General features: G+C 50.1%; 2 protein-coding genes across 3 annotated transcripts; both read left to right on the top strand.

Annotated features, from left to right (window-relative positions):
- The first annotated feature begins 4074 nt into the window (after positions 1 to 4074).
- Positions 4075 to 32857, top strand: Man2b2 (mannosidase alpha class 2B member 2). 2 transcript variants are annotated; one of them, XM_041636582.1, is made up of 19 exons: positions 4075 to 4271; positions 4904 to 5050; positions 8328 to 8433; positions 12177 to 12349; positions 14068 to 14183; positions 16583 to 16760; positions 17580 to 17778; positions 19522 to 19712; positions 20702 to 20843; positions 22048 to 22181; positions 22828 to 23102; positions 23855 to 24046; positions 24464 to 24716; positions 25081 to 25191; positions 25271 to 25484; positions 28675 to 28791; positions 29966 to 30078; positions 31199 to 31334; positions 32049 to 32857. In XM_041636582.1, exons 1-19 carry the CDS (start codon positions 4134 to 4136, stop codon positions 32141 to 32143), a joined length of 3030 nt encoding a protein of 1009 aa, XP_041492516.1. In that variant the 5' UTR covers positions 4075 to 4133; the 3' UTR covers positions 32144 to 32857. The 2 variants fall into 2 exon arrangements, with proteins under 2 accessions (XP_041492516.1, XP_041492518.1); XM_041636584.1 differs by having other exon boundaries at positions 4076 to 4271; positions 31199 to 31316.
- Positions 32858 to 42102: 9245 nt separating this feature from the next.
- Mrfap1 (Morf4 family associated protein 1) lies at positions 42103 to 43921 on the top strand. Its single transcript, XM_041636601.1, has 2 exons — positions 42103 to 42650; positions 42887 to 43921. Exon 1 carries the CDS (start codon positions 42266 to 42268, stop codon positions 42638 to 42640), a length of 375 nt encoding a protein of 124 aa, XP_041492535.1. The 5' UTR covers positions 42103 to 42265; the 3' UTR covers positions 42641 to 42650; positions 42887 to 43921.
- Positions 43922 to 58270: the final 14349 nt, after the last annotated feature.

The raw sequence follows: 58270 nt of genomic DNA, 5'->3' as shown, positions 1-58270 counted from the left end.
CAGTCTTGAAAAACAAAAACATCAAAAGAAAAGAAAGAAGAAAAAAGGAAAAAGGAAACAGAGGGTTCACAGGGAAGTGGGTGCTTGGTTGGTCCTGATGTGCATGACTGTCCAGGGCCCTGCCTGAGTTTCTTCCCCTTGTTGCTGTGGTAAGATAGATACTCTGAGAAAAGCAGGGTGCCTGGAGGGAGGAAGGGGGAGCAAATGACACTGGCTCACAGTGCAAGGTTCAGGGGCTTGGCCAGGTGCTTTCTCTGATTCTCACTGTGCGTGTTTCATCTGGCACTGTAACAAATCTGCACACATTCAATGGCTCTGGGCAGCAGAAAACACCTCACCTGATAGTTCAGGGAGTCAGAAGTCTGAAGTCCGTGTACTAGTCCCAGGCCTTAGTGTGGTACATGCAGGCCATTCCCATGGGGGTCTTGTGGAACTGGTTCTCCTCACCTTCCAGCTCCTTGAGGCTGCCCATCATCATGGACTTGGCTCCTCCCTCCCCACCTGAAGCCAGCAATGGCCTGTTGAGACTTCTGGTGACTCTTCCTTCCTCTTTCTCATGTCAGTTACTTCACTGTTGCCTAAATAAAATGCCCTGATAAACACAATTAAGGAAGAAAGGCTTTGCTTTGCTTCCAGTTCCAGCAGGGAGAGTTCATCATAGCTGGGAAGGCATGGTAGCAGGGGCTTGAGGCTGGCCTGTCAGGAAACAGTGGTCACATTTCATCCCTACTCAGGAAGCAGAGAGAGGAAGAGAGAGGAAGGAGGATGGGGGGGAGAAAGAGGGAGAGAGAGAGAGAAGGGAGAGAGAAAGAGAGAGAGAGGTAGGATCAGGTTATAAACCTCCCCCCCGCCCCCCCCCCCATGCTGCACTTTCTCCAGCAGGCTCCCCGTCCTAAAGATTCCACAATCTCTCTAAACAGCGCCACCAATGGGTCCAAGTGGTCAAATACATGAGTCTTTGGGGGGGCATTTCTCATTCAGCCTACAGCAGACACTCAAATTTAAGGTCAATCTTGTTATACTTTGTATATATATTTCTGCTCTTGATTAAGGTATTGTGCTTCTACAGCTCATTTAAAAATATAATGGTTAATTAAGAAATATAGGTTCATAGAGAGTCATCTATAATAGTCAAGCTTGTCGTCATATTAGTTAGGTTTTCTAGATCACAGAGATCTCACAGTAGGTTAGACCCTCCCTAGCAATGTGGGTAGCCATTTACCAATTTGTGTGGCCACAGTGCCTTCAGGACTCACAGCTGGACTATGTTTCCCAGCCTCCTTTGCATGACAAGTGTTGGCTAATGGGATGTGGGTCACCATGCGGACTCTAGAAATGGGACCTGGGTCCTTAGGAAGAGCAGCCTGTGCTGTCAACTGTTGTGACATCTCTTCAGCCTGACTGTAGCTTCTTAAAACTGTGTGTCATGACCACGCGTGTGAGGCTGCAAAGTTGTTGGCTACAGAAAAAGGTTTCTGTATGTGTAACACCACGCTTAAACCTGTGAAGAACCTGAGGTATTTCTGGCGGTGATCACTTGTGTTGCTTCAGGTGATGTCTCTGCAACCTTGCATCTTCACACACAGCCCAAGCGCTTTGCACCACGCACAGGCCACGCAGCAAACACCACCTGAAATGTCTCGGTTCAGGTATGCTATGAACTGTATTACTTCCACTAAACAGGCAACAACATCACTTGTTCTCACAGAAATATAATGGCTTAATCTGAAAAAACAATTATTTAATATTTCCCTTCCATCATTTCTCAGCATTTAAGTGTCAAATTAGTGTATGCTTGAACTGTAGTATGTTAGAACGCTGTACTCTTATTGGTATGTGTGGTGTATGTGTGCATGTGGGTATACAGGCATGTGGAGGCCCCAGGCTGGCGCTGGGTATCCTCCTATATCGCTCTCCACCTTATGTTTTGAGATGGCATCTCTCACTGAACCTGGAGCTCACTGATTGGCTAAGATGGCTGGTCAGTAGCTGCAGGGAGCCTCCTGTCTCTGCCTTCCAATGTTGAGGTTACAGATTCTCACCACTGTACCCCGCATTTACATGGATGCTAGGGATCTGAGATCAGATCCTCATTACTCTGGGAATCCCAATGTGCTTCACTGGTCCCCTAAACCACTGTCTTCTCCGTAGGTAAAAGCATTCCTGAACCAAAGAGTGGGGTGAATTGTTGGAGGGAGGCCACTAGTTAGTTCCCAGCAGCTTAGCCCTGAAATAATCACATAGAAACTGTATTAATTAGATCACTGCTTGGCCCATTAACTTCGTGGCCTACCAACAAAGTTTCGTTGTGCTTGTCTCCAGCGGTGGCTTCATGGCTTCTCTCTGACTCCATCTTCCCTCTCCCAGCATTCAATCTAGTTTTCCCTGTCTAGCTCCCTTCTACCCTATCAGGCCAAGCCAGCTTCTTTAACCAATGGTGTGCACAGAATCCAGAGGGGAATCCCACATCACTTCCTCTTTTCTGTTTAAATAAACAGAAAGAAGATTTTAACATAGTAAAATTACATTTAACAAAACAGGTATCAAGTAAGACAGTTACAATATTTATATCTATTTTATCATTTATCACAACTAAGGACAACTATAACTATCTATTCTTCACCTCCATCAAAGACTCCAGAAGGATATAATATTACCTAAGTAAACAGGAAGTGCATTGTAAGTAACTTCCAAAACTCTAGAATTGACAGAGACATCCCGCCACCTGGACAGTCACCCAAAGTTCTTTGGTAACGTTGGGGCATCCATCTTCAGCCTACAGGCCCATAGTATCTGGCAGACTTTTCCATGAAGCAGGAAATTTCAAAGACAATTCCATCTCTATTAGCAGTTTGTTAGTCACTTTCTTTTGTGTCCTGCAGAATGTCTGGCAGACTCTTTCATGAAGCAGGAACCCTGAAGGACTGTCTCACCTTTAGGCAAGTTCAGCAGTCATTTCTCTATGAGTCCTGCATGTCCAGTTTATTCAGCATACCATCAACCAGTCCAGGCAAGAGCAGTTTCTTGCCCGAATGACTTGCAAACTCCATAAGGAGCCTCGTTGATGCCCATCATCCTCTTGAAGTAGCTTGGTGCTGCCAGGAGCAGCTATGTCTCATTGTCATGAAAAGTCATAAGTTCTTAAAACATTTTAAATGCCATGTTCTGAAGGTCTCTGAAAGATTTAAAGAATGCCTATCCATCTGAAATACATCTCTATACATCTAGAAAATCTAACTAATATGACTACAAGCTTGATTATTATAGATGACTCTCTATGAACCTATATTTATTAATTATACATTATATTTTTAAATGAACTGTAGAAGCACAATACCTTAATCAAGAGCAGAAATATATACACAAAGTATAACAGACCTGGACAGGATGGAGAGGGATCAGTGCTTACTCAGAGAACAACCTGTTTTCAGGTCGTATTTGCTGAGGGGTAAGTGAACAAGTTGAACAGGCCAGAGTCACAGCTCTGGCCCCACACTGCCCAGGAACCCCAAACCACAGGCCCCCTGCTCACCAGGGAGGGACGACAGAGGTGGCTCAGAGTACTGATCTCCTACTAGCTTTGAGACCATCAAATGGGCAGGTAGACAGGCACTTCACTCATTTAGATCTCATTCCCCTCACAGCCCATGTATCCCCTATTATCGCAGTCGGCCTTATGGAGAGCAAAGAGATTAAACACCTGCCCCAGCTCACCATCCAGGACACCAGATTTGATTCAGAACCTACCAACCTCGACCCCTATATAGCTATGTCTGTAAAAGCCAGTTTTACTCCACTGAAATGGACTCAAAAAGTTCCAAGTCAAGCCACACTGATACTGGGAGTCTGCATGCTGACGATTGTTGTCCTGGAAGGTTTCCAGGTGTGACGACAACAGCAGTCTCCAAGGCTTGGGGCACCAAACTTGGACTGCAAGGCCACCAGCTAGGGATGAGAGCTGCACCGTGCACTCCAACCGACAGGGGGCGCCGCACCGCGCCAAGCGCGTACCCTACCCTTCGGCTCGCTGCTCTCGCGCACTCCCGCCGACAGGGGGCGCCGCAGTCCACGGACCCGGAAGTGGGCCGTTCCGCGGGGGACAGCCTCCCGGGCAGCGTCCCGCCTGCCCAGCCATGGGGCCGCTGCGCTGGCTGCCGCTGCTCTGCCAGCTGCTGCTGCTGCGGCCGCTAGCGGCCCACTCGGCCGGCCCCATCCAGGCCTTCGTGGTGCCCCACAGTCACATGGACGTGGGCTGGGTCTACACGGTCCAGGTAAGTGGCGGGCGCTCCTGAGCTCCTTGCACAGTCGCTGCCTCCTGCAGGGGACGCACGGCTCAGCCGGGAAGCGGGGCGGCCTGGGCTTCAGCCTCCACCCTGGGTCCCTGCTGTCTGAGCCGCAGCCTCGGTCTGGCTGGCCACTTCCTGCCTCGGAGTCCTGGTATCACGTCTTATTGGATGGTCCCTGCAAAAGTCAGGGCATGGGAGTGTGTCCCCAAAGTGTGGGTTGACAGGTAACCAATCTCGGGAGTAGACCTGGTAGCATAAGGTGGGGCTGACTTCCAAGCAGGTGAGTGTCAGCTGACTACTGGGAAGTGGGCTGGCCCTCTGTGGTGCTGACACAGGGGCTAGCTAGTTCAGCTTCCTCTACACACCACCACCCAGCCAGATAAGCTTGACGCTGGGTCTGTAACCTCGTGATTCTTTCTGTTCAGAACCTTGGACAGGGCGGCGTTTTCTGTCTTTTGCCTCAGTTTCCCCATCTGTAAAAAGAGAGTGGTTACTCCTAGCCTGCATGTACTGGGGGTTGTTAGGTACCAGGACACTTGGTCTCTGGATCTTCTCTTTGGTCCTTTGAACTCACCACCACCTCAGCCTCTCTGGAACTGTTGTGATGGCCTCCTCAGGAAAGCATGCGGGCCTATGCAGCCAATGTCTACACTACTGTGGTGGAAGAATTGATCCGCAGGCAGCACCGGCGCTTCATCGCTGTGGAGCAAGAGTTCTTCCGGCTGTGGTGGGATGGTGTGGCCTCTGAGAAGCAGAAACACCAGGTAAGGTAATGAATGACAGGGGAGGGCAGGCTATGGGTTCCCAGGTATCCCAGGTGTCATGTGAAAGTCCCAGCAGGAGACTAGATAGGGAGTTCCGGACATGCCAGCTGTGAAAAAGGGGGGTGGAGGTGGCGGGGGGTGACTTGTGGTCAGGGCCACTGCCCAGAGAGAGGGTAATGTAATATTTTCTTTTTCTGTCTGTTCTCGGGGAGGAGAAAAATTTCCCACAAGCCAGCACTCCTTCCCAAGAGTCATGGGGGTTGGTGTTGAGTCAACTCCCAGGTGAACCTTGCCCCTCCCCTATTTGCACACACAGACTCTCTCCTACCCCTCCTGGCTGTGTTTGGGATCCTTGTGGCTCAGGGGCAGTTAGTGTCACACAATACCGAAAATCCTGGGCAGGTTTGTGCCTGGTCCTGCCACTGGCGTCTGTAAGCCATGGCTTCTTCTTCTATAAAATGAGATAGCTGCCCCCCCCCCCACACACACACCAGACAGCTCATGCCTAGAATGAGTCTGAGGAACACCTGGAACAATACTTAGGAACTCTTCGTTTTCTTCCCAGCATTCACCTTTCTTTTGCTTTCCGTTCTTACCTCTGTTCTTTTCTTTTCTTTGAGACAGCACTGACTGTCCTAGAACTCTCTCTGTAACCCAGACTGACCTTGAACTCTCAGAGATCTGCCTGCTTCTGCCTCCCAAGTGCTGGGATTAAAGGTATGCACCACCACTACCTGACTGCATTCCCCTTTCTGAACAACCACTGCATGTGAGCTTAGAAGACCAAGCAGGCTTAATGGGAGTCTTCTAAGTCTTACTGGGGCTGGACTGGGGGTCTCATCAATTCTGTCAAGTCATGCATGGTACATAACCTCACGTTTGAGGGTTCCTTGCATATACCAGGTATGGGGATTGTCATATAGACTTGTGGAGGTGGTCTGGCACCAGCCTCAAGGATTTACAGATTATGAATAAACAGGTGTGGTGTTGAAACAGGGGTCTTGGACTTTAGAGCCTTCCTCTTCCAATAGGGTCTGTCTTCAATCCTCTGTGAGGGGCGTGGCTTTTGGGTAAAGCCCTCTGTAGGAATCTACTAGTGTGGTTCCCTGGAGGCCAGGATTTTGTCTGCTGTGTCCAGTGCAGAATCCCCAGTAGCTGGACAGCTCCCCATATGTACTGGGTGGTTTGGGTAAGTCACCTCAGTACACAAGCCAAAAACATCATACAAATAGCCTGGCAGCCCACTGCCCACCCTCATGCCCATGATTTTTCTCTACTTATCCCTGCGTCCATTTATTTGACATACCTTCATCAGCAAGACCACACTGAAACCAGGACAACAGGCCCGTCTTCCTCTAAGTTGTCAGACCCCAAAGAAGACAGGCTGAGGATCCTTTCCCTGAACGAAAGAATCAGAATGAAAAACGACCACTTACAGTGACAGATGGCCCCTGGTTGAATGGGTGTTCCAGGAGAGGAAACTGGTGGGACACTTGGAGATTCACGTGCAGTGTGGACATTGCACAATACAGTCTGAGCATTCTGTTTCCTGATTGACATGATAATACTGGGGTTAGCATCACCCCCATTCCTCTGAGGCACACATGAAAGTGCTCAGAGTAAACCAGGCTGCAGCTGACTCACCATAAGTGCTTCAGACAAATAGAGAAAGGGTATAGACACAGAAGTATTTCGGTAGAAGGGTCCAAAGCTGTTGCCACCGAGAGGTTCTGGGGAGGAGTATGAGGAAGCATTTTGCTCTGCTCTTGCAGGTTTTTTTAAAGTCTCAAGTTACTGAAAATTAAAAACACATTTATGTTTACTTCTTTTCTATTCTTTTTTTTTAACTTTTTTTGTATTGAGAAAAGGAAAAAAAACAAATTTCCTCCTCCTCCCAGCCTCCCATTTCCCTCCCCCTCCTCCCACCCTTCTCCCCCTCCTCCCACCCTTCTCCCCCTCCCCCCACTCCTCTCCCCCTCCCTCTCCAGTCCAAAGAGCAGTCAGGGTTCCCTGCCCTGTGGTAAGTCCTAGGTCCTCCCCCCTCCGTCCATTTCTAGGAAGGTGAACATCCAAACTGGCTAGGCTCCCACAAAGCCAGCACATTGCGTAGGTTCAAAACCCCGTGCCATTGTCCTTGGGTTCTCATCAGCCCTCATTGTTCGCCATGCTCAGAGAGTCCAGTTTTATCTCATGCTTTTTCAGTCACAGTCCAGCTGGCCTTGGTGAGCTCCCAATAGATCAGCTCCACTGTCTCAGTGGGTGGGTGCTCCCCTAGTGGTCCCGACTTCTTTGCTCATGTTCTCCCTCCTTCTGATATATCTATTCTAAGCCCAAATCTTAAGAAGTTAACTTCCATACATCTCTAACATCACCATGAAAGAGATGTGTCCAGGCTAAAATCTTAGTTCCACTTAGCACATATTAATCCACTCTCAGAAAAATGCATGTGAGCCTTGTCAAGACCTGCAGTCAACCTAAACCAAAATAAGACAACCCCAAGATGACAAACAGATTCATGAAAATAAAGGATTGCATCTTAAAAAAAAAAAAAGAAAAGAAAAAAGAAAGGTGCCGCAAATTTGAATCTGGAAGCAGCACAGCACAGGAGTTAACTGCTGTGTCTGATATGAAGCAGCCATGGGTGGGCCTGATGGCTCAGCAGGTAAAAGCATTTGCTACCCACGCCTGACAACTCAAGTTCAGATCCCTACAACTCTTGTAAAGGCAGAAGCCGTGGTGCTTGTCTGTAATCCCGGCACTCCTACAGAGAGACGAGACATCACAGGCCAGATTGCCTGAAGTTTGAAGCTTGCTGGAAAGTAAGGAGAGAGCTCCTGACCTCAAGGCTTAACGTAGGCCCACACCTGAGGTTGTCCTCTGGCATGTTCATCCTCACCCTCTCAGATAGGAACAGAAATGAATAAACCAGCAAAAGGAAAGAAGAGACTCATGAAATTCTATAAAACAACAACAACAAACCGACAATGGTGTCAAAAGCCAGCTACGTTAGAAACAGAATGGCATGTTGTGTCTTTCCACGATGTCAGAAATTACTGAATAACAACAATAAACTCACGAACTACACCAAAAAAAAAAAAACAAAAAACACATTTATGGTTACAGACATGGATCTGGATCTCAGATATGTGCTTCTGGGTGTTGAGGTCAGGGAGAGTGTTCTGATTTTGTGGAGTGAGCCAGGGTGGGCGTTTCATGAAAGCCCCTGAGAAATGCTTGGTACCCATGACCTGACTGTCTTCTGCCTGCCTGTGCCCAGGTCCGCCAGCTCCTGGATGAAGGACGCCTGGAGTTTGTGCTCGGAGGCCAGGTCATGCATGACGAGGCTGTGACCCACTTGGACGACCAGATCCTACAGCTTACAGGTTTGGTTGCTGTACTGTCTTCTTTTATCATTGCTGATAAGTAGCTGAGAAAACCAGTTAAGCCATTTGCTTGGCCTACAGTTTTTGAGTTCAGCCTACAGTCCCTGACTCTGTTGACTGTGGGCCTGTGGACAACAGGACAGTGTTGATGAGGACACTGTTGATTTCATGGTGGACAGGAAGGAACCAGAGACAAAGGGGACCTGCCCTGTGACCTACATTCTCCAGTCACACCCTGCATCCTGAAATCTCGAATCCTTCTACATGGGGCTCAAGCCCCCGGGAGATGAGTCTAAAGGGCAGTGGTTCTCAGCCTGTGGGTCGCACATCAGATGCATGTATTATGATTCATAACAGTAACAAAGTTACAATAATGAAGTAGCAATGAAATAATCTTATGGTTGGGGGTCCCCACAGCATGAGGAACTCTAGTAAAGCATTAGAAAGGCTGAAAACCACTGCTGTAGAGGACATTTCCTACTCAAGCCGTAACTGACACTCTCCCTGTCATGCAGAGGGCTGGAGTAGGTAGAAGTGTTTGTCTGGCCTCCATGCCCTGAGTTCTGCCTGCTTCTCTGAACAGAGTGCTTGGGCAAAGGGAAACAGTGAGGGTAGACCTGAGCAGGGGGGTCCAGAGTCAGGTGACCTAGGACCATCATGACCCCATGGACCTTGGCTTCAGGAAAGGGATATATCATCAAACCCAAGTTTCTTCCTTGAGAGATTAGTTTGTTATGATGTTAATACCTGCCTCTTGAGAGAATTCAGTTGGGATAATTCAAATGAAGTACTTTAATCAGAATATATAGTTCCCTAATGAATGCCCAGGGAACCATCACCAATATCACTACCATCATCACTACCGTCCTTCCTCCAACATTATAATCAGCACCGTCCCTACCACTACTGTCTCCACCACTACCGCCATCACCTTTATCACTCCCACCACCATCACCACCACCACCACCACCACCCACCATCACCATCACCATCACCACCACCATCACCACCACCATCACCACCACCACCACCACCACTATCACCATCACCACCACCACCACCATCACCAGCACCACCACCACCACTATCACCAGCACCACTATCACCACCACCACCATCACCACCACCATCACCACCACCACCATCACCCTTATCACTATCACCACCACCATCACCACCACCACCATCACCACCACCACCACCATCATCACCATCACCATCACCACCACCACCATCACCACCACCACCACCATCACCACCACCACCACCATCATCACCACCACCATCACCACCACCACCATCACCACCACCACCACCATCATCACCATCACCATCACCCTTATCACTATCACCACCGTCACCACCACCACCACCATCACCACCGTCACCATCACCACCACCACCATCATCACCACCACCACCATCACCACCACCACCGTCACCACCACCACCATCACCACCATCACCACCACCACCACCACCATCACCACCATCACCACCACCATCACCACCATCACCACCACCACCACCACCACCATCACCACCACCACCATCACCACCGTCACCACCACCATCACCACCACCACCGTCACCACCACCACCATCACCACCATCACCACCACCATCACTACCACCAGCACCACTATCACCATCACCATCACCACCATCTCGCCACCATTCCCACTGGCAGACCATCACTACCCCTAGTTATAACCACACCATTGTGTCCCTTCTCCCTGCCGTCACCTCCAGTTGCGGTGATGTACTTGGCTCACACAGTCCTCACGGAGACTGAGATGCTCTGGGACTCTTAGTCTCATTCTGCACATGTGAAAACTGAGACCCCAGGACTTAACCACTGAAATGCTCAGTGGTTAAGAACAGTTGCTATTCTTATAGAGGATCTGGGTTCAGTTCCTAGACTCCACACCAGGAAGCTCACACTGTCTGTAATTCCAGCTCCAGGGCACCCAGTGCCTCTTCTGGTCTCTGTGGACACCTGCACTCACTTATCCACCTAGATACACATTTTTTTTGTAAAATAAACCATAAAAATAGAGTTGTAAAAACTGAGACCCAGTGAATGAAATGACTCTGCAAGGGCCGATAGCCAGTACTAGACACGGGGCCCTGAGACAACTGCAAGTTCCGTGATCTCTGCACTCTGGCATGGGTCCAGCCGCCCTGGGAAAGCACAGAGGGATACCACAATGTACTGTAAAGGTCTTAGCACATTTCTTGTCTCCCTTTTGAAATAAGGGAGGAGATCTTCACTTGAGGCCCACCAAGCTTATTAACCCACGTATTATCGACTGTCTTCATAATCCATGCTGCTGGAAGATAAACTTTAGCACATTAGAGCGGTAGGGTTGATTTGAACAAGCTGCACCAGGCAATCCAGGGCAACATTGATGGGATTGAAGGGAGGCATGGGACAATTCCTTGGTGGCTCCTGACTGAGTGTGCTTCCTCTTCTTGTTGTTTGCACAGAGCTGAGTTTTGGGTTGCACATGTGTATTCCCTGGACCGTGGAAAAGTCACGGCCTCATGACTTAGCCATCGTTGGTTGAGCTGGCTCTGTAGTCCTGTCAACTAGAAGATGAAATGTATTGTGGAAGGCAGTTAGCACGCCTCTGACTCAGACTCACAGCGCCCTTCACCACAGACTAGCACTGTGCCCTGAGCAGTGAGGGCTCTGCCAGTATGGGAGCGGCCTAGGGAGTTTACCTGGCCCCAGCATGCTGCCATTGACCATACAGCCCCATGCTCCATCTGCCCTGTTTCCTGCACATGCCAGCCTGCCCTGCTGGGAGAACAGTGCTAGTCCATGCCATCTGCCTGACCCTTACCTGCTCTTCACAGCTGACCCACCAGACCACAAGCATCCTCCATCCCTTTTGCCCTTCCTGATCATCCTTGTTCTCTGTGCCTCGACCTTGCTTACTACTCCACTTCCAACTCCTGGCACCACCTAGGTGTCAGTCAGAGTCCCAGGCCTAGGGGGTCACTGAGTCCTTGTATAACACTCTTGCCTTGCAGACTACAACCCATTGGGTAGTACTTGGGACAAGGTTTGGGAGAGATAGTCATTGGTTCATTCAACACATTGAGTTTCTTCTCCTATAACTCTGAACCTAGTGATTGTTCCATTGTGGTGGCTTCTGGATGATGTCTGAGTAGACAAATGGCTGGATGAGTCTGGCCCAGAGTGCTTTGCTCTGTGACAAAACTACCCCCAAACTTAGCAACATCCAACAGCGAGTATTTAGTATGCCCACTTTCTGGATAGGGAGCTCCAGGTCCCTTGGAGTTGCCCTCAGGGTGTCAGGCCCGGCTACATCATTGGAGACAGGAAGTTCATTTACCTAGTCCTGAGGGAAATGAGTCAGAGTCAGACACATGAGGTTCCTCTTACAGGAGGTCCCTAATGCCACCAGATCCATAGAGACATCTAGGATACTGTTGCTGGGGGCTGGGAAGTTATGTTTCAGTTTTGCAAGATTGAAGGTTCTAGAACTAAATGGTGGTATGTACGAATGTGCTGAAGCCCAGGAACTGTCCATCTGGAGACTGTTGGTGAATTGAATTCAGTGTGTTCCATTAAGAGTTAAGATCAAAACCCTGCTCTGCTGCCCTCCTGACCTGCTCAGCCTCAGAACTGACATGGTACCCAGAGAGCCAGGGTGACTGTGGTGGGAAAGGCCACCCTGGCCAGCCCAGCTCTGTGATCACTGTCTTTGCAGAAGGACATGGCTTTCTTTATGAGACATTTGGGATCCGGCCACAGTTCTCCTGGCACGTGGACCCCTTTGGTGCATCGGCGACAACCCCAACCCTGTTTGCCCTGGCAGGCTTCAACGCCCATCTCATCTCCCGGATTGATTACAACCTCAAGGATGCCATGCAGGAAGCCCAGGTGCATCCCACGCCTTCCCTGCTGTCCCTCCTCCCGCCTTCCTGCTCTTCACTGGGCAAAGGCCTCCGGGCCTTTCCGCCCTTTAGCTGGGCCTGGGCTAGCTTCTTCCTAGGGCTATCCATGGGGGTTGGAGCTAAGCTGCTTTCTGGAAATATGGATGAAGGCCTAGAGGGACAGGCAGAGAGCTCAGCTGGGGACATCACACACAAGCAGTTACAATGGGTTGTCTCGGGGCTAGGAAGGGCCGGGCCTGGTGTCATTCAACCAGCACCCCCATCAACCCTGGACCTGCTTGGGAGGTGGGGTGTCAGTTGCACCTGAGTCTTGAGCAGCAACCCTGTACCCTCAAACCTCTAGAGGCTGTAGGTGCTGGGTCAATGTGCATGTGGAGTCATGGGGAAGGGCAGGCTGCTGTCCTAATGGCTGGGCTTGGGGTCTGCCCTAGCTTCTCTCCTTGGCATGCAGGTGGCCATTTTCTCCTCACATCCCCGCTGTGGTGTGCTCTGTCTATGCCCCCACCCCATACTTTTCTTTAAACAGCCTTTCTTCTCCCTTTATCTCCTCTCCTTCCCCCTCTTTCCCCTCTTCCCCACTGCCTTCCCCTCCTCACCTCTCTTCCCTTTCCCCTCCCTATTCTTTCCCCTGGTCTGGTCTGTTCTACTGGCGCTAGAAGATCACAGCTGGGACCACCTTGCAATGCTCAGCAAATGCTCGGCTACTGGGTTCCGCCCACCCCTTTCCATCCGGACACCAGTCTTTCTGTGTTAAGATCCTTCTTCCTTTTAAGATCTATTTTATTTTTAATTACACGTGAGTGTACCTGTGTGGGGATTATGTGTAGAAAGGTCAGAGGAGTTACCGGAACTGGAGTTAGAGGCAGTTGTGACTGCCTGACGTAGCTGCTGGGAATCGAATTCCAGTCCCTGAAAGAGCAGCATCTGCTTGTAACCATAGAGTCATCTCTCCAGCCCCAGTTAGGAGCCTTCTGATGGCCTCATGCTGACCCAGCCACTCCACACAGAGTGCCATTGTGCTAACAGAGAGAGCGTATTTGTGCAGGGCATGGGCAGAGTTACCCTACCTTCCAGCGGGGAGAGCAAGGCTCCAGAGAGAAAAGGAGGGAAAAGCGTCCCATGCAGGATTACCCAGGGAGCAGTGGGAGAGCTGGCCACTGACGTTACACACGGTAGCTGTGGGATGCAGGAACACTCGGTTGTCACCCATAAAGCACAGGCACTGAACCTGACCTCACAGACGTCCTCAGTGTAGCTTCCCCCTGTTTTTCACTCGGAAACCAGGTCATAGATGGGCCTGAGAGCTTGCCCAGGGTCCCTAAGCAGTGCTGAGCGGAACCCCAAGCCTATCTTATGCCATCTGAGACTGGACTGCACAGTAGTGACCTCTCCGTGGCTGTGAGTATTCAAGCAGCACAGAGTGAGCTCCTCTGAGGCCTGGCCTGGTGGAGCTGGCACTGAGGAGCAGGTGATGGGGGGACACGTACAGCTCCAGAAGGCTGATCTCACAGCTACAGGTAGCCCTGGTAGTGCCTGCCTGAGAGAACCTTACAGAGGAAGTGACAGAAGGAAGCCTTGTCCCTGGGCCTCTGAGACAGACTGAAGGTGTAAGCATGTCATGGAGGTGCAAAGGGGTGGAGGGAAGAGAACCAGGGCACCAGTAAGCGTGACCCTTGCCCCTCCGCGGTTCTCCCTGGCTCGCAGGGTCTGCAGTTCGTGTGGCGTGGGTCCCCATCCTTGTTGGAGCAGCAGGAGATCTTCACTCACACCATGGACCACTATAGCTACTGTACCCCCTCACACATCTCCTTCTCTAACAGGTAGGTGCCCCTGTCTGCAGCTGCCCTGCCTATCTGTGATGTCTGCTCCTGGGAACAACTGTGCAGACCCTGAACTCTGTGGATCAGAAGCAGCTTTTTAGCAGTGTCCCCTCACGAGGTTTCCCAAGTCCAAGCCTCACAAGCATGAGGGTGCTGATAGGACCCCACTTTACTACTGCAAAAGCCAAGGGGGTTGACATCTCAGTAAGAAGAGTTGGCTCCCAAAGTGCTATACCTAACATTGTCCCCTGGCTTCCACATGCATGCACACACTGGTGTGTGCACATTTGCACACACACATATACAGGATGAAGGTTTTTTTAAAAAAATATTTATTTTTATGCATGAGTTTATGTGCAGCATGTGTGTGCAGAGGCCAGAAGAAGGTGTTGGATCTCACTCCCCACCGCCTACCCCAGAACTGGAGTTAACGGCAGTTGTGAGCTTCCCAGTGTGGGTGCTGAAAGCCAAACCTGGGTTCTCTGACAGAGCAGCTCTCGGCTGCTGAGCCCCCTCTCCTGCCCCAAGGATGAGGTTTTGGTATAACACTCCAGGGGCATTTCACTTGATCTTAGTGGGACCCTGACTGCTCCAGGCCTCAGCCGTCCTCATCTGCAAGGTGAGAAAATTGAGCCAGCCGATATCCAGGAACCCCAGCACGGGGCCTCCTGTTCACAGTTCCCTTCACAGTGCTGCAGCACCTCTTCACCCTCCAGCTCTCCTTCCTGCTTCCTTGTGATTGTCCCTTGCCACAGTGACCAGCCGGCTCCCTGCCTCTGTCTGTCTGGTCCGAAGAATGAGCTGAGTTCCAGGGAAAAGCACTGGGCCAGGGGTGATGAGGGATTTCTCAGATGTGGGGACATTGTGGCTGGCCTGGCTTTGTGGGGTCAGCTAGAAAGTCAGTTGTTAGCCCAAGGTCCTCGCCCCTCTTGGGTCACCATGTACAGGTGTCGGGAACGGAAAGGGGCAGGACCACAGCACAGAAATACCACGCTGTCTCACGGAATCAACTGTCAGGCGCCCTGTGCTGAGGAGATTACCTGCCCTGACAACAGACAGCCTGGGCTCTGAAGTCTGACAGGTCCAGGTTCAGACCCTAGTTCTGTCTCGTGCACCTGCAGATCCTCATGTGAGCTGCTTGCCGCCTGGGAGTGGAAAGTAAGCAGAGAGGAGACGGGAACTTGCCACTCACCAGGCTGCTCTGCCAGGCACGGTGCCTAGCTTTTATTGCCATAAATTGTTTCTGTTACTCCTCCCATTGCCAAGAGACAGGGCTTGGCAAAGGTGGCCTGGCCCTATAGGCTGGTGTCCCGGGATGTCATGACTGCCTAGTGCTGCACGGCATGAACAGAGGTGGCACTTCCTGAACTCCAGAGCCTGGAGACCAGGAGAACCTGTTAGAGATAACCCTGTTGCTATAGAAACCTCTGATGCTTGCTCTCGCCAGATTTCGGGGTTGGTCTTGAGAGAGGATTTTAAATATTTTATTTATTTATTATGCATACAATATTCTGTCTGTGTGTATGTCTGCAGGTCAGAAGAGGGCACCAGACCTCATTACAGATTTTTCTGAGCCACCATGTGGTTGCCGGGAATTGAACTCAGGACCTTTGGGAGAGCAGGCAATGTTCTTAACCACTGAGCCATCTCTCCAGCCCGGATTTTTTTTTAATTGTTTGATTGCTTGGGTGGTTCTGGTTTGGTGTGTGTGTGTTTTGTGTGTTTCAGATTCATTATTTTCATCTTATGTGTCTGGGATGTTTTCCCTGCATCTATGTGTATGCACTAGTACCTGCAGAGGCCAAAAGAGGACACTGAATCCCCGAAATTGGAGTCACAGGTGTTTGTGAGTCTCCATGTAGGTGCTGGGAACCGAACTTAGGTCCTCTGCAGGAGCTGGCTCGGGACTACGAAGCCATGTTTTGTACTACTGAAAAGCCCCAGGTTTTTGTTTTCCTGATGCAGTTTCCCTCTGTAGTCCAGGCTAGCCTTGAGCTTGTGTAAGCCTTTCTCTTCTGACCTGGTGAGCACCAGGGTCACAGATATGAGCCATCACCTCAGCTTTAATTTTTATTTAATTGCAATACAATTTTTTTTATCTTAACTCCTGATATCTGGGGCAGTTTTGTACCCAAGATGAATGTTTACCCTGGCCTCAGGCAAGCAAGGTGATGGCCTACAGGAGACAGGGCACAGGTGATCCTCGTCCAATCCCCATTGGATTATTGTGGTGGGGAAGACAAGGCAGTTCGTTCAATCCCCATTCGTGGTGGGGAAGACAAGGCAGCTGGCTCCGTGTGGCCCTGAAGCAATATTTGCATGTCTGATCCTGTTGGCAAACCAAACTCAGCTGAAGCCTCTGCTTCAGTCTCTCCTGCTGGGCCTCTATCCTCCCTCAGGTCTGGATTTTACTGGAATGGTGTAGCCGTCTTCCCGGAGCCACCCCCAGATGGCGTGTATCCCAACATGAGTGAGCCTGTCACCCCAACCAACATCCACCTCTACGCTGAAGCCCTGGTGGCCAATGTTAAACAGAGGGCCGCGTGGTTCCGGACTCCCCATGTCCTCTGGCCCTGGGTATGGCATGCTCCACTTGGGTGTCCTTCATTGCAGCCTGGGTGTGGTCCTATGGCAGGAGCAGCCTGCAGGGAGGCAGACTCTAATCTAGCCTACCTCCACCTGGTTCTCAATGCTCCCTCCTTCCCTGCAGACCCCTTGGCCACATCCACCATTCCACCCTGCCCTGCTGCCCCTCCAGGCTGATAGGTAACCTCCCAGCCATAGTGGCCTCTATTCCCACCACTCATATTGTTTGGGACCAAAAGCCAGACTGACCTGCTCTGCTCTACCTGCTTCAGGTTGCTCCTCTGTGCTACAGGTTTACAGTGCTACCTGCCATGAGGCCCAGGAATACCCGTCATCATCACTAACCTTTATTAAGGCACCAATTGCTCTGTGGGGTATTTGTCTCATCCATCTAACTGGCACCTATAGATCCAAGAGGAAGGCATTTCTTAAATTCATTTTGCAACAGGGTGAGGATCTGAGGCCCAGAGAGATTAAAGAATTGTCCTGAAGCCACACAGCTACTTAGCAGAGCAAATAGAAAGGAATGGCATTCTCTATGGACCTGGTGACCCACAGCCTGCCTTCCTAATCCATTACTGCTTGTAGTCAGGATGCGTGAGTCAGGTCTACGCAATAGTGATCACATTATCACAATTAGTCCTAGAGATGGTTACTTAGGGAAGGCCTGACCGCTCCAGGAGTGTTTCTGGTGTCCTTGTTGGCCAAGGAGGGTGAGTGGGCTGCGGGAACGGCAGTGATAAGGCTTCTTGTCTGGGCAAGGCCTCCGAAGGCTCTTAGAGATTCAGGCCACTGCTCTGTGTGCTGCAGGGATGTGACAAGCAGTTTTTCAATGCCTCGGTGCAGTTTGACAACATGGACCCCCTGCTGGAGTACGTCAACAATCGCACAGCCCAGTACGGCGTCTCAGTGCGGTACGCCACACTGAGAGATTACTTCCAAGCCCTGCACGCCTTCAACATGACCTGGGCCACCCATGACCACCGTGACTTCCTTCCCTATTCTTCAGGTATGAGCCTCAGGAGTCGGAGAGGCAACTTGGTATCCAGAATAGAGCTCTTCTTTCTAGCTCAGCGTGGGCTTGGGGGTAGTGGGGTGCCAGGCTGATTCCCACCTGTTCCTCCCACCTCAACACCTGTCCAGTTGCAGGGCCCCCTCCTGGGAGTGCCCTTCTGCCCACTCTTCTATATGCTCCTCCCCTGGGCAGCCCCTGCTCGCACTGATGACAGGCAGTCCAGTGCCTCCCCTGGGTCTCAGCAACCACACTTTCTTCTTGCTCTATTCTGTCATTGTCATTGCGAGGGATGTCATCTGTTTCCTACCTGTGTCCTCAGGCCTGGCCTGAGCAGGCTTCAGCACTCAGCCTCTGGTCCCAGGCTGGATGAAGTCTGGGACCCATCTAGCCTCACAGGAAGGACACTGATAATGCCGTTGGGTCCATGTGACCATCAAGAGCAGTAGCCATGATTTCACCCCTGCTTTTCATGCTCCATGATACAGTGAAGACATCCAGCTTCAATACCACCAAGCCAGTGTGCCCCTCCTGCTGGCAGCTACCGCAAACAGGCCCATCTCCTCTGTCTAGCTTCCAGCAGAGCCAGGGCATGTAGAGAGTACCTTGCCCACTCCATGGCCAGGGCCCTGCCTCAGAACAATGGCAGGGTAATTTTTTTGTGTGTGTCTTTGTTGTGGGGCTGGGGTACAACTCAGTGGTAGAGCACTTGTCTAGCATATAGAAGGTGTAAGTGCCATCCCTAATGCTAAAAACAAAACTCAAATCTCTTTGCTGCATAAGTCACCGCCTGTGAGGGGCCCTATGGCCCTGCTATGCCTTTGCCCAGATGGAGAAGCCCAGGCAACATGAGTAGGGTGCTGATTGGCACACTTGAGCAGGACCACTCAAGGACCAGAGCACAGTCACACACAAGTAAAGGAATAGGAGAGGAGACTCCTGTGAAGGTTCCTTCCCTTCTCCCTATTCCCTCCCTTCCCAAGACACTGCACACACAGCCTGGGTTGCCCTGCCCCCTTGACTTCGCTGCTATAACTCTCGGGCCCCTTATACCACACAGTTTGCAGACATGGAGGGGATGGGGGTAGGAATGTGGGCACAGCCACAACAAAAGCGGAATGGTATGTGTTTTGTGAGAATAGTTAGAGTCCAAGTGAGAGAGGTCTCATGTGGGCATCATTAGGGTTGTGGGAGTGGGTATGTCATGTGTACCTGGCTGAGTCGAGGTGGCCTGGTACATACAGAAGTCAGTATGTGGGTGATGCCAGGCTTACAGCTTGGGCAAGAGAGTTGCTGTGAATCCCTAGCCTTCTGCCCACTCTCTTTGCTGGTGCTATTTGACTACCCACCTGTGGCCTTTCCTTGGGGCCCTGTGACCACTCAGCTGGAGTCTGGTCCTGGTCCTGGGAAAGACTAGGAAATAGAGGAAACGAGACCTGGAAGAGACAAGAAAACAAAAATCACAAGAGTCTGCCTGAGACCTACCTTCTAAAAAGTGGCTGCCTCTGCTCTGGTTGCAGCGCCTACCTTGTCCCCAGTCTGCCCAGCCTAGCCTGATGTTCCCATCAAGCCTCAGATCCTGCCTAGAAACCCTAGGTCCTGGTCTCTCTGGGTGAGCACAGATCTTGGTGCATGCTTCCCTAGGTGACCAGGCAGCCCTAGCACCCTTAGCTGTTCCCAGGTCCACACTCAGCACCGTGGGCTAGATGCTCAGCCTCACTGCATGTACTTACCTCCCAGAACCACAGCAGGCCTGGACCGGCTTCTACACATCCCGCAGCACCCTGAAGGGGTTAGCAAGGCAAGCCAGTAGCATGCTGTATGCTGGGGAGTCCATGTTCACACGCTACATGTGGCCAGAGCCCCATGGGACCGTGGACCCTACGTGGGCCCTGCAGCAGCTCCAACAGCTTCGCTGGGCTGTGTCTGAGGTAAAGTCCCTGGAAGGCCTCAGTGCGACTGGGTCCTCTCAGGTGTGGTATGTGTCTCCCCATGACTAGAGGCTCCACTGTACGGAGAGAAAAACTGCAGTCTCCTCTGGTCTCAAGGCTGGTACAGTGTACAACTGGGCCACAGCTGGACCCAAGGTCTCGAGGCACAAAGGGAGTAGCTTTCTTAAGCTTCAGTGCTGACTTTACAAAGAATGGAGAGTAGAATAGCATTGGTATCCTGCACGGATCCAAATCTCAGCCCAGCCTATGGCCTCAGGCTCAGGACTTTCCCTCTCTGGGCCCCAGTTCTTATCTGTACACTCACCCCACAAGATGGTGTGGCGATGGAATGACATGGCGGCCATCTCCGCCTGCCTCCCTCCCCTGTACTCATGGGGAAGTGGAGACACAAGAAGTCTTGTCATTTGCCACCCCGTCCAGAGTCAGGCAGGCCATTTTTTCCCCACCGTTGGCTGTACAGTTTATTTAAACCAAACATGGTAACACAGAGAGACTGAGGTGGCAGATGCCCATACTCTGTGGGGTGACAGATGCCAAACAGCTGTATGAATCTCTGGACCCACAAATCAGGCAGGCCATTTTACAGACACCTGGAGGCAAATCTCTGGGAGATGTGCTGGGAAGAAGCAGGTCAGCCTTCCTGGGCGTCGGATCAGTGGAATGTGTGATTTCTGCCGGGGAATCGCAGTCTCTTGCTCTGCAAAAGGGGAGGGTCCCGTTCTCCCTGGTGCAGTGGGAGCGTCACACCCTACAGTGCACACGTGGGAAAATAACGATGGACGGGGGGAAGCTGGGGCTCTGCCAGGAGGACTCAGGCAGGGAAAGCTGGACCAGTTCTTTAGCCTCTTGCCTCAGTTTCCTGTCTGTAGGATGGGAGGGATGCTTGCCTGCTCCCCTGGTATTCTGGAGAGCAGGTACCTCCCAGGACCAAGTTTGACAGCCTTCTTTCTTGACTCTGATGGCAACAGGTTCAGCACCACGACGCCATCACAGGCACTGAGTCCCCCAAGGTGAGCAACATGTACATGGAACATCTCAGAATGGGGATTCTGGGCGTTCGCAAGCTTATGGCCTCCATTGCCCTGGACAGGCCCCCAGTGTCTGACACAGGTAAGCCAGGCCCCTGCAGGGACGCAGTGGCTTTGTCTTGAAAAGAATCTGGGGCCAAGAGTAGTAGCACATACCTATAATCCCAGCATTAGGGAGGCAGAGGCAGGGGGCTCTCTGTAAGTTCGAAGGTTTAGCCTGGTCTTCATACCAAGTTCCAGGATATCCAGAACTGTATAATAAAGAGGCCCTGGGACAGGGGTGGATACCAGACCCTCACATGAGCCTGAGGCCCTGTAATCCCAGTACCATGGAGTGATCCTGCCAGCTGGTTCAGCGCTTTGGACCTCTTTCCTCATCCTGGAATCCAGGATGAGCTGCTGGCTCAGCTGGACTGAGCAAGAACTGCTAATGAGTTCTGAGAGCTTTCTGAGTCTAGAATGTTCCCCGTGGGCATTTAATACCTTGCATAGTCTATGAGAGGGAGGCTCACTTTTGAACTGAAGAAACTGAGATTCAGAGGGGCCATGGCTCAGCTCAGCCTCACTAGCTAGGGTGAGGAAGAGCCACAGTTCGAACCCACCACACTGTGTTCCGCCTACATTCTCTGGCCCAGCCCTGCCTGGTCCCTGCTTTCCCTCTCCAGCCCAGGCAACCGTGGCCCAGCCCCTTTGTCCATCAAGTGTCACATGTGTAGAGTGACCCGTCATACAACTGGGATGTTTAGGTTTGAAACTAGGGACATCATGAGCAGCCAGGGACAAGGCCCCAGGTCCATGCCCCACTTTGCCCTGCCCTTCCATCTCTGTGTGTGTGACCCAATCCAGCCTGTAGGTTCTGCCCAGGGCTAGCACAGGAGACATAAGTCTGATAGGAGCGACAGTTGGAGAAAGAGAAGAACCTGGGTTGTGGCATCAGCGCTAGGTGGGGTGCTAAGGTGGGCATGAGCACATAGGTAGGCTTCCCCGAGCAGGGAGTAGGTCAAAAAGAACCAGAGTGGATAGGTAGAGGGGGCAGCAAGGCCCAGGAGGGAGTTTGGAGACTGAGCAGTGTGTTCAAGAATCACCGCCTAAGAGATGGGACAGAAAGGGAGGCAGACCCACATCACAACAGCCTCCTGTGCTGACTGGGGCACTCAGAGCCTTGGAGTCATGCCTAACCCCCCAGGGGCTCTGGAAGGCCAGGTCTTGCCTACCTCATTTTCCCTCTTATCCGGGAGTTCCCGAACGAATCAGGGGCTCTCAAGTGACACCTGTTCTCTCTGTAGACAAAGGGCCTGTGGGATACTTTGCTTCTGTGTACAACCCACTGGCCTGGAAGATCACCACCATTGTCACCCTGACTGTCGCTTTCCCCAATGTAAGCGTCACCGATGAGTTGGGCCACCCAGTGTCAGCACAGGTATGGGAGAGAAGTTCTGCTGGAGGGAGTTTGCTGTCTGCCACTTGGTAACCTTGTGCATTTTGCCTGTGCAAAGGCTCTGCGCATCTTAAAGAGGCACTTAAAAGAAGATTTATTTATTTATCTTATAATATATATATAATATATATTTATGTTGTTCTGTCTGCAAGAATGCCTGCAGGCCAGAAGAGGGCGCCAAATCTCGTTCCAGATGGTTGTGAGCCACCATGTGGTTGCTGGGAATTGAACTCAGGACCTCTGGAAGAGCAGCCAGTGCTCTTAACTACTGAGCTATCTCTCCAGCCCTGAAAAAGGAACTTTAGCAGAGATGCCAATGTTGGGGTGGGACCTAGGCTGCGTTCCTGAGACATTCAGCATAGTCTGCTTTCCACCCGTCCCTCTGCCAGGACGGGAAGGGCAAGACATGCGGAGGAGAAGTGAGTGGAAGGAAGGGCCCCAGAGGGTTGTCAGGCCTGGGGGTTGTCTCAGAGAGCAAAACCAAAGCTGGTGAAGATATCATGGGAATCTTTCCAGGAGGTGGAAGGACACCACTGCCTGGGTGGATGGTGACCTCCCATTCTGGGAGTGTGAGGCGGGGCTTATGGGGTGACTGAGAAGACTTCTTTTCCATGCTGCTGGCTTGCAGATTCAGAACTCTACAAAGGACCCTTCGGCCTATGACCTGCTTATCCTGGCCACCATCCCAGGCCTCAGCTACCGGCACTACAAAGTCAGGCGCACCCATGGGGACCAGGCAGATACCAGGGAACACACTGCCCCCATGGCCAGCACCCTCAAGTATAGTCTCAAGCTGAGGAACCAGACTAGCCAGGGAGGCAGGTTCCTGGTGCCTGTGACCAACGACTGCTATACTTTGCTGTTCGACCAGGAAACCAACATGTTACATAGTATTCAGGAGAGGTAAGTTGAGGCCAGCACTGCCTCTGAAGTGTGCTCACCTTCCTGAGGGAAGGACAAGGTGATAGCAAGACCACTTCCTGCTCTTGTGTTCCTTAAGAGGAGAACCTGGGCCACTGCAGCCATCTCATTCCAGAGTCCTGACCCATAGACAAAGGGGGACTAGGGGACCCCATGAGTGGTGCTCATGGGGTCCACTTCTCAACTACAGAAAGTGAGTTGCTGTTCCCGAAATAGTTTTGCTGTTTAAACACAAAGGGCCTTTAAACCCTTTATTCCCACTCACCGCCCCTCATTTGTCCGTCTGTCTGCTGAGCCAGCCAGCCATTAACCATGCCATGCATCTGTGTATACTTATAACTAGGATTCTACCCACCCATGTTCGTTCACCCATTCACCCACACCTCTGGGGATATGGGAACTTTAAGGCGTGAAGTATCTCTGGCCTGTGCCACAGGGATGGCTCGGGTCGGCAATGACAAAACTCCACTCTCGCGCTTCTGGACCAATAGCAGACTGAATAACAGTCTAGGAATAGTGCTCCCTGATGGCAGCCTGCATGTCACCTCCCTCTCGTGACTTCACCTGACAGTCCTTGGCTATGTGTGGGACCAGAGATTTTCCCTGAAGCATCTGGTAACTTCCTCGGGCTCTTCCAGGGCGTTTTCTTCACTTCTGATCCCCGGCCACAGCCCTGCTGCAGATGAATGATCTTGTTGATGATAACACCAACTGTTCTCCCCTCACCCCTGCAGACAGAGCAACCACACAGTCCTCATGACCCAAGAGTTCCTGGAGTACCACGCCAACGGAGATGTGAAGCAGGGCCCCATTTCAGACAATTACCTGTTTGCGCCAAATGATACCGCTAAGCCTGCCTGGGAAGCAGTGGGGATGGAGATGGTGGTGGGCCAGCTGGCAACGGACATAAGGCAGTACTTCTACAGGTGCTTCCCCTGGGTGGGCCCACAGCCCCTGCAAGGTTCAGGAGTGGGTGGGTCACTGTGCCTAGGGGACAGCTGATGTCTGCCTGTCCGTGCACTTGGCCATGACTCTGGCCCGTGGCTAATCAGTGACAACTGGATGAGAGAATGGCTCTCTTCTGCCTGTGGTTCTCAGGTATGCCTGAGCAGTCATTTTGTTGCTACCTGAGTCAAAGCATGGGAGAGGGGCTTTTGTCACTCCACGAATGATCCAGGGCTTGCACAAATCTCCACAGGGTCCATAGTCCTCCCTCTGGGTTACTGTGTCCAGTATTGCCAGTGTCCACCTGCATATAGCTGCCTCCTGGCACCTGGATTCCTGTATGAGGGAAGGAGCCTCAGCCAGGCCCCACAGCCCTCTCTTCTGTGCCCTGTTCCTAGGAATATAACAGACCAGGATTACATCTATGCAATCCACTCTCGTCTGGCCCATGTGCATCCGAGCCCCTCTGGGGAACTGCTCTGCCAACGGATAGAGCAGCAGTACCGCGTGGGCCCCCTGGAGCTGAACCGTGAGGCCATCCTGAGGACGAGCAGTGACCTAAACAGCCAGAAGATCCTCTACTCTGACAACAATGGCTACCAGATGCAGCAGAGGCCCTACAAGGCTTTCAAGAGCAACCCTATCGCCCGGGTATGCCCGCAGCAGCTTCGTGCTGCACCCCAGTGTATTTTTCCTGGCCCTGTTAAGCACCTATTCATAGCAATAGAGGCTTCTTGGGAAAGCTGTTTCAAAGGCCCTGGCCAGCATCCTACCCTGTGGGCTCGGCACCTTGACGGTGCCGGTTCTGAGACCTGTCTGTTCCCTTGTTTCCTCTTGGCTTTGTCGGGGGTCATTCTTGATGCCCTGTGTGTTGAGCAGGGGCCTAGAGTCCTGTCAGTCAGGCTACATGGCTGGGAAGCAGCAGACTGGATGCTGTGTCACTGTGTCTAGGGAACAGTTGGTGTCTGCCTGACCCTGTACTGAAGCTGCCACTGGGTGGCACTTGCGTCTGCAGAATTACTACCCCATGGTACAGTCAGCCTTCATCGAAGATGACAAGAGCAGGCTGGTGCTTTTGGCAGAGCGAGCACATGGTGTCTCCAGTCAAGAGAGCGGTCAGGTGGAGGTAAGAGAGGCCTGGTTGCCCTCCCATGGGCCCAACAGCGTGGCCAGGGGCACGGAAGGACCTCAGATGATTTCTGCAGGTAATGCTCCATCGGCGGCTGTGGAACAACCTGGCCTGGAACCTGAACTACAACCTCACGCTAAATGACACCTCCGTTGTGCACTCGGAGCTCTGGCTTCTGCTGGGGTCTAAACCCATCGCTACTGCCCTGCGCCCGCGGAGTGGGGTGGCGCTGCAGCACAGGCCTGTCGTGCTGTTCAGAGAGCTAACTGATGAAGAGGCCCCCATTCACGGTGAGCATCACTGCTACCTAGGATGTGCCCACCCGGGGTGGTGGCCTCTAAGGTTGCTGGGCAGCTTCTGAAGGGCCCTCAGAGTCTGAGTGTTGACAGTGGCTCCCTTAAGCTCACTCTGCTAGTCGGTGCAGAGCTGAGACTCACACCTGTTCCACTCTCTCTCCTCCCTCAGTCTTCTGCAGCTCCTTCTCTGCTGTCTTTTTCTTTCTTAGCATCACGCCCTTAAACTGAATCGGGGTGGGCTGTCAGTTATTTTTCTCTGCTGTGTAGTACTCCATTGTGTGACTGTACCACATTTTTCTTATTCATTCTTTGGTTGAGGGGCATTTAGGTTGTTTCTAGGTTCTGGCTATGACAAACAAAGTTGCTATGAACATAGTTGAGCACATGTCCTTGTGGCATGATTGAGCATCCTTTGGATATATACCTAAAAGTGGTATTACTGAGTCTTGAGGAAAGTTGTTTCCTAATTTTCTGAGAAATCGCCACACTGACATCCAAAGGGGCTGTACCAGCTTGCATTCCCACCAGCAATGCAAAAGTGTTCCCTTTTCCCCTCAACCTCTCCAGCATAAGTTGTCATCAGTGTTTTTGATCTTGGCCATTCTCACAGGTGTAAGATGGGATCTGAGTTGTTTTGATTTGCATTTCTCTGATGACTAAGGATGTTGAACATTTTAGATTCTGTTGAGAGTTCTCTGTTTAGGTCTGTACTCCATTTTGTTTTTATTGGATTATGTGTTCTTTTGATGACCAATTTCTTGAATTCTTTGTATATTTTGGAGATCAGACCTCTGTCTGATGTGGGGTTAGTGAAGATCTTTTCCCATTCTGTAGGCTGTTGTTTTGTCTTTCTGACTGTGTCCTTTGCTTTACAGAAGCTTTTCAGTATCAGGAGGTTCCATTTATTAATTGTTTCTCTTAGTGTCTATGCTGCTGGGGTTATATTTAGGAAGTGGTCTCCTGTGCCAATGCGTTCAAGTGTACTTCCCACTTCCTCTTCTATAAGGTTCAGTGTGGCTGGCTTTATGTTGAGGTCTTTGATCCATTTGGACTTGAGTTTTGGGCGCGGTGACAGATATGGGTCTATTTTCATTCTTCTACATGCCGACATCCAGTTATGCTGGGCTGCATTTTTAAAGGGCTCTGCAGCACAGCTTCTGCAGACTCGAGGGCCTGGAGAGCAGGGCACAGCTTCTGCAGACTCGATGGCCTAGAGAGCAGGTGACTCTCTGTGCTTCCTACCTGCTCTCAGAAGTCTGCATTAGAATGCTTGGTTTTTCAGGAAGAATCCTTCCCAGGCATCGGGAAGAAGGCAGGCGGCTGACACTCATGCACGAAATGTCTCCTCTGCGTAGTGTGTAAGGTGCAGTGTCTGTCCTGCGGGAGTTCTTGGGCTGTGGAGCACTTCTTCAGAGAGCATTTGTTTGGAGCATGCTGCCACGCACCTGAAACCTTATGTTTGAGAGAGCATGAGTCTCTATCTATCTATCTATCTATCTATCTCTATCTCTCTCTCTCACCAGGAGTCAGATGCAGAAACAGTCACACAGTGCTGGTGTTCAAGGCCATCTTGATCTAAACTGTAAGACCTCTCTTAAAAAGAGAGAGAAAGCCACGTGATGGTGGCACACACCATTAATCCCAGAACTTGGGAGGCAGAGGCAGGTGGATCTCTGAGTTTAAAGCCTGTCTGGTCTATAGGGTGAGTTCTGGGACAGCCAGGGTTACACAAAGAAACCCTGTCTCAAAAAAAAAAAAAAAAAAAAAAGGAAGAAAGAAAGAAAATAAAGAAAAAATATTAAAAAAATAAAAAGAGAGAAAGAAAAGGGAAGGAGGGGGAAGGAACTAGAGGGAGGAGGAGCTGAGGGAGAGGGCAGACCTGTTGTGGGTATCCAGAGAGCAGGTGTTCCTGGCAGGGTTTCCTTCCACTCTGTCCTCACACTGCACCCTGAAGATGGCCATGTGAGGTATGGGCTCCCCCTGGTGGCTAGGATCTTTGATGTAGGTGAAGATTCAGTGTGTCTGAGATCTCTCTCTCTCTCTCTCTCTCTCTCTCTCTCTCTCTCTCTCAAAATGCCTGAGGGCCACAGGAGAATTTACTACAAAGCTGTACTTGAGCTCATGACCTGGAACCCCACAGGCCATCCATCCTCTCACCTGAGCTGTCTGCCTCCTCCTCCTCCCCTTTCCCTTCTCCTCCCCCCTTTTCTCTTCACCTTCCCTCCTCCTCCCTCCGGGACAGGGCTAGACAACTCCTTGGCTTCTCCCAGAGAACAGCTGTCTCCCACCATGTAAATCAGATGCCTGTTTCTGTCGAAGAATTCCTGAGATAACCAAGTTAAGAGCAAGGAGGTTTTCTTTTAGCTCACGGGTTCATGGGCTTCACTCTGTGGTTACTTGTCTCTATTGCTTTTTGGCGGCACGGTACGTCATGGTGGGGAATACAGGGCACAAACCTGTTCATCTCTGACAGCTAAAAAGCAAAGAGGGAGAGGAAGGGCCTGGAGTCCCAGTGACCTAACTTCCTCCCAGAAGCCTCACCTTCGAACATTCTACCACCCCAGTAGCCCACAGTCTGGGCACAAAGCTTTTAGCACGTGGGAAACAGAAGATCCAAACCTCACAGCATGCAAAAGGAGCTGAGACTTTGGCTTTCTAGACCGGACTGATCCTATTGGTTCCACCTGAGTCAGGTGACCCAGGCCTAGGCCAGTCCTTGTGACTTGGGTATGATGAGAAGGAGCTGCACCTGCGTCAGCGTGGAAGGAGCGGTCAGAGGGAGACCAATAGGTGGCAAAGACAGGGGCAAGGGACCCTCTGGATTTAGAATAGAAAGCGTGTGTAGGCTTGTGTAGGCTTGTGTGTGGGCATGAGCAAATGTGCCCCTCTCCGGGGCTTAGTCTCCTCTGGAGTCTGAAGTGGCCAGATGGTAAGTTAACGTCCCTCCATGTCTTAAGCTGTGTAAACTCAGCAGCTGGATGTGGAGAGAGCAGCCTGGGGGCAGGACATGCCTGGGGAGGGGGCAAGGGTAGAACAGGGGCCTGAGACCAGATTGTCAGGATCATTGTGCTGTGGGTTGCACAAGGTCGGGTGGTACAGGACTGGAAGGGGCAGAGGCTCCACGTGGAAAGCTGAGTGTCTAAGGGAATGGTTCTGAAGCCCCTCCTCACTGTCTGCCTTGCAGGACCCAAGAACCTCCAGGCTGTGGCATTACCCCCCAACCTGCACTTGCAAATCCTCAGCATTCCCGGCTGGAACTACAGCAGGAACCATGCCCAGCAACTGAAGAACCTTCGGAGAGGTGAGGCAGCCCACCAGGGTGACTCCTCCCCTAGTCCGCCAGGTCCTCTGTCCCCTCCTCTGGCACCTAGAGACCAAGGCCTGCAGAGGGGTGGAGTCAATCAGCTATCTGGGGCAGAGTGGTCCCAGCCTCTGGCCCCCAGCTCAGAACCAGTCACAGCACTCTGCAGATAGATGCCATGCAGCCCCCAGACAGTGGTCTACATGCTGCCCAGCCCTCAGGGCTGCTTCATGCTGGTATCTGTGTTAGTCAACCTTTTCATCTCGTGACAGAACACCTGAGAAAATCAACTCAGGCAGGCAGAGCTGATTTAGCACACAGCCGTGGAGACTTCAGCCCCTCACAGCAGGCAACATGTGGCAGAGTAGCAGCCCAGTGCATGTGGGAGGGAGGGAGAGAGAGAGAGAGAGAAAGAGAGAGAGTGCTCTGCATTCTCCACGTTTTTCCTTTCCTTTTGTATTCCACATGGGCCTCTATGGGAAGATGGCGGCATTCAGGGTAGGTCTTCCCACCTAGGTTGATCCTCTTGCTCGGAGGACACGGAGAATGTGCTATGCCAATCTCCTAGGTGTCTCTTAATCCAGTCAAGCTGTCAATCAAGATCAACCATCATGCGCTTCTTCCACACAGTCCTCCTGCAGCCCCTAAGTTTCCACTTACCCGCAGAACTGAGACAGCCTGACTGCCTATCAGGAGTTTCATTGATTCACTCAGAAGATGCCCCTTCAGGGTGCCAGGTCCCCAGTGTCTGAGCTCCTTAGATGGTGGTGACAATGAGAAGGGAAGCAGGCATCAGGGGTAACACCCACTAGGAAGCAACACATCTCTGTGCTCACTTTGTTTGCACAAGCCATGTGGTCACACCCCAGAGAGGGCAGTGAGGAACTGGAGGACTTGTGGACAGGCCCAAAGATGGCCACTATAGGAATGAGGACGCTCGCTTCAGCCCCTGAATATGCGAGAGGTCCAGGGTTGGCACAGCCCCATTTGGACCTTGCCTCTGCTGCCCGTGAGCCAGGTGACCATGGGCAAATGACCGCTGGTCTGAGTGGCAGCTGCTGTCCCTGCAGGGAGGCTGAGATGTGGAATGGAGTCTAGACTGTGAAGTGCCGGATCAAGACTGTAGCTTTGAGCTTGCTTGATGGGGTCCTCACTGCCATGTCCATCCCCACAGGCCACCAAAAGAAGCCCCAGGTCAACCTGCAGCGTGTGCTGCTTCGCCTGCACCACCTGTATGAAGCAGGAGAGGACCCAACGCTGTCTCAGCCTGCAACAGTGGACCTCAAGGTAAACCGCCCATGGCTACCCCATCCCAGACCAGTCAGGCCGCCAAGAACGCTGTACTCCTGGGGAAGCAACTCTGTCTGAAGTCCCATCCCGAGCTACAGCTCCGCCAGAGGACTACTGGGCACGTTCAGAGATGAGGCCACATCTGGTTCTTCCATGTTTAATGTTGTACCTTTTGAGGGGTAGGACATGTGGCTTGCATGTGTGGCTCTAAGCATTAGGGAGCAGAGCTCAATGTCAGGGAACCATCCTTTCATTTCCCTACCTTATTTTATTATTGTCTTTTGAGAGAGGGTTCCTCCATAGCTTTAGAGCCTGTCCTGGAAGTCACTCTGTAGACCAGGCTGGCCTCGAACTCACAGAAACCCACCTGTCTCTGCCTCCCAAGAGCTGGAATTAAAGGTGTGCACCACCGCAGCCTGGCTGCTCTACCTTATTTTTTTAGACAGGGTCTCCCACTGGACCTGGAGCTCACTAGGTTGCCGAACTAACCATTGAGCTCTAGGGAACCTCTTGTCTCTCTGCCCTCATCCCCATCACTGGGGTTACAGATAAAACAGGCACTTTGCCCCCTCACCCCGAGCCACTTCCTCAGTCCATTGCAGAACCTTTCAGATAACATGGAAATCATTTGTGTCATCAGAAGACCAACCAGTTCTCCCCGAACTTTCTGGCAAAGGAAACTTAGCATCAGAGAATTGAAAGTCTGTGTCCATGTGCACACGTCAGTCAAGCTCCTCCAAACTTCTGGGGCTCAGTTTCCCTACCTGCAAAGCTGGGGAGGTACCAGTTCTTAGCTCTGAAGAGCACACAGAGGCTTGGGGGCAATGGTGTGGGCACAGTGCCTGCTGTCTCTGCAGGCTTCCAGGCATCTGCCCACCTAGGTGTCTGTCCCCATGTGGGCTTGTTCGTCTGGCAGGTCTTCTAAGGAGGCACATACCACCAGTCTTAGTTTCCTTAAACTCTGAACAGGTTGGCAACCTGCCCTTCCAGAGAAAATGAGGCAGTTGTACGAGGCACTGAGTCACTGTTGGTGGCCACCCCTCTGTTTGGGTTAAATGAGCTTCATGGATCTGGGACATCAACAGTCTCCACCCCTCCTTTTGATTCTACCCTACAGGTAGCCCTTCAAGGACTAGGGTCCATAGTAGCTGTGGAGGAACGCTCACTCACAGGGACCTGGGACAAGCAGATGCTACGGCGCTGGCACTGGACGACAAAGACTGGCCAACTAAGAGGTTTGGGACCCCTGCCAGGCTAGGGAACTACACAGACCTGCCACGTGCTGGGTGGCTTTGTGTGGCTACTTTCCCTCTCTGAATCTATAGCCTTTGCTACTTATCAGATTAGGTTAACAATAGCTTTGTCTCAGTCCCCTCCTGCCAGGCTCCATGCAGGGTGTGTGCATGTGTGTGTGTATATGTGTGTATGTGCATGTGTGTGCATGTGTGTATATGTGCATATATGTGTGCATGTGTGCATTGTGTGCGCGCATGTATGTGTGCATGTGTGTGCATGTGTGTATATGTGCATGTGTGTGTGTGCATGTGTGTGTGTGTGCATGGACATGTGGGTGTGCGTGGGTGTGCGTGGGTGTGTCTGTGTAGGAGAGTTGGGGGTATGTCAGTCATGCAGGGAGGGAGCATGCCCATAAAGAGGCTCCCTGCCAAGGCTGGAACCTTGAATAGAACAGTAAGGTAAGGGTAGATTTTTCAGATGGTCCCACTCAGCCCTTAGATGTTCAGTGCAGCCCCACAGGGAAAGCAGACTGGTGGGCAGTACACTGCCCTTCAGTGTAGCCCCAGAAAAAGCTAAATGGTAAAGCCCACTTTAACAGGAATCCTAGGAGGAGGGGTAAGCCAAGGGCCATTGCCACGAGGGAGCCATAGCAGACTGTAGAAAGCCACTGTGGTGCAAGGGGAGTCCAGGAGGAAGAGCCAAACAGACAGACTCTTCCTTGTCCTCCCCAGGCCACCCCACATCCCTACCCGAGTCACCAGGAGATGCCATCATCACTGTGTACCCCAAGGAAATCCGGACCTTCTTCATTTACTTCCAGCAGTAACCAACACAGCTGGGCCAGGACCATGGAACTGAAATCCTTGCCCTGCCCCAGATGAACCTCAGAGGGAAGAGAAAGCTGCTCACCCAACAGCTGTGTGGCAGAAAGCAGCCGTGTGGGGGCAGGGATCTCTCATATTTTATTAATAAAAAAGTAAGGTCTGGGCTCTTCCTTCCCATGTTCAAGTCAGCCCTTCCCTCCCTTCTCACATGAGTGACTCCTCCCTCCCTCTCTCCCTCCTTCCCTTCCCCCTTCCTCTGCCTCTCCCTCCCTCCTTCCCTACCCCTCCCTCTCTCCCTCAGTTTTTGAAAAGTTAAGGTGAACGGATTGTGGAAACTGAAAGACAGCAAGAGTAGGATCAACCACACAGCTCCCGCAGATCTTCAGCATGTCACAGTATGTGCCCGTCACTCTTCCCACACCTCTACTGATCCAAAACCCCATTATGTGGATATTTTGATGACCGAGAATACACTTCACTAACTCAAAATATTTTATAGAAAAAAAAAAAATCTGGCCTTGGAGCTTACGTGCAGCAAAAGTTCCAGATGTTGTACTGGAGGAGTGCGATTAGCCTCATGCTCTTCTTAGACACAGGGTACAGGGAGTGATGTTATTCAGAGTGACCAGTATCATGTTCATACTGTTAGCAATGCCTCTGCAGGGGTACCCCCACCTGTAATCTTAGCACCGGAGACGTTGACAGAGGACTGTGAGTCCCAGGCTGGCCTGAGCTACATAGTGAAAGTCTTGTCTTTAAAAGTGGGGGGGGGGGGCTGGGGATGACAGTTGGTAGAGTATTTGCGTAGTATCCACAGAGCCTGAGTTTAATCCCCAGTACTGCAAAAACTAGGTGTGGCTGTGCACACTTATAATCCTAGTACTTGGGAGATGGAGGCAGGGATCAAGAGCACAAGTCATCCTGAGCTACCTAGCAAGTTCCAGGCCAGCCTCCAGCCTGGAATTCATGAGACCCTTCCTCAGAACATACACACACACACACACACACACACACACACACACACATTTTATTAGTACTAGTGAGAAGGTGTATTGCACCAAATTGCCTCAAGCATCTCTATAGTGCAGCCAAGAGTGGTTCTTGAGGCTGGATTTGAGTTGCTCAGCGATGCTCATCCCTAGCACCGTCCACTCCTCCAGAACAGTTGATCTAGTTCCATCATTCCTGGGTACTCTGTTCTACCTTCTGCCAACTACTGAACAAATCCTGACATGCTGTCTGCTGTTGCCGTTCCAGGCTCCATGTTCTTCTTTCCTCTTAAGCAGAAACAGATACTTAAATATCAGCTAGCCCCCAGCTCCCCCTCACATGTCACCTTGGAACCCCCATAAAGTCTGAGTGCTTCAAAGTAGAGCCAACTGCTACAGTGAACACAGGCACAGTATCCATGCATGGTTATGCTCTAGAAGGGTGTACATGCAGAGTCCTGGCAGGGAATCCTGCCCACCCCTCCACTGCCTCACTTCTCCGTTCCCATCACGGTCCCCATGAGCTCCGCTCTCAGAAGAGGTCCCTCCTTCCTGAGGACTAGAGGATGTCCAGGGATCGGGTATATTCATTCAGGTATTAGGGTCTGCTTACCCTTCAGTACACAGTTGGGCAGTTGGGCACAGTGCTTTTGTGGCTAGCACTGTTCCTCCTGTTGCCCAAGGGGCGAGCATTAACAACTCTGGTCTCAAAGAGCAACTGTCTTGGGATCACAAAGTCACCAAGCTTGCTGTAGCCCCTGCTGCTCTGTTGTGCACCCTGATGCTAGGAAAGACAGCTTTCCTGCTGTGTGCACAGATAGCAAAGGCTGCAGACTGCAAGGGACTTCCAGACATGGGCTGGCGGCTAAAGTCATTCCCTCTCTCTCCTGCCAGCCCAGGGACATGCTCACACCTGTGATGTTTATGGGATCTTATTATTTTCTTTCTTTTTCTTTTCTTCTTCTTCTTTTTTTTTTTGGTTTTTCTTTTTTATCTTGTTTTGTTTTTCAAGACAGGGTTTTTCTGTAGCTTTTGGAGCCTATCCTGGAATTAGCTCTTTTTGTTTGTTTGTTTTTCAAGACAAGGTTTCTCTGTCACTTTTGGAGCCTGTCCTGGAACTAGCTCCTGTAGATCAGGCTGGCCTCGAACTCACAGAGATCCGCCTGCCTCCACCTCCCGAGTGCTGGGATTAAAAGTGTGTGCCACCACTAGTTGGCTATTTATGGGGTCTTAACTTATATCCACTGATGATTTTGCAAAGTGACCCTTGTGGAAATGAACAAAGTGCTCCCTAGCTGCACTGGTCACCATGGCAGTCTCTAGCATCTGGGAAGTGAGATTGTGAACTAAGACCTGACTGGCCCTTATATGTAGTATGTACAGGGAACAGTAAGGTACCAGTCAGTGACACAGGAACACAGCTCAGCCACTCCTGCTCTTGCCTCATTGAAGGCCCCAAGCCCACACTCTACATACCCCTTCCCAAACTTGTGTGCCGATCACAGTGTGTGTGCCTCACGAAAGGGGTTTAACCTTTCTCCCACCAAATACCATTTCACTAGAATTTCAACAAAGTAACATCTACAAAATGTGTTGTCTGCTTTAAAAAGACCTGGCACTTCGTGTCTCAAAAGACTGAGTGCTTCAAAAAGCACCCATCACCATCATCACGGAGTACAGCCGCCGGGAGAGTCCATGTAATACAAAAGAACCTCCACACCCAGTAGAGTGCTATAACCCTCTCCTCTCAGGTCTTCTGCCACTGTAGGAGACTCCAGGTGTGGTGATTTGAATAGGCATGACCCCCATAGACACATGTGTGTGAATTCTTGGCCCATAGGAAGTGGCACTATTAGGAGGTGTGGCCTTATTGGAGTGTATGGCTGTGATGGAGGAAGTGTGTCACTGTGGGGGTGGACTTTGGTGTCTCATACGCCCAATGTGGTACACAATTCACATCTTGTTGCCTGCGAATCAAGATGTAGAACTCTCAACTCCTCCAACATCATGTCTGCCTACATGTCCCCATGTCGCACCCCATTGATAATGGACTAAAACTCTAAGCTAGCCCCAATTAAATATTTTTCCTTATAAGAGTTGTGGTGGTCATGGTGTCTCTTCTCATAAGAGTTGGGGTGGTTATTGTGTCTCTTCTCCTAAGAGTTAGGGTGGTCATGGTGTCTCTTCACAGCAATAGAAACCCTAACTAGGGGCTGGAGAGATGGCTCAGTGGTTAAGAGCACTGACTGCTCTTCCAAAGGACCCAGGTTCAATTCCCAGCAACCACATGGCAGCTCACCTTCTCACCAATTCATATAAAAGGTTAAATAAACCATAAAAAATATTTTTTAAAAAAGGAGAAGAATCTAAATAGACAAAAAATTAAAAAAAGAAAGAAAGAAAGAAAAAGAAACCCTAAGACACCAGATGTCATTCCATTTCACTTCCCAGGACAGGTGTGTATCTCTGAGATGGTAGACTTTAGTATGTGCCAGGTCTTAACTTCCCTCCCCCATCAGAAAGAAAGAATAAAGAAGATAACAGGAAGAAAAGAGGTCAGTTTCATAAAATATTCCTTCTAATGGAGGAGTAATTTCTTCTAATGGAGGAAGTCTACAAGTCCTTGCAAGGTGACCCTTGTGGCTAATAACACATTTCCAGGGCACTGTGTCACAACTTCACCCCTGTTCTGGCTTCCAGTGAGGCCTTCACTTCCCGTGTGCCCGTGTGCACGTTGACCACACACACACCTGCATTTCTGAGGCTTGCAGTCCTGGCTCCACCTCAGCATTGAGATTACACATGTGCACCACCATGCCTGGCTTCTCCCTTGTGAGTCTGAAGGATCTGTTCTGTTCAGTTTTTCTAGTAATAATTCTCTGGGTGTTTGAATTGCTACTTGGGTTCACTTGTTTGGTTCTGGTCCCAATATTTTGGTGTGAAGACTGCAGAGAGAAAAGGGGTAGAGCCTGTGAGTTTCCATCATGCTTAGGGGCAGACATCAGCTGTCTCAGTCAATAGGAACAACCATAACAAACTGCCGCAGGCTAGGCATTTATTTCTTATGCTTCTAGAGGCTTTGAGTTCAAGACCAAGGTGTCAATAAATACCTGTTGGGAACTGGCCTCCTGCTTTGTGGATGGCTGCCTTCACAATATGTCTTCACATGGTACATATCAGAGGGCAAGACTGAGCTCTTGGGATGCTGGATGTCCAGGAACTTGCTCTGCAAACCAGGCTAGCCTCAAACTCAGAGATTGCCTACCTCGGTCTCCTGAGTGCTGGGACTAAAGGCATATGCCATCACTTCCCAGCTAAGGACATTAATCTTATCATGGGGGTCCCACACTCAAGACCAAATCCAGCCCTTAGTTCCTCTGAAGGGACCCATCTCCTACTAATGGTTAGGATGTCAATAGAATTTGAAAAGGGTCATGTGGTGGTTTGAAAGAAAATGGCCCCCAAAGGAAGTGGTGCTATTAGGAGGTGTGGCTTTGTTGGAGGAAGTATGTCACTGTGGGGGCAGGCTTTAAGGTCTCCTCCTATGCTAAAGCTATGCTGAGTGACACAGTTCACTTTCTGATGCCTGTGGATCAAGATGTAGAACTCTAAGCTCCTTCTCCAGCACCATGTCTGTCCGCATGCTGCCATGTCCCGCTATGATGATAATGGACTTAACCTCTGAAATGTAAGCTAGCCACCCCAATTAAATGTTTTCCTTCATAAGAGTTGCCATGGTCATGGTGTCTCTTCACAGCAATAGAAACCCTAACTAAGACAGGTCACATTTAGTACAAGGCCTTGACAATGAAGCATGTCGTCCTTGGAGCACTGGCTCTCAGGGCCAGCAGCAGTGTGAGGACCACAGTCACAGCTCGCTCCCATGTGTCCAGGGCCATGCTGTCTCTGGAAGTCATTTAAGGCAGCTCTGTGTTCCAGGTTTCTAAGCACAGTGCATTCAGGATCACTCCTGAGGGCATCAAGAGGGGACAGAAATTGCCACCTCTCGGGGCTGGAGAGATGGCTCAAAGGTTAAGAGCATTGCCTGCTCTTCCAAAGATCCTGAGTTCAATTCCCAGCAACCACATGGTGGCTCACAACCATCTGTAATGGGGTCTGGTGACCTCTTCTGACCTGCAGGCATACACGCAGACAGAATATTGTATACATAATAAATAAATATTAAAAAAAATAAAGAAATTGCCACCTCTTGCCCTGCAGGCCAGGACCTGAGCCACAGGACTTGGAGTTGCCATTCTTCCCCACATGGCCTTTCTTGCCACTTCTAGGACAGACTGTTTTTCAGTCTCCAGCCTGGGGAGACAAGGCTCCACATCAGGAGGTTGCTTATCACTGTTGGTCAGCTGAGAATCCTGCACCCTGTTTATTTCCCAGCAGCGGCTACCATGCCCTGAGGCGGCCCCAATCAAGCTGATTGCAAAACCGTACCTTCAATTTCTTTATTTTATTTCGACACAGGGTCTCACTATTTCATCCTGACCGTCCCGGAACTCACTATGAAAATAGATCCTTATCTCAAAAAAAAAATCAAAAACAAAAATAATTCATAACAGGAACAAACATACTCTTGCAATAATAAAAAATTTGTAACAGGAATAAACATACTCTTACAATAATAAAATATATTCAAAGTTGTGTGAAGCATCTCAAGTCACACATTGGAATTTAGGGTCTTAAATGCTATATTAGAAACAAAAGTGCGAAAATCAATTTTACTTAAGGAACTAAACAGAATAAAGAAAAAGGGTAGAGAACAGAGCTGGGAAAATGACTTAGTAGGTAAAGCATTTGCCCTGCAAGCCCAAAGACCTGTGTTTGAATCCCTGAACCCGATGAAGCCAAGCACAGTAGCACTTGTGTAATTCCTATGCTCCCTGACCAGATGGAAGGTGGAGCCAGGAGAATCACTTGAAGTTTATAGACCAGCTCGCCCATGTAAACAGCAACAGCAACAGCAACAAAAGTCAGACTACACGTGCACACACACGGATGGGATTGGGGCAGAGGGACAAAAGGATGGCTCAGCGGTAAGGGTATTTGCTACCAAGCTTAAAACCTGAGTTTGATCCCTCAGACCCACATGTGGGAAGAAAGTTGCCCTCCCGCTTCCATAAGCCCACAAGAGCAACAGCACCTCCTCCCCATCCTACTCTAAATGTAAAAAACAAATAACTAAAAGAAGAAAACTACAAACAGAAAACAAAGCGGTGCCAAAGCTCCACGGGATGAACACTGCACAGGTCTGCCTTGTGTCCTGCAGCAAGAGTCATTTGGTCCTAACCTTTTTGTGTGGTGTGTGTGTGTGTGCGCGCGCGCGCACCCGTGCGAGACAGACAGAGAGAGAGAGAGAGAGAGAGAGAGAGAGAGAGAGAGAGAGAAGAATCTGTGTAAGTATGAAGAGCAGAGATAGAGCCTGACCTGGAACTAACTCTTGTAGACCAGGCTCTGCCTCCCAAGTGCTGGGATTAAAGGCGTGTGCCACCACTGCCCGGCATTTCTTTTCTTCTGCTCATCTAGAGAACCACCTCATTCTTTTTGAGACAGAGTCTTCCACTGAAGCTCCCCAGTTCAGCTAGACTGACTGACCAACAAGCTTGAGATTCACCTGTGTACACACACACACACACACACACACACACACACACACACACAGTGCTGGGGTTACAGACATGAGCCACTGCACCCTCTTCACATGGTGAAGGGTTTATACTTGGGTCTCCGAATTTGCACAGCAAGCACATTAGCTCCCCAGCCTGTCCATCCCCTTTCTCATCATTTTAAAACAGGAAAAGTGAGCAAAAAGTGCAGGGCCCACACGGGTGCTGACTTCTCACACCACCCACCTTACTATTGGAACATTGTCTCCAGCAACGGGTCCACAGTGTGCAACGCTGGCAGCAAAGCTTCTGCTTCCGTTAGAGTTCACTCTTGGAAACTGTAGCTTCAGACTAACATGTGATGGCATGTGTGCGCCATTGTAGTGTCTCTCAGAGCGGCTTCACTGCCCTAAAAGGCCCCCATGCTCTGTCTGTTTGTCCCACCCTCCAGAACCACCCATCTTTCTGTGTCCCTGGTCTGCCCTTTCTGGAAACGTAAGTAGTTAGAATCATGTGATAGACATGCAAGTGGCCTGCCTTCATTTAGTAACACTTAACTCCCCGTGTGTCTTTTCATCGTTTGGTTGCTTATTCCTTTCAGTGCTGAATGATATGCCATGCTCATTCACCTACTGAAGGTTGATTGCTTCTGACTTTGCACAGTAACCAAGGGGCTGTTACATTACGTGCAGGATTGCAGCAATGCAATGTGCTGAACATATCTTACATTCTAAAAAACTGGAACTTTTGCTAACAACCAAGGTTAATAATACACCTGAGGTCACTTAAGATTGCTAGCTTACTAAGTGCTCAAACTGTTGGCTTAACTTGCCTTTAAAAGAACAGTGTAAACCAGTCGATGGTGGCACATTCCTTCAATCCTAGCACTAAGGATGCAGAGGCAGGCAGATCTCTTGTGAGTTGGAGGCCAGCCTGGTCTACAGAGTGAGTTCCAGGACAGCCAGAGATACACAGAGAAGTCCTGTCTCAAAACACCACAAAAAGGAAAGAGAGAGAGAGAGAGAGAGAGAGAGAGAGAGAGAGAGCAGTGTAACAGCCAACCTTACTTGCCCTGGATTTCCTATGTAATCAACTTTTACAACATAAAGACGCATATCTAGAATCTTAAATTATGCACTCTTCCATGCCCTTGACCCAGATAAAGCAGCAAATACAAAAATTGAAATTAACCTCCTAAAATCTACCATAAAGGTTGAAAACAAACATTTATGGTTATTGGTTGATAAACAACGATGCTTGTTTGCTGGGTCAGTTGGAACCAGTGACTTAGTCTCTTGTACAACCCTGTTAAGGACTTCAGTAAGTGTCCCATTCCTTACCCACATGCTGCTTTCAATGTCAGTCAGTAAAGATAGAGGGAAATCCTTTGTAAGGACAGACATGCCACTCACAGAGAGAAGAGATAGCTCACACAACAGACACAAGGGACAAACAGAGTCACAAGACAGTCTTCAAGCAGGCGCGGATTTAGACCATGCGACAGAGAGACAGAGAACACAGGGAGCATGAAGTACACAGTTCAATTTGGACTCTCTTAGTTAAACAACTCTGAGGGGAAGGGCTTCTAGTACTTCCCTTAATGTCACACTTATGACATTAGTAACTCATAATCACTAGTGTGTGTAATCTATGAACCAGGCTTTGTGTGGATATATGGGTTCAATTCATTTGTTGGGTTATATAGTAGAAGCTGTCTTGGCAATAGAGATTGTGTTCACACACACACACACACACACAGAGAGAGAGAGAGAGAGAGAGAGAGAGAGAGAGAGAGACAGAGACAGAGAGGATTTCCCAGGTCCATGTTTGACAGCCTTTCCCCATGTCAGGGTTCTGCAATCTAACTATCCTAGTGTCATGTGCAACAGTGTTTATTGTCCTTTGAGCCATTTACTCTTTTCTGTTTTTCAAGACAGGGTTCTTGTAGACCAGGCTCGAACTCACAGAGATCCGCCTGCCTCTGCCTCCTGGGTGCTGGGATTAAAGGTGTGCACCACCACCACCTGGTTTTACTCTTGTTTTTTTTAATGGCATCGCTTCCTCTGATGTCGAAAAAAACCTAAAGGCTTGATTTTTTGTATTAAAAGACACTGAATGTAAAGAATCTAAGAAACTAATTAAAAACATGCACTTTAAACCAGGGAGTGGTGGTACATGCCTTTAATCCCAGCACTCAGGAGGCTGAGGCAGGCTGTGAGTTGGAGGCCAGCCCAGTCTACAGAGCGAGTTCCAGGATGGAATTCTATTACACAGAGAAACCCTGTCTTGAAAAACCAAAACCAAAATAAATAAATAAAGGAATAAACAAATAAATAAAAGACATGTGTTACCCAAAACATGCATATGCCTACAATTAGTATTTACAAAGCAGTATCATGACTCCTGGCTGGAAAACCATCCAAATACACAGTTCAGATTCTTGAGAGGGTGCTGTCTGATCAGTAGATTCTTGAGAGGGTGCTGTCTGATCAGTAGATTAAGAATTCTGTTTCTTTCTTAAAGTTCAATCCTGAGTGACTGCTAAAGCAAACTCTGTGAGCCAAGTTCTGTCCTTTCACACCAAATGATCACCAACTGAGCTTGGTCAGCTGGGGCCTCAGGACCCATCAGGCAGAAGGAGCTCTGTCTGGTAAGGCACATCCAGAGCCAGTGCCTGGCGGAAGAGGTGGGACTATGAACAAGATGGTTGCCCTTGGTACAGTTTAGAAAAGCTGGTTTGTTTGGTTTTTGTCCTGTTCTGCTTTTGTTGTTGGTTGGTTGGTTGGTTTTTTGATGTGTTTTGTTTTGAGACAGGGTCTCACTATGTAATTATATAACTATATTGGACCTCACTATGTAGACCAGGCTGACCTCGAACCCACAGATCCACTTTCTTCCACCTCCCAGGTACTGGGATTAAAGATGAGAGTCACCACACCTGGCTCTCTTTTGGTTTTCCATATTACTTTCACCTGGGAAGTTGAGACAAGAGGACTGCTGAGAAATTCAAGACCATTTTAAGTCACATAATTGAGTTCCAGGACAGCTTTGACTACAGCGTGAGATCCTGTCTCTAAATAAATAAATAAATAAAATCAGAATAAGATACAGTGAAATGAGATCCTGTCTCTAAATAAATAAATAAATAAATAAAATGAGAATAAGATACGGTGAAATGTGATCTTGGCAAATGTGATCAGTACCGCTCCAAGGACCTTGCAGGGATGGATAGCAGATGTTTGCGCGCGGCCGCGAAGGCGCTCGCCCCGCCCCTTCACGGACGTGCGCGCGCCTGCAGCGCGACCGTAAAGAGGGGCGCGGTAGTGTCGTGAAAGGGGTCGCAAGGCACAGAGCTCTGGTTGACGGTTGGGACTCCATTTTGTTCGCCGCTCGTCAGCTCGGCGGTCGCTCGTCTCCGTGGCTTCTCCTCGGCCGAAAGTTGAACAGCGGCCGAAGTTTTGAGGACTCGGCCGGAGCTCAGTCACTGAGTGTCCCGCAGACGAGCACAGCGGCGGAGATGCGGCCTCTGGATGCGGTGGAGCTGGCGGAGCCCGAGGAGGTGGAGGTGCTGGAGCCGGAGGAGGACTTCGAGCAGTTTCTGCTGCCCGTCATCCACGAGATGCGCGAGGACATCGCGTCGCTGACGCGCGAGCGCGGGCGCGCGCCCGTGCGCAACCGGGGCAAGCTGTGGGAGATGGACAATATGCTGATCCAGATCAAGACGCAGGTGGAGGCCTCGGAGGAGAGCGCGCTCAACCACCTCCAGGCGGGCGGCGCCGACCCCCGCGGCCCCAGGGCGGAGAAGGCCGAGGAGAAGGCGCAGGAGATGGCGAAGATGGCCGAGATGCTGGTGCAGCTGGTGCGGCGGATAGAGAAGAGCGAGTCTTCGTGAGCGGGCCGCGGTAAGGAGGGATCCCGGCGGGGCGTGGGCGACTGTGGGAGGAGGCTAGCCGGTCGCCTCGGGAGTGAACTAGGCCCCCCTGGGGAAGGGCCCCACCAGATTGTCAGTGGGGAGGCCGTGGAAGATTCCAGATTGTGCTGGGAGGCGTGGGGCAGCCTCCAGGAGAGGCCCGGTGTTTGCCGTGCTGTCCAGCAGGATTAACATCTTGATGATGAATCTCTCCCGCCCATGCTTTAGGTCTCCAGCCAATGGATTCTAGTCGAGTGATGGCGATTGGCTGACATGACACCCTGGAGAAGCTGAAACCAGAGAGCCTTTTGTTTTCCCTTTTTTTTTCTTTTCTTTTTTCTTCCCCCACCCCCCTCTGTCTTGACTCTGTTCTCACTGACACTACGTTTCTGCTACGGTCTGCGGTTGACGACCTCGATATGAGTTTTGATTATTCAGCGGTTCTTTTTTGTTTGTTTGTTTGGGTTCGGAAATAACTTTGATTTGGAAAATGCGCTCACATACGGGAATTGGGGCCTAGATTGTAAGCCCTTGTGGCAGTTGGATGACGTTCGTTCCTGGGCTTTGGTTGTTGTTTATGCATTTTGGGGTGCTTTGCTCCTTCTTGGGTGACCTGATAGCTCCCTGGAACTTTGGGTCCCTGTGACACTTGTGACTCGGGTTGGAGCTCACTGGCTCTGGAAGTTCTGAAGGAGCTGCGTTCTAGAAGACCAGTCCATGCAGCAATGGCAGAAGAAGGGACCAGACTGGGACTGCGGATGGGCCGGATATGGCTAGGACTGATGACCTGGGAGAAGGGTCGGAGGATAGTATTGTTTGTATCAGGGGGGCTTTAATTTCTGTGTGAGACCAAAGGAGGAGAGATGTATTTTGTGCAAAATTTAAATTTTATGTGCTCCACTATCTATTGTAACCTGTTTGATGAGTTTGTTTGGACAGCCTGACTCATTTCTAAATGAAATGGAACCCAGAATGGGACACAAAGTCTTGACAGTCTGTACAAGTTGATATTTTATCCCCATATATTCGAGGAGATCTGGGCATAAAATGAAAGATGTTTGCAATGCCTGTTGTGGGCTGAGAAGGAAATCTTAGAACTGTCTGCAGTGGACCCTAAACTTCGAGGAAGAGGCGTCTTCAAGGTTCATATGTAGTCAAGCTATAAATGTATTGAGTAGCAGACCTGAGAAGCATTTGAGGTCAAAACCCCTACCATGTTTGAAAAATCTTACATGTTAATAAAAGTATTCGTTTGCTTGAAAAGATATAAACCTAGAAATTTATTAAGAAACATTTAAGTGAAGTCTTTCTTCAGTGTTCTGTGCTTAGTTGGGATGAACATGAATCCTACAGCTTTGGGAGCTCTGGGTAAGCAGACAGAGAGGAGTTTCTGCTCTGGCTTATGTGGGACCTGAGTGAGCACAGGAGATGGTTGGTTCCTGTAGGAAGGAACTTTTCTCAAGTCTACAGTCTCCGCATCTGCCTTCTGTCCTCCACTGTCCTGGAGACTAAGAATCAACATACTGTAGCACATCTAGATGACAGCAGCTCCCTTCAGAAAAGAAGGGCTGGATTGCCAGCTCCTGGGATTGACCCTCTATGGGAAGTGCCCCTACCAAGCAATGGCCTTGCTTATCACCCTCTGGGTGACTCAGGCTCTGCCTTGTAAGGACATCCCAAACATCTTAGAATTTTGACTGCTGAGTGAACTGTAGCCCAGCCCAACTTCTGATTGCGTGATGTGTTCCTTCCAGGGGTGTTCATCTCTGAAGAACTCACCTGCATAGTTCCCTTAGTACTGCGTCCTGGGGTACCAGCTTGCAAGCTCTTTTCTAGTTATTTATTTTGATTTTTCGAGACAGGGTTTCTCTGTAGCTTTTGGAGCCTGTCCTGGAATTAGCTCTTGTAGAGCAGGCTGGCCTCGAACTCACAGAGATCCACCTGCTTCTGCCTCTGCCTCCTGAGTGCTGGGATTAAAGGTGTGTGCCATTTCCCAGTGTAGCTTGCAAGCTCTTAACAGATAAAATTGCCTCAGAGCGGTGGCTGGGTGGATAAACTTGGCCTTGGAGACCGAGGACCACTTCCGGGGTCAGGAAGATGGAAGCTGGGCCGGCACTGAAGTATGAGTTCTAGTACTGGCGAGAAGGGTCCAGTAGGAATATGACTCAGGAGGCAACTACCAGAACAAACTGTGACTGGCATATGACTACAGATGTCACATTTTGTTTTCCACAGACCCCTTTACTGTCCCAGGATAGCATATCGCATTGGGTTGCTGATTTTTAAAATGGATAGTCAGTGTTGGAGATAGCTCAAAGGGTAAAGGCAAGCCTGCAGCCAACAGAGTTTGGTCACAGGGACCCACATGGTTGGAGGCAGAAACTGACTCCTACCAGGGGTCCTCTGACCTCCACATACCCACTGTGTCATATGTGCATCTTTCATAGATTTTTTTTTTAAAGTTTTAAAGCAAGAGATGACTCAATAGTTAAGGGCACAAGTTCAGTCCCCAGCACCCACATGGCAGCTCACAACTGTCTGAAACCCTGGCTTTAGGGGATTTGACACACTACTGAATTTCCAAGACATTGGCACATTCATGGTGCACATGCATGCATACAAACATACACAGGAAAACCAAACGTGTTAGTTACACAATCAAGGTAGAAGTGTTCTCCTTACTCTCCTAAGCATTTAACAGCCATTTAATCATCTAGTCCTGCCAACAGTACATATATTTAACATGACTCCTTCCAGTTTTTGTTTTTCAATAGGCTTTCATTGTATAGCCTAGGCCTGCCTCTGGATTCTCCTACCTTAGCCTCCCGCAGTGCTGGGATTGTAGGTGTGCACCAACTTTTGAGAAAAAAAAAATGGTGGTGCACCGTGAACCTGAACACCCTCCTCCATCCCCATCTAACACTGGCTCGGAAGCCTTTCTTGTTACGCCAGATTTGGAGCCCAGGGCCTCCAGCTGCATCCCCAGCTTCCTCCCTCCCGCTATAAGGACCAAACAGTAGTCATTGTACTGGTGGTTTTTACATCTAAGTTTGAAGAGAGTTTCCAGATTCTTTCCAGTAACTCCTTAGTTGCAACTGACTCCCTCATTTGCTCCATTTCACTCCTTCCATCCTGGTTTGCTAGCAGCTGGAGAATCAATCGAATGTTGACTTTGTGAGCACACAAGGAGGGCTCCACAAGGCATTCTTGGTAGCCGTGCAGCACTGAGTTGATCTGGCTCCATTTGCCATAATCTATTACAGATCTCCAGGTCTTTCATGAGCCCATGGCGCCAAAGGTCACATTATGAAGGGCTGTGCAGAAAGGCTTACTGGGGTTCTTGGCCAGGGTGCAGACGCCATCACAAGCTGAGACCAGTGAGTTCCATAATAGGGTGTTATGGGTGTATCGACAAACTTGCTTTGCAGAATGCGGCGTCACCTACTCTGAGGTCAGAAAAGACCCAGGGTGATGGAGCACGTGACACAGACTGATGAGAAAAGAGCTTATGTGAGCAGGTCTTGGGCTTCTGTGCGCTCCATCAAGTAGAGAGGAGTTGGAAGAAAGCAAGTTTAATGGTGGACATTGCAGCCCGTGGTACAGCACACATTAACAGATGTCTGCTTCCAGGAGAGGCTTCCATGAAGAACTCTGAATCCTGCTGAAGATAGGGGTTCAGGAGCAGCAGAGCAGGGGAACAGAAGGCACCCACTCATTTGCCCTGCTCCCTGCGTCCAGGGTCTTGGGCAGGCACTGGTCTGTTCAGATTCTGCCAGAGCTACACTTCCCTGGGGTGGGGTGCTCTGGTCATTAGTGCTGCTCACACATGGAATCTGGACACACAGTAGGGTTGCACTCTCTAGACTCTGTGTTTAGGTGGGGCCATGTGAATGGTTCTACCTGTGAGCTATGAGGGAAGGTGACACCTGTCAGTTCAGCCAGTCTGGCATGGAGACAGTAGCATTTGAGGCGGTAGTTGGTAGTCAACTTGTTTTCTTGACACTCTATGGTCAACACATAACACAAATGAGGGCAATTGCTATGCCCTGAGATGGGACTGTATGCTGATGGTGGCCTAACCTTCACTAAGGTAGACAGTGTAAATGCTTCCTCTCCTGCAGTTTTGCAGGAAGGTATTCATCCTGTCAGAGACAGTGCTTTCATCTGGGAGCATAGCCCTGCCCTGCCTGGAAGCCTTGCTAGGTACATAACTTCCCACTGGTTCCCTTTGCGCTACTTTCTTAAGGACTCCAAGGCAGCATGAAGTCCAGATTCAAGCTGAGAGCCTGGCCTCCCTATCTAGAGAGCAAATAAATCTGGAGCAGCATGGTTTCTGCCATCATCTAAAGATCAGTAGGGTTTGTCATCCCATTCCTACTATAGCCGTGTAAACCACGCGGGGCTTGCTTCAGCCTTCTCTCCAGCTAGTTGTGGCTTTACCAAGACCCCCATAGTGTTTTGTGGGCCACTGTTCCTTCCTCCTGTCAAACTAATTCTTTGTCTCTCCAAAGCAGTTTTCTCTAACAGCGAAGGGACAGACGGTCCAGGCAGTCACCCTGCTGGTGATGGGCCCTAGCAGCACCCGATCATGGCCAGTGCAGACAGACGGTGACTCTGCTGGATTCATCAGGGCTACCTTTAGCCAGAAGGAGTTATGAAGACAAACGAAACAGAAGTTAGGAGTAGGGACAGGGACATAATTGCAACACTGGACCATGGAGTACAAACAGATGCATAAGGAAATGAGCGGAGAGAGTAGCTGTTGACATGAATTGGGCGGGGAAGGTGGGCAGGATTGTGGCAGTCACCAGCCCCAGGTCACTGGGGATGAGTAGCCCAGAGGAGGGCGAAGCTCCTGGCTGTACAGAGGCCAGGTTTTGAACAGGTAGCCACGTGAGCATGTTATTCACCCAGAGTGACTTTGGGACTGAGAGTGAGGGGTGGTCATAAATCAGGTGCCAATGTCTGCAGTGGAAATAGGAATGTTGTAGCTGGGGTGAAAGGCAGAAAAGGGCCAACATGTGCTCCGTGTGGATGGGAGGGAGGGCAAAGAATGGGTGTACTTCAGCCGAACTCCTGGCTGATGTTTGCTCAAAGGATATGGAGGTAGAGTGGCTGTCCTTCCATCAGCCTGGGACCTTGGGACCAAATGGCACTATGGAACCAACCAGCAAAGTGAGGTGGGGTGGAAGGCAGGACTTCTCCAAGTCAGCCTGTGCTAGCCATGGCTCACTCAGTCCCATTGGCCAGAGGGCTTTGGAAAGAGTGCAGAGTGTCAGCAGCGGCTTGGCTTGTCGTAAGCACTGCTTCAGGCCTCCCATTTCAGGGGCAGAGGACTCTTCCTCCCAAACTCTTGCAGGTAAGTGATAGGAAACTGGAAGCCATCCGGGGTCATGGAGAAATTTGCCAGGGACTTCCTCCCCAGGCAAAGTGCAGGCTACATTGTCACCTTCCTTCCATGTGGACACCATTGACTGGGGGGGGGGGGGGGGCGGGGGGGGATAGTAAAGGGTGGATAGGCAGTCAGCTGGGGTTACATAGGAGGAGACAGGAGGTGTCTGCAAGCCTGTGTTGGTTCTACCCTGAAGGCAGTTCTGAGGCCTGGCCCCTGCTGCAGCAGGAAGCAAGCTTCAGGGCAGGGAACCCTGATTGCTCTTTGGGCTGACTAGGGAGGAGGACTTGATCGGGGGAGGGGGAGGGAAATGGGAGGTGGTGGCGGGGAGGAGGCAGAAATCTTTAATAAATAAATAAATAAAAATTTAAAAAAAAGAAACAGCAAAACTTCATGGGAGCGTTTTCCATGAGAACTAGACAGTAGCAGAGCAGAACCGGAGCCGTGGACCCACTTGGGGTCACCACTTTCTGCGGAGCCTTTGTTAATGTCTATGGACTGCAGATACCATGGGCTTCCTCTTTCGTGCTGTCGGAGTGGAAGAGTGTGGTTGGCCTACTGCAGTGTTTTATCTCAGCGCACAGCCCTCTGCTCAGAGAGCTCACTAGGCAACACTTTCCCCAGGGGCATGATTCATAAGACCCAGAGATGCTGGCGCTCCAGGGACACGTCCCTTCTCTGTGCTCTGTTTGTTAGAGACAAGTATAGCCAACACTCCAGCAGAGGCAGGGAAAGGAATAGTGGAGACCCATGGACACAAGTTGAAAACTACCACAGCCGGGGCTGGAGAGATGGCTCAGCGAATAGGAACACTGTTGCTCTTGCAGAGAATCCAGGTTCACAACCGCCTGTAACTCCAGCTCCAGGGGATCCAGTGCTCTCCTCTGATATTCTCCCACTTGAGGCACACATGGTGCACAAACATACATGCAAGCGAAGTATCCATAGACATAAAATAAATTAATAAAAAAATAAACTATTAAAACCACCACAGTCAGCCCTAGGGCATGCCTGAGACTGTAGATCCAAATAATCTGAGTTACCAATATTAACAATAGTTTCTAGGTTTCAAGAGGTCAATGAAGCACTTCTAACCAGAAGCAAAGGGGAGAGAGTTACAAAGAATAATAGGAACCGATAAATTAATGGCATTTGTCTCCTCGAAATACAACAACAAGCTGCCGCAAACTTACTTGCCTGAAACAGCACAAGTCCTCAGTTCTGGAGGCAGGCCTGAAATCGAGTGTCTCCTGTCCCTTGCCCCACTCCAGCTCGGACAGGCCTTGGCTTCCTTCTGTTGACCCATCAGTCCTGTCTGTCTTCTCGTGGTCTCAAAGGACACCAGTCGTTGGACTCAGGGCCCACCTGAGCCCAGCACAACTGATTGATTGAGCTGCAAAGACTATTTTCAAAAAGGTTGCATCTTGAGCTTTGAGTAAGCATCAATTTTGAGGGGCACCCCAATACAAATGGTAACTAGAAATTTTTTTAAGATTTTTTTATTTTTATACAAGTGTGTGTAAGTTTTTCTGTGTACCCACAGAGTCCAGAACTGGAGTTACATGAGGTTGTGAACTGGCCAGTGTGGATTCTGGGAACCCAGCTCAGGTCATTTGCAAGAGAAGGGCTCTTAACTGCTGATGCATCTCTCCAACCTAAAAATTGTTATCATAGGTACAGTTTTGTTTTTGAGGCACAGATCCAACTATGTAGTCATAACTGGCCTACACCTACCTGTGTAGATCAGACTGACTTCAAACTCAGGTATCTATCTGCCTGCCTCTGCCTCTGCGTGCTGGAATTGAAGGTGTGTGCCACCACACTCAGCAACAATTTGAGTATGTGAAGAGTTGCATAAAGTCATATCAAAATGCATTTAAAACAGAATAACAGAATTGGTATTGTGATTGTGCAGACTGGTCCAGTGAGTCAGCAGAGCCAGTAGCAATCTCTTCAGGAATCCCAGGACACTGGCTGGGAGACGGCTCAGTTGGCAGAGTGCTTATCTAGCACACATGAAACCCAGGGTTCCATCCCCAGCACCTTAGAAGCTACTTGGGAGGTAAAAACAGGAGGATCCCAAGTTCTAGATCATTCTTGGCTCCATAGTCAAGTTCTAGGCCAGCCTGGTACACATTGGAAAAGAAAAAGAGCTGGATGATGATTTGGTCATGCAAGCGTGGGGACTGGAGTTTGGCTTCCCAGAATCCTTATAAACGTCAGGTGGGCTTGGTGGCCTGCCTTTAATGCCAGTGCATGGACAGCAGAGACAGGGGAATCCCTAGAGCAGCTGATGAGCTAGACCAGCCTTACTGGGAAAGTCTGGGTTCAACTGATAGACCTTCTTCAGTCAGTTTTGGACACATCCACGCAGGCACATACAAAGAGAGAGATGACCTACCATGGACTCCAGGACACCTCTTTTCACTCCCGTTTGGGTCTGGTGTTTCCAGCCATGCTGTCTGGTAGGTGTCTTTAGTTTGGAAGAGGAAAGAGAAAGACAGGTCAAGTTAACCATGTGTTACAGTTTGGACTAAAAATTTCTCTGTGGCCAATGTGTCTACGTGCAGAGTGACTAGGATGTGATGCAAAGGCTAAGACAGCAAAGGGGACAGATCCACCATGACAACAGAGATACAAACCTTCCCCAGCCCGATCATTGCCAGTGCTTGTGCACAAGTGAAGAGTCAAAGCTAGGAGCAGACACAATCGTGCCTGAGGCCACCGTCATCTCAACCACAGGGCAGAGGTCCCACCTTCAGCAGAGCTGGGACAAGACTCACTGTTCTGGCCAGCTGCGTGACCTCCAAATCAGTGACCTTTAAGCCAGTTAAGAGCCGTTAAAGCAAGGAGGCTGATTTGGGGGTTTCCTGGGTACGGCAGTTTGTAGTAACGGCCAGTGTGGTGTTGACCCAGTGATGGGGCCAGCAGAGCCCAGAGTGAGAGTCTAAAGGGGCAGACGTGGAGGTGACTGTGCAGAGGGACCCCACCGACCAGAGGTGTGGGTAAAAGTCCAGTGTGCAGAGCCAGGAGAGCGGGCCACACACCCAGGGGAAGCTGCAGCTACATTCCTGCCTCAGACACACTGAAGTCACTTCCAGATGGCTGGGGAGAGGGAAGCAGTAAATACTTTTGCGAATATAAAGGAACGTTTTTGTCGTCTCAGGGCAGGAAACAGTGTCTTCAAACAGAAAGGAGAAAGCATAAACGGAAAGTTTGATGCTGCTTTCTTCAAAACTAAGAACATACACATACGTGTTTATAGCAACAGTTTTCATAACAAGCCGAGGGTGGAAACGGCCCAGATGGCTGTCAGCGGGTGAGCGGATCGACACGTCTCTGAACAAGACAGCACCCAGCTACGGAAAAGAATGAAGGAGCTCACACTCGCACAACCCAATGAACCTTCACAGAACAGTGGACAGGGTTAAAGCAGAAGGCCACACTGTGGGGGTGCTGCGACCAAGCCAGGGCCTGGTCCATGCTAGCCAAGTGCTCTGCCACTAAGCTCAACCCCCGGGGCACACGGTTCCTTCTCTAAAGTGGTGGCCTGTACCGTGTTTCTCTCCCCCAATTCATACATGGAAACACTGACTAAGCATGAAAATTTGCTCTAAAGAGGAAACTGAGGTGGGAGAAGGTGAAAGTAGGCTCCTAATCCCGTATGAATGGCGCCTTCTGAGAGGATGAACAGTGGGAAATCTCTCGACTCTCCAAGAAGGGAGGCGTCAGGAGAAACCAGCCCTGCTATTGACTTCCAGTGTGAAGACTGGAACAGACCAGTTGTTTAAAGCGCCCAGGCTGTGGTATTCTGTGACAGTGCCCGGTCACCTTAGAGACAGGCAGTAAGTCTGTGGTGGCCAGAAGGGAAGAGCTGGGATGTGAAGAGAGTGGATGCTGGCTCCGTTCCTGGATGACTCAAAGGTTCTGAAACCAGAGAGCTAGCGTCTGTCCGTGCACTCACGACCGACTGCAGAGTTTACAAGTCCACAGCGCCATGTGGAGGGCGTGAGTTTCACCTCAGGTTTCTCAGAAGCAGGAGCAGTCAGTTTGGAGACAGTGAGGGGAATGGAGTGTTCTGGAGCCAGGAGCCGTGCTGGGTAGCGAGTGTTTAATGGGAACAGTTCCAGTTTGGGGAAGATGAGTGTTCCGGGCATGGATGGACAAGAGTGGGGGGTGTGCTTAAGGCTGCCCACAGCATGCCCTGGCGGTTATAATGGTGAGTGTAGGTTGTACACATTTGCCCAGAAGAATTTAAAGTAATGTGCTTATCAACTAAGCCATTATCCTTTTTTATGAACAAGGTGTGGTAGCACATGCTGGTAATCCTGGCACTCGGAGAATAAGACAAGCATTTGTGGCTAGCCCTACACTAGAACACTGTCCCTACTTTATATTAAGAGCATGTTCATTTCATAATAAGAGCACTGGACACTCAGAGTAGTGGGGCAGTTTATTTCATCACTTGCAAAGTCCCAGTCAGGCTAGGATAGTCAGGGTGAAGCAGAGAACGATCCTTATAATGCCGACGTGAACTGGAGAGATGGCTCAGAGGTTAAGAGCACTGGGTGGTCTTCCCGAAGACCTGGGCCCAGTTCTCCAGGTTCAGTTCCCAGCACCCACATCATGACTCACGGTACTCTGTGACTTCAATTCCAGCTGATCCTACACCTTCTCTGGCCTCTGTGGTTACCAGGCACACACGTGGTATCCAGACATACATAAACCCCTGTACACATAAAATAATAATAAAACTCTAATGCATGACCCTTCCTCTCTTTTTTGATAATTGGGAAGGACCAATCTTACAGATCACCCGGGTTTTATTTTCCTTCTGTCACTTGTTGGTCCATTTTTCAACAAGAATCTTGTATGGCTTGTTGAAGCAAAAACCGTAGCACTCACCTCAAAGGGAATAAGAGATAGCTTGTTCTGGAGCCATCTTGAGTGACCATAGCCAGGAAACACACATTTAGGTTACCTCTAATTCCATGTTCCAACATGGAAGCAGTTTCCTAAAGTTTTTATAGTTTTACAGAGCAGAGGAAGCCGTAAATCAAAGCGAGTTTACAATGCACTGGCGGCTGCATCTGAGAGGCAGCCGCATCCAGACAGGGAAAGCTGGTCTATCGTCTCAAGATGCTATCTGGTGGCCTCCTTAGCTTTTGGTTTGGTAGATGCTAGTTGCCTGTAAGTCAATCGTTTCTGAAGGGTTTTTATCTATTGTCTCAAGATGTTGGCTTTGACACAGATGGGCAAGGAATGACTGCTCCAGCTACTGGAACTCCGCCCAAGATAAGGCCATTAGCCTCTGGGCCTGCAGCATTCCAGTCTCTCCGTGGTGGAAATTCCCGGGCTGGCCTTGAACTTACATCCACTTGCTTCAACCTCCCAAACAGCTCCTAATACAGGCTTGTACCACCAGCCATTTGACTAAGGGCCCTTACACAAACAATGTGGTCCTGAGCACAGGCTGCTTTGTGGTCTTGTTTTTTGGTTTTCTTTTGAGGTTTGGCTTTTATTTTGTTTTTGTTTGTTTGTTTCCTTTGGGTGTGTACATGTGCTTGTGTTGTGGGGTATTCACCAGAGAAGACTGCTTGGGCTTAGGTTTAAGCCAATAGAAAGTCTTTATTAGCCAGCCTGTGACTACACTGAGCGCTCAGAATCCCAGTGCAGCCCTGAGCTTTTCTCAGGGTTTTGTTTTATTTATTTGTTATAAGCATAAAAACTATGTCCTATGAGCTGGAGAGCTGGCTCAGAGGTTAAGAGCGTTGACTGTTCTTCCAGAGGTCCTGAGTTCAATTCCCATCAACCACATGGTGGCTCACAACCATCTGTAATGAGATCTGATGCCCTCTTCTGGCCTGCAGGCATACATGGAGGCTGAACACTGTGTGCGTAATAAATAAATAAATCTTTATATAAAAAAACCTCTATGTCCTAGGTTGACACACTTCAGCTAACAAGAGCAGTTAGCTAGAAGCAGAACGACAGAAGCCAAAAGCAAGGTTACTACATTTAGAGACTTTTCCATAACTGTGGACTTTGATTAGGTCTTTGTTTTCATGTTTGGCAGGCGCTTCTGTCTGTGTGCTGAATTTTACACAGACAGCCTGAGTGGCACTTCCATCATGAAGTCAGCTGTGTTGGGTCTGGGGGCTTGCTAAGGTTGCACTTGTGAGAGTGTGCGCCTGTGGAGGCCAGAGGTCAGCACAGAGCGTTCAGATGCTGAAAGAAAAAAGAAATAAAAAAGGAAGGATATGACTGTTCCTAGATATGGGGGAAGGGAAGGTTTATTGTAGATATGAGGGAGAGAACAGCCAGAGGCGTCTGGAAAAGTCCAGAGCAGAGGGAGAAAGTAGTAGACTGACCAGGGCCAGCAGACTGGACCTGGCCAGGGCTCTCTGCCAGAGAAGGGAGAATAGCAAGGGACAGAGAATAGAGAGAGCATAGTGAGAGAAGCAGGGGCAGAGCAGAGAGAGAACATAGGAGAATGTGCACCTGCGGGGAGGGAAGCCCCTGAGCTGCAGGGGTGGGGAGGGGATTAGGGTAGAAGAGGAGATGGAAAGGACTAGTTGGAAGGCATGGACTTTGAAATGTGTGACAGGTGCTTGTGATACTGGGAACTGGAGGCAGCACACGCTTTGACACACTCAGAGGCGCCACAGGTGGTCCTATGGCCCTTCTGCCAGGGGTAAAAGAAGTGATTCCTTTGGCAGATGGAAACCAGTTTCACGAGTTCCTGAGCCATGCTGGCTTTTAACCAACCTCCAGAAATCCTATAGTCCAGGTTGAGCTCGTTTCTAGATGTTTGGACTGCCCTTTGGAGTTTTCTTTGGACCTGACCCCGGGGATCTGAACTCGGGGCCTCCCGCTTGCACGAGAAGCACTTTGTCAACTGAGCCACCTCCCCAGACCCCGTTTCATTGTGGTTTTGAATTCTGAAAATCCAACTTTGTGTTTTGATCTTTATTGTTTTTTTTTCTTTTTGCATTTATTTATTTTGTGTGTGTGAAGGGGGTGTGAGAGTGCCTCGGCATCCGTGGAGAGGTCAGAGGTCGTCAACATTCAGGAGTCACTTCTTGCTTTCCACCAGGTGGCTTCCAAGGATTTTTTTCCAGATCTGCAAGCAGGCTTGGCTGCAGGTACCTGCACCAGCTACGGCCTCACTGGCCTCTGATGTGGCTTTTCAATGCTGCCTGCTGGAATTCGAGGGCAGACTTCTGCAGGTGAGAGGAAGGAGAGAAGACTGAGAGGGTCCAGGAGATTCCTGGGCATGGAGAAGGGTGGGGTGGGAGTTGGGAGACGGCATCAGCTCAAAGGCAAAGGGCAGGATTTTGTTTGGCTTTGCTGTTTTCCACAAATAAAATTTTCTAAGTGTGTCACGTGGTGAGCTACCTGGGGTCACCTGGCAAGGAGAAAGGTGTAGGAATTAGATGGAAGATGGATGGAGGGCTGGGTCTGGGAGAAAGGAGTTGGAAAATACAGCTCCAGCCTGGTCCTGTTTGAACAGCCAGGCAAGCTATTGTAAAACCTCATCTCCAGCTTTCACAAGAGGCCTCTGTTTAAAAAGTAACAGAATGTCTTAACCTTAGGGCAAAAGGTTTTAACTGTCAGCCAGGACCAGAGTTGTCTCCAAGGAGTTAGAGATGAGATAAGCAAGAAGCTGAAGCTGTGTCAGTGGTCACTGTGCCTCGCAATGGTCAGAATGTCCCTTTGTGCTTAATCATCCTTGTCCCTCTGAATCAGAAGTCAAGGCTTTGGCGGTATATTCCCACACAGACAGTAACGCAGGCACTGCAACCTCAGATGAACTCGGCTTCATTGTAATGTTGTTTATTGTGTGGTTTTTACCCCTTTGTGAGCTTTTCTAGAGGATCATGGGGGGGGGGGGATACCCTAAAAGGAAAATACGGCGCACTATTGTTTGGGAGGGAAAGAAAGATCACCTTACTTTATCAATATGCCACCCACCTAAAAAACATTCATAAAACCTTCTTTAAAATTCAAAATGCAGGCCAGGCGGTGGTGGCGCACGCCTTTAATCCCAGCACTCGGGAGGCAGAGGCAGGCGAATCCTTGTAAGTTCCATTGTTCGAGGACAGCTAGGATGGTAACACAGGGAAACCCTGTCTCAAAAAACACAAAGAAAAAAAAATAAAAATGCAGAACCCCCGCTGAGCTGCTACTCCACTTGGCTTGTTTTGCTATATAAATGACCTGTGTCTCTCGACTGAATTCTTCCCTTTGAGTGGACAAGAACTGCGAGAGACCCACATCATAGGCATGAGGCTAACCTTCCCTGGGCCTTGGGCCCTGGAGGACTGGGGAAGGAAGGGTGGAGCTTGACTCGATGGGAGTGGTCCGTCAGGAGGCATTTTCCAGACTAGGTTTTCAGGACAAGCTTTATCAGGACTGAGGACAGAGAGCTGTGATGACAGATTTCCTTGGGGAGTGAATGGCAGGCAGTTTTTAGAATCCCAACATAAATGATGGAAGCCATTGTCAGGAAAGTGAGGTACATAATTTTTCTCCAAAAACCAAAGGTCTCCTTGTCTGTGATCTTTGTTGGTTTAGGAGGTGGTTACAGGCCTAGAGTAAGACAGAGCTTTGATTGCAGGAGTGTGGAGGGAAAACACAGACCTCAGAGCAGGACAGGCCTCCTGGAAGCTTTCGGCATCCGAAGATCATTCGTCACCAATTGTACCGTGACCAGAGAACTTCAAGAGCGAGAAAGCTTTTCCAGAGAGTTCTCCGAGGTAACCCAATGGGCTGATGGGTCTATAAGTCCTTGATCATGGTGCAGAAGGTCTGTAAGCCCGTGGTCACGGTGCAGATCCATGGATATAGACATTTTGTCATGGACTAGATGCTGGAATAGCTGGATGGACATTTGGAAGGTGCTTGGCCACAGTCAGCGCCGCACCTCTTATGCATGAAGCCTTGGGTTTGATCTCTAGAAACACATGAAATGGGTGTGGAGGTGTACACCTGTAACTCCATCACTTGGGAGGTGGGAAAGAGAGGAGTTCAGGGTCATCCTCCACTAATATAGCAACTTCAAGGCCAGCCTGGGCTACATGAGATAGCCCAGTCTCAAAACAGACAATTCCTGGGTTAAGGAAGCAGGAAAAGATTGTGCCAGCCAGTACAGAAAGTTCTGAGGAAAGAGCATGAGGGGCTCTGAGGGAGGAAGGGAAGGGGCAGGGGCCGCGGTTTATGTAGAATGGTCAGGTAACATGTCCGATGCAATGGCATTTGAGCGAAGGTAGATGTGTGGAGACTATGTCAGGGTAAAACGTGCTCCAGGAAGATGGACCAACCTGAGTTAGCATGAGACCTGGGTCAGCTTGTGATATCAAGGTCAGAGGGGGCAGTCTCTGGAAGCTGAGTGAGCTAGACAGAGGTGGGGACACTCTAGGAGGGAACAGGGATAGCTGTGACGCACATAGGAGGTCACAGACTGCACAGGGGAGGTGTTGCTGAGGCTCCAGGCACCTAGGAGTCCAGAGCACATGTTTAGGGTGGCCCTCCCATCCCTCACATGGGGCCACTTTAGAAAATAAAAAGTGGTCTTGTTGGAAATTGATCACTCTGGGACAGACTTCCAAAGAGCAAGGCTGTGGAGATCCTGTTCCTTTTCAGTGTTTGGGTGCGTTGGGGGCAGCACTGAGGGGGAGCACTGGGGGGAACTTTCAGTCCAGCTGACCCCAGCAAGAACAGGTGGTGGTGGCAAAAGTCTCCCCTGACTTGGCAGGAATCTGAATGTCACCTTGTGGACCTCTGCTCCTCCCGCTGACTCCGTGTACCCTGAGGTACACCTGGAGGTACAGGAGCGTCCCTGGAGCCCAGGGATGTATTGGCGTGCTCTTGATGGATTTACCTGCACATTTAATTGAAAGATAATTTCTGGTTTTTAAAATGAGTGCCAAGGGCCTGTGAAGGGATACAGCTGGCTCCGCCCAGTCTCTAGGAAGTGCCATTAGAAGCTAAAGCACAGCCAAGGCCTGGACAGGTTTAAGTGCAGTTTCTGGCTCTTGAGTTTAGGGGCTGCCACTCTGACTTTCTGGATGCTCAAGGTCTCAACCTTCTGAAGTAAAGGATGATCTGAAAACCTTCAGGAATCAGAGTGGGAAGCAGGCCTGGAGGACCAAGAACGCAGCAGTGCTTGTGTTTGTGGGGGTGGGGAAGTGATGCTGAGGGGTCATTGCTATGAGCGG

Source organism: Microtus oregoni, unplaced genomic scaffold (assembly GCF_018167655.1).
Source record: "Microtus oregoni isolate MIOR12 unplaced genomic scaffold, Mior012 000049F_ref0000343, whole genome shotgun sequence".
Taxonomy (NCBI): domain Eukaryota; kingdom Metazoa; phylum Chordata; class Mammalia; order Rodentia; family Cricetidae; genus Microtus; species Microtus oregoni.
The sequence above is the reverse complement of the archived record's forward strand: the minus strand, read 5'-3'. Positions and strand labels throughout refer to the sequence as shown.

Coding starts and splice junctions, on each gene's coding strand:
- Man2b2 (XM_041636582.1), top strand. CDS start 4,134: ATGGGGCCGCTGCGCTGGCTGCCGCTGCTCTGCCAGCTGCTGCTGCTG. Junction 12,350..14,067: donor ATGCCATGCAGGAAGCCCAG/GTGCATCCCACG, acceptor CCTGGCTCGCAG/GGTCTGCAGTTCGTGTGGCG. Junction 22,182..22,827: donor GCCACCCAGTGTCAGCACAG/GTATGGGAGAGA, acceptor GCTGGCTTGCAG/ATTCAGAACTCTACAAAGGA.
- Mrfap1 (XM_041636601.1), top strand. CDS start 42,266: ATGCGGCCTCTGGATGCGGTGGAGCTGGCGGAGCCCGAGGAGGTGGAG.